General features: G+C 46.0%; 2 protein-coding genes across 2 annotated transcripts; one reads left to right on the plus strand and one right to left on the minus strand.

Moving 5' to 3' along the window:
- Positions 1–5,655: 5,655 nt before the first annotated feature.
- Positions 5,656–41,914, minus strand: LOC125748040 (protein CBFA2T2-like). Its single transcript, XM_049023829.1, is given in 18 exon segments — positions 5,656–6,862; positions 6,864–6,938; positions 6,940–6,945; positions 7,562–7,752; positions 8,548–8,616; positions 9,494–9,686; positions 10,028–10,113; positions 12,093–12,209; positions 12,212–12,339; positions 12,658–12,839; positions 14,036–14,125; positions 14,699–14,937; positions 15,530–15,670; positions 39,925–39,969; positions 40,323–40,386; positions 40,470–40,565; positions 41,085–41,211; positions 41,749–41,914. Coding segments are annotated over 15 exon segments (1,785 nt in total). The 5' UTR covers positions 40,345–40,386; positions 40,470–40,565; positions 41,085–41,211; positions 41,749–41,914; the 3' UTR covers positions 5,656–6,661.
- An 8,330-nt stretch (positions 41,915–50,244) lies between these two features.
- snta1 (syntrophin, alpha 1) lies at positions 50,245–71,808 on the plus strand. The gene is made up of 8 exons (XM_049023105.1): positions 50,245–50,886; positions 54,057–54,242; positions 65,867–66,062; positions 66,834–67,023; positions 67,629–67,759; positions 68,057–68,253; positions 68,858–69,045; positions 70,424–71,808. The coding sequence occupies exons 1-8, from the start codon at positions 50,601–50,603 to the stop codon at positions 70,514–70,516; spliced, it is 1,467 nt and encodes a 488-aa protein (XP_048879062.1). The 5' UTR covers positions 50,245–50,600; the 3' UTR covers positions 70,517–71,808.
- Positions 71,809–72,089: the final 281 nt, after the last annotated feature.

Genomic DNA, 72,089 nt, shown 5'->3' on the forward strand with positions numbered 1-72,089 from the left:
AATCTTCTACACTAAGAATCTGCAATATTTTTATGTATAGTTGTTGTGTTAATATATTTCACCTAAAGCACGCCTCACTAATTTATGAACTTCACTTCAGGCTAAATTCTTTTAAAAGTACATCAGCAGTCACTGGGACTTGAACCAGCAGCCTTCAGGTTATTTTTTTCATCCTTAACCACTACCTGATGCCTTTACCAGTGATATTCAATCCTGAAACACTGATAGGCAGATGGAAACTGGATGAAGCCTAAAGGTAATACAATTGAACCAAACGTCAGCAATGTCCGGGAATTGTCTTTATTAAAAGAAAAAAAAAATCTGTATGAAAATATATAAGTGTACATATTGTGAAATGGTTAATTAAAGCATGGTTAATTAAATCGCATACATTTATGTTTAAATATACACACTTTCAGTGTGTAAGTTTTTCATGCATTATGTGTTTATGAACCTATATTATAGGTGCATAAATCTCATCTAGCTTTTTCGCAGGACCTGATAAGAGGTTGTTTATTGACTTTGACTTTCTCGCATGCAGCATGACCAGAAGGAAGAAACCAATAAATGCTGCTTCGTAAAAGGACTCTTGGCAGTGACCTGCCTGGGTCCACAGGGTGGATCTGGGAAGCGTATGTACAGGGAAGTTCAGCGCTTCCCTGCAGGCTGCCGATGACGCTTTCTCTGCGATGAAAAGATGTCTCTCCTCTTTGTTCTCACGTCGGTTCTGCAGAATAACCTTCCTGGTCGAGCCGACTAACCTGTTGTGCAAAAAAAAAAATAATAATATATACAGCATGCAAATTTTGTCATGTAGAACAACAGCCAAATTTTAAGAATAGCTATTGCAAATAAATTGATTTCACATGTTCATAATATTATTTATGTTCTGCTGGAAATGGATAATTGGTCTCTCGCAAGACAGATGACGGCTGAAAAATAAATCACTAATGGAGTTTTGCCGGAACAAGCTGTTTAGTTTATCCTGGTAGCTTGAAATTTTCTCCACGAGTTTCAGCCATCTGTCTTTCAAGTGTCCTAATGGGATTAATGCAGGCTTTTAAAATGTTTTTTTTTGTACTTTGTTTACTGTACAGAAGCGAGGGGGGGGGGGGGAGTGGAGTTTTTTTTTTTTCTAAAACCAACAAAAAGCTTCTTCTCAAATCTGAGATTATAAGTGTTTCATCACCGCGGCTTAAACGTTTCAGAGAGCTGCTTCAGGTCATACGCTGTGGAGCAGCAGCAGGGCGGCAGCTTGGTGACATCACTGGCCAAACAGTTCGCCTCGCGTAGCTCTCCTGCACGACCTGCGGTGACCTCTGCGTGTCTTTCCAGCGCTGCAGTATGGAAGCAGTGGACAGCTCACAGTTCATTTGCACCTGCTGGCTTCCATGTGGAAGTAGCACAACAGGACCTGATGCTTCTGCTCCTGGGGGGTTTTTTTACCCGTGAAAAGTGCCCATACACATTTGTCTGTAGTCCATAAATATATCCATCTATTAATTTTCGCTTTGCTTTTCCTGGTGAGGGTTGTGGTTATAATGTAGCCGAAGGGAATATAACCTATATTTGCGCATTATGTTGACTGGGAATCTTAAAGTTAAAGGAAAACCAGTTTAATTGTCTTTGTCAAGTCTGACCAAAGAACTGGTGGGGGAGGCCAGGGCCTAGTGCCCAGGTGCCTTTTGGGGCCTCTTTAACAATTCAGTGATGAACAATCTAAAAAAAAATTAAAAAAACCCACAAGTAATGGAATGTAAACCAAGCAAACTTTATTAATAAAAGTCTGAATTATATCCATGTTTATTAAAAGAAAAGGTTATATCTGTAAATACTACCCATATTTCAGGTCTCGTTTTACCTCCACAGTTCGAAAACCCATGAGACACTTTAAAAAATATACTTATGAAAAGCACGTACACTGCAAATCACATTTGGTGCTGTAAATGGGGGGTGGGGGGGGCAGTTAGGATGATTCCAAGGGCCCCCTGAGTTACAGAGACCCTGAAAAATGTAGGAACTAATTGGATTGGTCTGGGTTGGGAGCCCAATATGATCTGCTTTCATGGGGTCCAAAATATCTACTGGCACCTATGCGCAAATCTCACGGGTTTAATACCAGTTTTTCAGGGAACATCAGCCCCCCCCCCGCCCCCCCCCACACACACACACACACACACACAAAATGTATCAGCCGTTTTTGATGATTTACAGTTTTCACCAAATTTTTCTTCACCCATCTCACTGTTTTCATTGAGTCTAGATCGGCATGTATGATGATACCCAATATCCTTAAATTCAGTTCTTATTTTACCTTGAAATGTCCAGGAAAAATAAGATCGAGGCGGCCTGGACAGTGCTCAGCACAGACCCATTGTTCTCCCAAAAGCGTCATTAATGCTGCCGTGATGATTAAGCTTAACGGAGCAGAGGTTTCCCATATATCGTCATGCTCTTTGTGAAATGGACGAGCGCTTTATGCACCTATTGGTCGGGGAACAATTAATAGCAGAGAGGGAGATGTGCGTCAAGGTCAAACCAGCAGTCACCAGCAGCAGGGCGCCAGTTCCTGGTTGATTTGTATTTGAATACAGGCCTGCCATGCATTTGGAGGAAGGGAGACCCGCTCCTTGCACCCCCGTTCTCGGGTCCTTGAGGACCAGAAGCAGTCAGGAGAGCGAAGCGATAGCCATCTGGCATGCAATCAATACTAATTGGCCCATCTCCTAAAAATGTAACAAAATAAATGTTTAAAGGAAACTTTAACAAGTCGCGGACAGCTTGCAAAAATCCCATGTTAATGGCACATAAGCATCAATGCAGCAATAGATGGGGATTGAGGCAGAAGAAGATTCAGAGATTTGGGTATTCATCTCAGGGCCCGTTCTGGGTGTTTTCAAATGTGTAACCAGTATTTTATAAACTTGGTGATAACAGTGAGTTGTCAAAAAATGGTGTGATCTCCTTAAACGTCACTCCTGAGCATCCCGGTTTCTCCATGTGTGCACATCTCTGGACATGGACAGTTCAGCATTGTGTAAATATTTTTAAAGATAATAATATATGCTTCTGCTGGAAATGCTGCTCAAGACAGACCAAATATATGTTTCACTGGGAACCTTAACTAAAGGCACCGGGGGGACATGTCCCCTCAATATTTAATTTAGCTTCATTCACCCCTCATCCCCCGTCAATGAATAGACCTTTTCATTTAAATTGCTGAATTATACTCACCATTGTGAATGGAAGATGACTTGTAAGTTCTAAGATTCAAGGATTTTACATGGTGGAAGTACTGTTGGTATTCAATAAAATACCCCCCAAATGAGCTTGATGCGCCGAATGGCCTCCTCACGTTTGTAAATTTTTTATGTTCTTAAAATACAGAAGGTGCTAATCAGGGCCACTGATGAGGGGGAACCAGGTCAGTGTTCCTCAGGCTCTGGGTCAAGGGGGTGGGGGAGCAAAAAGTCCCACTAACCTTTAAATAATCTGCTGGAATAATTAGTCAAAAATGTATATTTGTGAAAAGTTTATGAAATATTGTGAATCACGTAAAAACTGAGGCGGCCTGCACGGCACCCGGCACTAACTGAGACGGCCTGCACGGCACCCGGCACTAACTGAGACGGCCTGCACGGCACCCGGCACTAACTGAGACGGCCTGCACGGCACCCGGCGCTAACTGAGACGGCCTGCACGGCACCCGGCACTAACTGAGACGGCCTGCACGGCACCCGGCGCTAACTGAGACGGCCTGCACGGCACCCGGCGCTAACTGAGACGGCCTGCACGGCACCCGGCGCAAACTGAGACGGCCTGCACGGCACCCGGCGCTAACTGAGACGGCCTGCACGGCACCCGGCACAAACTGAGACGGCCTGCACGGCACCCGGCACTCACTGAGACGGCCTGCAAGGCACCCGGCACTAACTGAGACGGCCTGCAAGGCACCCGGCACTCACTGAGACGGCCTGCACGGCACCCGGCACTAACTGAGACGGCCTGCACGGCACCCGGCACTAACTGAGACGGCCTGCACGGCACCCGGCACAAACTGAGACGGCCTGCACGGCACCCGGCGCTAACTGAGACGGCCTGCACGGCACCCGGCACTCACTGAGACGGCCTGCACGGCACCCGGCGCTAACTGAGACGGCCTGCACGGCACCGGCACAAACTAACTGAGACGGCCTGCACGGCACCCGGCACTAACTGAGACGGCCTGCACGGCACCCGGCACTAACTGAGACGGCCTGCACGGCACCCGGCACAAACTAACTGAGACGGCCTGCACGGCACCCGGCACAAACTAACTGAGACGGCCTGCACGGCACCCGGCACTAACTGAGACGGCCTGCACGGCACCCGGCACTAACTGAGACGGCCTGCACGGCACCCGGCACAAACTAACTGAGACGGCCTGCACGGCACCTGGCGCTAACTGAGACGGCCTGCACGGCACCCGGCACTAACTGAGACGGCCTGCACGGCACCCGGCACTCACTGAGACGGCCTGCACGGCACCCGGCGCTAACTGAGACGGCCTGCACGGCACCTGGCATTAACTGAGCACAGTGCACAACAATGAAATGTGTTTTCTGCATTTAACCCTTATGTGACATTGTGAAATAGCAGGGGGCAGCTAATTCAGCGGCCGGGGAGCAGTACCTTACTCAGGGTATCTCAGTGGTGACTTGCTGGTCGGGGATTTGATCCAGCAATCTTTCAATGTTCTCCTGTAACCATTAAGACACCACTGCCCATAGACTATGGGATAAAACCCACCAAAACACAATTACAAAAGTATTTCCATGTTCTCCATCGTTCTCTGATGTGACATGTTTTGGAGGAATACCTTTGATGGCCATGTAGCATCGGCCAAATCATCTCGGGTCTTCATTATTTCATTACATGTGAGCCTAATCTTTTGCTTGGCTGCACTGCCATCTACAGTTTGGAAGAGTTACTACAGCCCTGGCAGCCTTTCTTCCACTCCACACCTCCAGAGGTCCCTGCCAGAAACGGGTATTTCCCTTACCAGCCAAATTAAGATAAGATTCAAATTAATCATAATTGTTATATTTGGCTGCAGATCCACAATAACACTCAAAGCAAAACCATAAAAGCTATGCTGGTATGAATCTTTTAAAGGATGGTTTCAGAGGCATTAAGTAACGACTAAAGCGAACGAACATATCCAGTATCGTGTTGGTCGTGACTAAAGCGAACGAACATATCCAGTATCGTGTTGGTCGTGACTAAAGCGAACGAACATGGCCAGTATCGTGTTGGTCGTGACTAAAGGCGAACGAACATGGCCAGTATCGTGTTGGTCGTGACTAAAGCGAACGAACATATCCAGTATCGTGTTGGTCGTGACTAAAGCGAACGAACATATCCAGTATCGTGTTGGTCGTGACTAAAGCGAACGAACATAGCCAGTATCGTGTTGGTCGTGACTAAGTGAACGAACATAGCCAGTATCGTGTTGGTCGTGACTAAAGCGAACGAACATAGCCAGTATCGTGTTGGTCGTGACTAAAGCGAACGAACATAGCCAGTATCGTGTTGGTCGTGACATAATGGCAACAACAAACAGTAATTCTATATATGTGCTTTCATATTTTATATCCAAAAATAAATTATGTAGGAGACATTCTATATTTTTTTATTTTATTTAACAGTGAAATAAACAAAACCAAATGTACAATATCCTCCTGAGATCAATAAAACTGTGAAAAATACAACAACAAAAAAAGTAAAGTGGTACCGTTTTAAAAATAAAATTTCTGACCTGGTTCTTCGAACAGTTAGCTTGGCCAGTTGTGTTGTACATCATTCCCATGTCATTTTCCCGGCCAGTGAGCATTTTTTTGTGCACAACTGAACACAACTTCACATAATATCAACATAAGGTAAGGTGTTTCTGTATTTCTGATGCGGTGTGGCAACATGCAGGTACGAAAAACATACCAGAATATTTCGGTGGCATAAACTACTTTGTATACCTGAATATAGTAATCTCTGAAGCATAATAATATTTAGCATTAGGGTAGTTATGTCCAGTTAATCTCCGGAGCGACCACTGATTTAAAAACAAACACAGGATATGGGGAAACCAAAGGTAACTCTTTGAGGACATACGATATGAATGACAGATTATCATTTTGAAAGATAAGTACAGAATCTGTATCATTTTCAGTGAAATATGCATGGTCAATATAGATGCAATTATAAGGCCAGCATCAAGTTGATTTAATTCTCTCAGCAATATATACAAACGATAAAGCTGATATGTGGAATATGCAGTGACCATACGAAGGGAAACCCTGATGGAAGTTCTTAACGTTACAGCTTCAGATGCGGAAGGATTTTTACGTGAAAATTCAAACCTTGTGTCGTTATCAGTCCCGTGTTTCAGTTTGCCCAGAATCTAGATTTTTTTTTCCACAGACGAGATAGAGACACTGACTCATCCATGTGTCCAACAGAGGATGGAGGGTCCCCTCTTCCTAGTCTTAAGAGGGATCACAGTCTGTTTTTTAAAACTGGATTTTCAAAATCCTGGATCCAGAACCCATTTAAGCTCCTTTTGACCACAATGGTGGATAGCTGAATATCCTTGTTGGTCAGGTCCTGTTGGATGTCCAGACTTGAATTAGTGTCCATTGGTCTCAGGAGCAGGAACAGGTGTTGGAGTAGAGGATCTGGAAGTGACCGGAACCTTCTCTGTGCCAGGGCTGGGCGTGGGGGCACTGTCAGCCTTCCCAGTTGCCCTGGCAGCCGCAGCGGAGTGGGCCTTGGGCTGGGCCTGCAGGCCCGGGCTGCAGATTAGGTGGTGTCTCTCCCAGTCCTTGTTGCTGGCAGAAGGAACCGCAGTAGCGCGCAGCGTTGCAGCCGCTGCACGTCTCGCTGGCCTTGCGCCCGCAGTTCCGAGCAGCACTACAAAGTGAAACCCAACAGACTGTCATTGCAGTGCATTTCCATGGCATTGGAGTTACACAGCCCTGTTGTTTGCAAGCTTCAGGTGAATAACTGACAGATTACCCATGCCTCTATCTCTTCTGAACGTGTGTGTGTAGAGTATTCTGCTACCTGACATTATTTTTTGTGGTTCTTCCTGTCTAAAAGGCAGGGATTGTCATAACCGCTACGCAAGTATGCATTCACCTTTAAAAAGCGATACGTGCGATAATCAATTGTTGTGACAGCGTGAATGCGTACGTGTTTTATGTGCATTTGCGCCGATATGACAAGAAATTATCGTGCATTTGAACCTCTATACAAATGAAGTACAAATTAAAGTTTTTACAGATGAATTCGTACTTGCGTACCAGTTATGTCAATCCCTGCTTATAGATGCACGTCAGTAGCAATTTCGTTGGACTCGTGTACAAATGTTTATTAAACTTCCAGCTTAAGTCTTCTTTTGGTTTATTGACATGGAGGACCGGTCCTCGTGCAGTACGTGGGTCACATATCCCTTTCTAGATTGGAGGTTTTTGTGGGGGACTCCCTCTGCGTGTGACGGTGGGCGTGTGTGTGTTATGACCGTCACCTCGCTGGAGTCTTCCTGCTCGTTGATGACCTGGAAGGCGTCCTCGGTGGCCTTCCTCTTGGCCTCGGCGAGGGTCCTCTCCATCTTGGCCCTCTCGGCAGCGATCATCTCGAAGGCTTTCTGCTCGGCCTCAGCCACCGCCTTCTGGACCTCGTCCATTGCCTGCCGCTTCACTTCATTGACAGCCTCCTCTATGGTGGGGGTGGGCGGGGGGGGTTGCTGTTATAGTCCTGCCTTAGTTCAGAAGAACACCCCTCCCCTTCTATGCTACAGGTTCACGGAAGGTTACCCTTTACACAGCATCATGCATCATGTCAACCATCAACAAATGTTTGGAAAACTATTTATTAACCTTCACTTTCTGATATAGACAAGACTGTTGCAAATTTAAAATTTTATTAAAATCGCCATATCAGTCCAGTCCAAGACGATGAAAATACAGATTTTACAGATTAGAAGGGCAAAATATCTGCCAGACTTTTCTGGTCCCCACAAAGTCTTGTGAATTTTCCCCATACAAATGACTGGAGAGATATAGTTATACAATTACAAACCTGTGTGTATGTGTGTAGGTTGGGGCTAAAGTGTTTGAGTGCTTTAAAAGTTTAGCTTATGATTAATTGTCAGTATTACATCTGACTTATACATAATAATTGTGAGGTTTTCTACAATTAGGAATGATTAAACCAAAATCAGTCCAAAACTGAACAGATCGTGTCTGTGAGTGTGAGCGCAGTTTTGGGGGAAACCCAAATGGGTTAAGGTGACACCTGACGGAGATGCCCCGCGGAAATGGCGGGTCACAGGACCGGCACCGCGGCCTTGCCGCTCAGGCTCCCGCTTATCCATCTAGAGCCTGTTTTAGAGCTATGGCTCAGCCCCTGGCGACCAGATGACTGATCTCAGATCAGACAGACTGGCCCTCAAGAGAGCAGGAGGCAGTCTGGAAGCCTCCTATGCCCCCCCAACCCCCACTAAAATCTTACCAGCTTTCCTCCAAATCTCGTCCGGCACGTACGCAGAGCCAAGCCTCAGCACAAAGTCTCTCTGGTTTTCTGGTTGGGGCAGAAGAAACGGCATTTTTAGGAGGGCCCCTGCAGTCGTGGGTGGGTGGGTGGGTGGGTGGGTGGCACGTGACGGGCACCGCGGACGAGGCCCGCTTGGACAGGGGAGCCTGGCAGATGGCTTGGAGCTGGGGAGCGGGGCTTGTTTTGCGAGACGACAGCTCTGCCTTCTGTCCTGAGCTGGATCGGACCCACTGGCACCTGCCGCAACCATGTACCATGTACCAAGCTCCAGCCCCCTCTGCTGTGCCAGCACCGCCCGCGCTCCCCTTGGGGGGGGGGGGGGGGGGGGGGGGGGGGGGGAGATTCAATGCCTCCATGCTGCACGCCGAATTCCCACAACATGGTTACAGCGGAACTGTGATTCTAGCTATTGGTGCTGTCAAGCTTTAAGATTCCTTATAGTTTACCTTCATTTTGGGGGGAAATACGAGGCTTATTTGTGCCAAGCCACCCGTGCGGATCTAAAATTAACATTCATAAGTACAGAGGATAACAGTGTAGAGAATGACGATTTTCAATGCGCGATGATAAAGAATTATTATTGATAATGAATTTAAAAAGGAAAAATTCTGAGGAACTAACATCTCCATTAGCTTCAGCCCCAGAGAACCTTTTCATGTTACGTGGGAAAAAAAATTAAAAAAACACTCCTTCACTTTGAATCATTATTTTTAAAAGAATATTTCACTAATTCCTGTCTTAAATGGTCAGGAGAGAAAATGCGGGTGCTTGTGCTGCCTTGGCCACTAAGGACGGGATTTCATCCTGTCAGTAGTAGGTTTAATTCTACTAGCCGCTTGCACTTGTCGTTAATACTGCCCCTTCGGCCTGGCAGAGAGTGTCCCTCCCGACGGTGGGCTCTCACCGGTCTGTCCTCCCTCACCCAGCCGCGGGCTCTGGCTTTGGGGAAGCTGGAGCCGCTCCTTCCCGGCCTCCTCCTGCTCGCTGGAGCGCCGCCTCCAATAGTGCAGCTCCTGCCGGTCGGCCTCCTGACAGCGGCGGAGCACGCTGACTGAGCGGCGCGTCTTCTCCACCATGTCCACGATGCAGTTCAGCACCTGCGCAGGGCGCCGAGCGTCAGAAGCCAGAACACAGACACCCACGCGCAGCGGACCCAGTCCCGTTCGGTATCCCTTTATGAGTTGTAAAGTTTATGGGTATTTATTTAGTGCTGGATATTTCCTTAAATGACTATGTAGGGCATATTGCTAAATATTATAATCATTTATATATGTATGTATAGTATTTACAAAGCATTTGATAAGAATATCGGCTGCAGTATATAAACAATTTCCTTAGCATTTTTCTCTTTGGCTTCCAGATTTGTTGCACACACAAAGGATCATGTTTCCTTCATGCCCCTGTAAGTCTTGGATGCGGCCGATGGAGCGGCTCTTACGTGATCGAGGTGCCTCCACTCGTCTGACCACTCTCTCTCCGTCAGCCTGTGGTCCACGGGCTCCTCGCGGAAGGCTCCGTTGGTGCCTGGTTAATAACACACACGCACACAACCGTTCATATAGTCCCATCATTGTGGGCATAGCCCTAATCCCAACACCAGAACCAGCCCTGACCTTAACCATAAGTAACCATGATTACATTCATTGATTTTTTTTTTTTTTAAACTGAGAATTATATTTTAAATTGAGATTTATATAGTGGGGACCTGAACAATTTTTCTCAGAAGCTAAAAAGTAACAGATTTGACAGTATGGTGACGACATTTGGTCCCCACAATGTGCTAAGTGCAAACCGGCTCGCGCACACACCACCATAAAAATGGTGTGACTTCAGCCATCCTGTTCACACTCTCTAAGTGAGAAAACGGGGGTGAAATCCTTCATGGGTCACGTTTGGGGAAACGGCACAGAGAACCGCCCCCCCCCACCCCGAAACCAAAAGAAACTGAAATCGAAAGAAAAACTAAATCATTAATCTTTCTCCTTTTAGCCCGGATTCGCCATCTGGACCAAAACGGCGAGAAACCGAACATCTCCAGTTACTTGAGTATATTGTTGTTTGAATTACTGAAGGGTTCGACGTACATGAGGCTGATTAAAGTGCCTCATTTTAGGACACACCTCATGCGTTCGGGTTCCAGCTATCACTCAGCACTGCCACCCCCCCCCACATTAGGCGTGGTGAATAATATTTTCCATTTCTGGGCACTGGAGCACCTTCCTCTGCTGGCGCGGAGACGCGCAGCTCTGCACATGGTGGCCTCGGAACAGCAGACCCTCCATCAGGGCTCCACTCCAGAGGAGAAGGTCTGTGATGAGAACCAGACCCCTGGCACCAGGCCTCCAGCTCACATCTGGGAGTCAGCTGTCAGCGCCCCCCCCCCCCCAAACCCCCCCCACTCTGTGTGCATGCCGACCCGGAGCTGACAGGGCTGCTGGTGTGCGGCCGGACTGTCTGGGGCTCCGGCATTCCGGCACGGAGACAGGCAGGCTGACAGGCGCGATAGTCGCCCCCCCCGCGTACCCCCACCCCCCCGCGTACCCCCACCCTCCCGCCGCCTAACCCTATATCACCTATTCCAGACTGACGCATTCATGATGCTGAAACTTTATACACGTGCAACTCTTGCGCCATAGGCGATTGTACATCCTATTAATGCAGGGGCTTTTTTGTCTCAGACCCCCTGAAAATAATTGCCCCCCCCCCCTCCCACTCATCAAATTTAATCATGGGGATGGTGGACCATCCAGTATTCCTTTGTGGAATCCCAGAATTGGCCCTGGCTCTTAAGCCTTGCATTTTATCCAAGACAGCCTCTTTTTCAAAAGCCTGACCCAGTTAAAAGGTGAGGCCTTCAAGCACGTCGTCAGACAAGCGCTAAAGCAGCACAGCTTCTCCGTGAGACTGGAAGCAGCATCTCTGCGCAAAATATCGACAGGAAAATGCAGTGCATGCAGCTGATAAAGAAGCTGATAGGAAGCAGGTTAAAGCAGCGACTGACAGCACACATTGATCCCAGCCGTCAGTCTTCCGACCAGTTATCCCAGTCGGGGTTAGGGGTGGCCTGGAGCCGATCCCAGGCAGCACGGGGCACAAGGCAGCCGGGATGCATCACGATCAGTAAGCGGAACAGCTTGAGTCATCGGATGTTTGTGAGAGGAAAGCACCACGTCTCTGGATTATGGCAACCCATTATACCATAATTATTGTCAATAGTCTGACCATCAACATACATCTTTCTATCATGTTAAGACAGGTGTGTGTGACTAACATATAAGCAGCTTCAAACCACAGGCACCTTACAAGTTGTGGTTTCCATTTTGACAATTGTGTTCATTTACCTGATGCTTATATGTGAAGCGACTTACAGTACATTTGTGCTCCCTGGGATTTGAACTTACAACCATTGCATTGTTAGCGTAATGCTCTACTTGTATGGTAAAGATAAAGACACCGAGTTTGAGCCGTATGTGGTGATGACTCCTGGGGAAGGGTTGGTTTACCTGAGAGGCGCGGCCTGTCCTTGAGGTCTCGCAGCTCCAGCAGCCTCTGGGGCTCGCGATACAGGTGTGGTACAGCTATGTCCTCCAGGGCGTAGTGCTGCAGGGGCGGGGGCGTCGGTGCAGCTGGCCAGTCAGAGGCAGGGGGTGGGCAGGGCTGTGCCTGGGGGCGGGGCAGATGGTGCAGATGCGCTTAGCAGGGGGTTCCAGGGGACCTGGGGGCCTCTCGTGATAGCCATTCTCTTTAGCCCTGCGGACACGGGTCCAAACATAAGAACCACTGCCCTAACTGAATCAAATGTTCCAAATCTAATAAAATGTTCTAAATCTAACCGTTCCAAACTATTTAAAAAGAGCTGCCATTAACTCTGGGAGATTACATATGTAAGATGAGCTTGTATTTTTTTTTATATTTCCTTTTCAGCGGGTTCAGTAGTAGCAGAATGCTAATATTTTATTATTGGTATTTCTTCATTGGTCTGACTGTATGGGGTATGTTGGGGGGGGGGGAGTGATTGCATACGGATGCTGGAAGAGCCTAACGGCCGGACGGCCGGGAGGGGCTTACGTGCTGGGGCTGTGTCTCTTGGCGTTCTCGCCGGGCCCCAGGAGCAGCTCCGAGGAGTCGGACGGCGATGCCAGTGTGGTGCTGAGCAGCAGGTGCTCATGCTGAGAGAGGTACTGGGCGGGCGTCTGCTTGGCGGCCCGGGCGCAGTGCAAGAGCTCCCTCTGCAGGAGGGGTAGGTTGGCCTGAACAACAGGAGGCATGGACAGCGTTATGAAGAGGGGAGGGGGATGCTTGGGAATAGAAAAAAACATGAGCAGACCCCCCCGAGCCAGGCACTGTAGCTTCACCCCGCTGTCTACCAGACCTGCAAAAATGGCATCTGGTAAATGTAACCAAGAGTTTCATCTTCTCTCTCTGTCCCTCTCCCTCTCTCTCTCTCTCTCTCTCTGCATTTCAGGGAAATTACAACACCGTAGCTCTTAATAAACGGTTTGGGGTTTCACGACATTTGGATTGCGGTGGCAGAAATCCAGACTGACCCGATTGGGCCCGGGGCCTAGGAGGAAACTGAAATGGTTCAGATTTTTTGCTCATACAAGGTCAGTGCCAGAGTAAAGCCGTCCAGCACCGCGGAGCTGCACCGCGGGGCCCGGTGTGTGGAAGCACTCTGTGTAATGAGAAACAGGCCCTCGCCTGTACTATTATGGCCTGCTTTTTCACCCTGTTGGATCGGCCCCGGCAGTGTTTGCCACGTGTCCTTTACCCATCCATCCAGCAGGGGGTGCAAGTTTTAAGGCCCCAGTGTGGACCAAATGTGATGCTCAAAGGACATGAAATGGCACAAAAACAAACATACTGTCTAAACTTCACTGCCGCGTTTCTCCGCTGTAAAAAAAAAATGTCATTCTGATTGGGGACAGTGTCACATTCTCCAGATGTCATGTTAAACTGTGAAGCAAACTGCCTGTTAACTAGCCTAAATGTTTCTTACATTAAACTTTATTACAGCAATCTTGTAAATTAGCTGCCTACCTAGAAGTCTTGCTTGACCACAAATGCAGGTAATGAGCAGTGCCTTTTTATGTATATAATAAAAAAAAAACATTGACGTGTTCCGTTTCCAAAAGGTCGGTCTTTGTTGAGAATTTGTTGTGGCTAAATTCGTGTGTTGAGCCCGACCTGGACACATAAGCCAGTGAGAACCCGTAGATTTTTTATATGCGAAATCAGAACACTGGCAGATTTCAGAGGACGGAATCCACGAACAAAACATGCTGAAAATACTCATTTTCTCTGACAGTTCTTAGTTGGGGCATATAGGAATCAGATGACATTGATGAAAGTTCTTGTGGAACACATGTTGCATTACAATCATAAACGGGGTTGTTGGTCGGCATGGTGGGGGGGGGGTGTATTGGCAAAAGCAGGAAGGCTGTACCTTTAGGAAGGGGATGACGAACGGCCGCAGGGGGAAGTTAGTCGCCTCCTGTAGTCTGGAGTGAAATTCCTCGATGGTGACGGTGGAGTTCTGCGACGGAAAAGGACACAAAGCAGGCCGAGGCTTTAGCAAAACCCTCCAAAAATACGGGGGGGGTCGCAGGCGTGAAGAGCAGTCCCCCCCGAAACCTAATGCCATACGCTGTGCCGCAGTCACCCAAAATCTTTTTTTTTCCTATTAAAAAATATAGATTTTCCATTTCTGCTTACTTTCTATTTCGCAGAATTGCCACTGAGCCTTTCAGTCATTTACGATAAAATGAGATTCAGACACTGGGCCTTGACCCCAACACCACTAGACAGAGATACGATAAGCACTTCAATAGACGTTTCAGGCCAACTGACGAAACCGTAAGAGCGATGCTGTACAGATTACACATATTTCATTCTCTGCAGACCTCCGGCACAGAAAGAAATGTCTCGCGAGGACACAAGAGGGTGAAACTCTTATCAAAACAGAGTGCGGTGTCTCTGCTCACATTATGTTTGCCATTTTCCCGAGTATGTAGGACACGCCCTGGCTTTGAACCAAACGTGACAGAAATCTTCCATTATTGGTGGAATTCCCCTTTAAGTGCTGGCTCCGCCCCCTGCAAGCACTCACCACCAGCGCCAGCACCAAGCTGCGCACGCTCTCCCCGATCTCCGGCGAGATGTCGCTCCCGAACTGCTGCAGCGTCGTCAGGAAACGCTTCAGCTTGCTGAGCTGCCGGGCCCCGCAGGTGGCGGGCAGCTGCTGATTGGCCAGAGATGATGAGGATGACGCCGGCCCGTTGCTATAGTGCTGGGGCGGGGAGGGAACTGCATTCAAAGTAGGTGGGGAGTTATTAATCCCATTGGTCACTAAGGAAAGAAATGAATAAGCGTTCGTCTGGTGACTGGCCACATTGCTGGCGATGTGGTACGAAGAACAAAAATTACACAATTTTATAATCTAGCATCGCAAGATTAAGTAATTGCGCTTATTGGCTTTAATAAAATTCAGTTTTATATAGCACAATTCCCACCGAGACTGCCAAAGAGCTCCCATCGTTAAACAAACAAGACAAAACAAATAATACTGAAAATTAAATTTGGTCTAACAGCGCTGTGGCAGTCATGTCTGTACAAATTGTCAAAGTGTGCCTGAATCAGAATGTGTAATGCAGTGGCTCTCAAAAGACCCCCTCAAAAAACACCTTTCCATATGGGGGGGGGCAAAATGATAAAACACTAAAATAGCTACCAATAAAATCTGTCAAGCTTGCAGGTGAGGTGAATTATTTTTATTTTTTTTTGCATATTTTGAGGGTCTTGTAACTCTTTCCAAATTATTTGCCACTCCACAATTTGGGGCCCACAGGTCTAATGATCCATCACTGCGTCTCCTGGACAGAAGTTCTCCTGAAGCGATGATGTTTGTAGGGGCAGCCCAGAAGAGGGAGGCGGGACTTACGTGTGGCAGAAGGGAAGGAGACGGGGCGAGGCCCGCTGGGGTTGGCAGAGGGCAGAGGGGGCATAGCAGAAGGCGCTGGTCTGGAATGAGCTTTGACATCCACAGGAGAACCAGGCATGGCAGACCTCTTCTTGTCTCGGTCTGAAAGGGGCGAGCCCAGAATTAGCCGTGTGATTGCCCACAGGTAACGAGTAGTCCTTTCGGGCCACAAAGACCTCCCCGGCTTCTTCCATGACCTCATTCCAGACAAATCAGGCCTGGACACGGCTTTCGCAACTGATCGAAACAGCGGGTAAGTGCTGGAAAGGAAACAATCAGAAAGCCTTCTCATCCAGAGGGGAAAGGGGGAAAAAAATGAACAAATAAAATAAAAATCAGACACACAAGATGGGTTTGAGTCACTCAGTTCGGGCGCCAACACCAGAGCAATACCAGAGCAGAGTTTTCCTCCCATAAATGCTTGTTATGCGACACGCAACAAAATGGGATAGGAAAAGCCTTGTTCCAGGAATTAACTGGATGCCATCTAACTTTGATCTATACGAAGATCCATTAGAAGAAGCTCTAAAAGATACATTTTAATAACAGAGTGTGTCAAAAAATACATTTCTGAACGTTTCTGAAACGCTAAATTTCAGCCGCTGACTTTCTTGGGTGCAATGCATCCAGCATCTTATTGCAGTGATCGGTATCAAGCACGAAAACTCCAGACTAGACGAAAAGCTACAGCTACTGATTCATGTTCATGCTTTCAAGAAGTGTCTGTGACAGATGTCAAATGGCATATTGCTGTGAAAATCTGAATGATGTTTTGCCATAGTGCATGAACAAATACCAGCAGCCAGCCCTAACCAACTCATAGCCGGAGGAGACTCAACAAATGCAAACGAAGAGTAACAGTTGTTTAAAAATGCTGATTAGACACGGCACACAACAAATAAGTAAGCAATTCAAAATCAATTAAAAGTGAACTTGATCATATAAAATGTGCCATGAGTCATTAATCATAACCCATCATTGATTCAGAGCAAACTACACCCCCATTCTTTCTGAAGCAGCATGATTTCAGAACTAGTGAAAGTCCAGTTTAAAAATCAACCAGCCTCAAATATACTGGACGACGCCATACAATTTACTACAACAAAAAGAGAAGAACCATATTCAGCATCGTACAGAGATCAGACACACCGAGTCCCCGCGACTTCAGTCTCGGGAGTGCTCGCATCCGCGCGCAGATCCACTCAGATAAGGGCAACCCGCGCGGGCGCTGCCATGGCGATGGGCATGTGGCAGCACGCATCGCTGCACCCCGTTATCGGACAGCTCCGCCTCCCCCCCCCATCACCGCCACCTGAGCCCCAGATGCCTCGCCTTTCCCGGCTCTGACGGTTCCCCTGGTGCTCCAGCAGCGCCTCTTAATGGGTCGGCCAAGGGCCGCTGCTTCGCTCGCCCCACCTGCCACGTTTAAGGAATGGGGGGGGGGGGGGTTTGTGCAGATGGACGCCAACACGCTTTTGTGCTTGAATCGCACAGCATACAAACAAGACCCACGATCTGGACGCCCTGGAGGCCAGAGCGGCACAGGAGAACCGCGCAGGAACTTGAGGAACATCTCCGCTTGAATCCCCCGTGTTCGAGGTCACTTACAAGCCAGACACCGCTTCATAGCCGTATCAGTCGCTACGGCAACCACACGACGCACTTCATCCCGGCCGCAGACGACGCACCATGAGCTTGACGAAAGCAAAGCCGACAGTCAGCAACACTAAGCACAGGGCCAGCGGTGGTGGTGGGACACTGGAAATGAATGGCTCCCGTTTTAGAAAAGAATGATACTCAGTTGCCGGGGGTGTTGCCGTACACAGGTCTGGCTAATGGACGACCTACCCCCCGCCCCCCCATCACGCAGCTGTACCGGATAATGCCTGTCAATAAAAAGAAAAGCACGTCTCCCTGTTTAGCATCGTCACTGCAGCGAGACCTGGTTTTGTTCCTACACCCATCCAGAGTAAATATTGGTCCAAACAGCATTTGCTTAACTGTCCTGCCAGCCACCCGTCACCTTTTCAGTTAAACAAGAAAGATAATAGCGGGAAGCGTTGGGGGGGGGGGGGGGGGGGGCGCCCTGCAAGGCATCATGGGGTAATCCCGGGATGTGGTTAACAACGGACGGATGTTAAGAAACGGGAACGAAATAGTGGAGTGGAAGTGTGGATAAGAGAGAACCGCTTACTGATTCATGAGCACGTGGCTTTAATATGGCGGGAAAAACATGAGGTCAAGGTGGAAGAGATGAAGAGGGTGGTTACATACCAGCATTTCAGGCTGTTTGTAGTGCAAAATACCAGACCCCTGGCCTTAAGACACAGACTTAAGAAAATCCTCTTTCCTAACTGAAGCGTTTCCTAACCCTAATTTCAAAAACTCAGAAGCAGAGCGACTGGTGAGAACATCATCACGGTTGGTGGAGGGGCTGACATTTTCGCTCGGAAATCTTCATTTGCAGCAATTCCCTCACTTTCTGTAGTGTGAACTGGACAGCTTGCACAGCATGGAGGATAGAGCAGGAAGCCCTGTGTCAGCTGACAGGAAATAGAGCCATTATTAGAAGCTAAATGCATCCATTCTCAGGCCATCGGCGTCGCCTGCAGTCTCCTCTTCTCAGAATGTCACCCTAGAGATTCCCTGGGATTAAAAAGCCCCCCGTGATTCGTTCTGTGACGGGCAACAGCCCGAGTCTGTGACAGAAGTCAGCGCAGTCGTGGGCGTCTTCGCCTTGCTGAAAACAGACAGCTGGGGCAAACATGGAAATTACGGCTGGGGCTGTGACGTCCGTGCAGACTGTGACAGTTACGGGGACCTGATTAACCACTTTTGCGAGGGTCAGTCTGAACAGACTGTGGATGAGAACTACAGCAACAAGCTTCCCTGAAGAACATCACCAAGCATGTACTGTGATGAAGGGCATCAAACAAAGTGGCAGATACCCGCTAAATAACGGGGCGAGCTGAGGCAGCAACCCCAATTTCATATCTAACTCTGGCCGTGATGCATAGCTAAGGCACCCCCGCTGCTCAGGGAATGAGCCGGAATTACACCGGCCATAAACCGCATTACTGCATTCTGACATTCGTCCGACATTAATATTAAAAATCATTACAGTCTCACTCAGCTTCTTCAAATGAACAGCCATTGTATTAACACACATTAGTACAGGGAAAGGACGGTGAAATTCATATTCATAAAAATACCACCAGGAAAGCCTCTGACTTCTTTATGTTTGTAGCAAGATTCCAGACAGCTTAAGTAGGCCAAAGTGCTGAAGTTTGATGCAACGGAGCTATGCGTGAAAATGACAGTGATGCATCATGTTGTTACAAAGACGCAGGAGCCCCAACCACCGTGCATTTCACAATAACAATCCGCCGCCCCCCCCCCACCCCACCCCTGCCAAGCCCTCCTCTCCCCTTCCTGCCTCTCAGGTCCACAGAGGCCTGGTTAGAGAAGGAACAGGCAAAGTGACACAGGGCGACTCACTGCCTTCCTACCCAGCAGCCTCAGTGCATAATGAGCATCGGAACCGAAAGAAAAGCTCCCATATGAATCGTCCTTCACCGTCTTCCAATGATGCCGCCGCTATTGGGAACTGAAGAGCAAGTTCCCAAAACTGAGTGAGTTTTTGTAAATTTGCTCCACAGTTTCAGTTCAGACGTGACGCCATTGTCATGCACCTACTTTCCTAGAACTTTCCTAGAACCAGGTGTCACTAAGAATCTACAGCGGGTCCTCACGGCTTTGGACATAAAAGAGTTAAACGTAGCTTTTATTTTTTTTTTGCTGCAGGCTTGCTCATGCGGCCACTGCCCCCCGCCGGCCCTCTGCTGTCCTCTCCACCCCACCCCCCCCCCGCCAGCCCTCTGCTGTCCTCCCCAACCCCCCCCCCCAGCCCTCTGCTGTCCTCTCCACCATATGGATCTAATCGGGCGAAAGCCGGCCAGCTGGGGCCTTCAACAGTCACCTGTGACAAGAGAAAAGAGACAGACGGCTTAGGATTCCAATCCAAGGGAGGGACAATGTGTTTCGAGCGATATAGAGAAGTGGGGGGGGGGCACACGCGACTCGGACCGCGTCAGTGAGAGCGAGGGAGCAGAATTGGCCTCAGACAAAGACGGCACCTGGTCCTCTCCCCGTCCGCGCGCGACGACAATGCAGCTCACATCTGTTTCTGCCTCCCGCTCGCGCCCCCAGCTTAATCCGCCCCCATCTTTTCTCCTCGCAGCACAACAACAGGTCTTAATCTCCAAGCCCTGCTCGCAGGCGGCTGCACAAACAGTCTACATTTTCTTTTTCTTTTTTAAAATTGCCAAACGCGTGCACGTGCAGGGTGAGCTCAGCCGGTGGGGTGAAGGCACGCTCGCCTCCCCCCCCCGGTCCGCGCGTTCTTTAAGAACGTGCGGTCCGAACGTGCAGCCCCTGACAGAGTGTGCAACTGCGTTACGGTTAATTTACTCATTTGTTTCATGATCTCATAAAAATAAGCAAACACAGCCTTCCTCTGTGAAAAATCATCTTCAGCTGCTATGAACTACTGTCCCCCGTATCCCACAACTCCCACAAACGTATGAATGAGACACGGGGAAAAAAAAAAAAACGAACATCAACACACTTAAGTAACAGCTGACGTAATTACAATTAACTCACATTAAATACTTAAGGAATAATTGATTTGGGAATAATTGACACAGCGGCCATTCAAGCACCGAATGAGTGAAGTTAATCAAAAACACACCGGATTTGGCTTCAGTCTGAGGATTTCTCAGTGTTCCAGTCCGTTATACTACTTAAGGTTATATACATCTGCTGCCTGCTGAAGGTTGCAGGCTCTCTACGCAAACAGATGACAGGGAGGCTCTAAACTATAGGAGAATCGAGACAAAAGTACTTTGGGAGCCCAGGATGGCATGTGATACTGCCACCATCCTCATGTGCAGGTTGTCGGCTCCCGAGGACAGCAAACAGGTCACGCCTGAGCAGAGCAGACCCTTCCCCTGCTTCCTGACAGTTACGGGCGTAAAATAACAGTCCTGGCAAGACATGCTAATAACTGGCCTGGATTATTATAAAAATACTTCATTCGCTTTACAAATTCCAGATCTTCCCTTGGCAACATTGGTGCATCAGTGCAGCGAAACTTCATAGTCACTCAGTCACGGCAGCACTTGGCCTTTTGCGCTGGGAGATGAGGTAACATTCAACAATACTATTTAATTGCATTTTATTTTCCGATTATGTCATTTCATTGTTCTTCCCTTGTCTTTTTCCTTTTCTGCAGCTGGATTAACTACTTTGCTCTTTGCAGTAGCCCCTGGTCTATGATCGGAATGCATTCGAATTATTGCATTAACAGTATTCAAAACTATATTAACACGCAACAGCAATAAACGACTGGGGAGACGTAGGGAATAAACCTCCAGGCTAATTGTGTGTGTTGACGAGTAGACATCAGGACACGCTAACAAATAGGGCAGAAGCTTGAGCTACTTTACAGCAGGGTGGAGCTACAAAGGGAACCTGAGGGGGGCGCTCTCTCCACCTCAGCACCTCAGACCTGGCTACAAGCGTGCCGAGGTTTTGGAAGGCAGTCATTCTATCGGTTCTGATGCTATAATTATTTTGTATGGTGATCGGTTCCCCGTGATGGTTAGACAGCAGTATGCAGTCTGTAGCTCTGCCCTTTTGGGTCTGGATTTGGGGGGGGGGGGGGGTTGAGAGAGCGGGGGCTTGAATTTCAGGGAGGAAAAGCAGCGCGAGAGGCTGAGTGTTTGTTTAACAAAGTCACTCTTCTTCAAAGTGCTGTTACAGCTGGCTGTCTCGGTGCACTGAGGCTCGGTGGTGTGATTCATGACCCAGTGCTGTGTGTGTGTGTGTGTGTGTGTGTGTGTGGTGCTTGGGGGGGGCAGATCTGTTAAACTGAGGGCAAGGGGAATAATGGCCAGCGCCGCTCAGCTGCGGAATGCGGACCCCACGATTTTTCTTGGCTCCGCGGGAAACTTTCTCTCAGCCCCCAGACTGTGGTCCAGCTGATTCCCAGGACCGACGCGGCGCCCATGTGAGAGGAGAGAGGCTCACGTTAAATTCACCCCAGCAGGGGAGGGGGCGAAGGTCTGGGGGCCTGACCTCGGCCTTAAGACACACGCAGCGAGCTGCAGTCACCGGCACCACTCCTAAAACGAAGGTGCGTGGAAAATGAATCACTGGCAAGCGGCAGGAGCAGAGCAGACGGCGGCGATAAACCGTCGGCGAGGGACGTTTCATTCTGAACGTGGAAAAGCGAGACTGGATCCCTGGGAGGAGCCATAAATACTGCAAACCGCAGAGATCCAGGGTTCCATGTCAAAGCGAGGTCGGCGGCAGAGGCAGCGAGTTCGCCAAACGTTTGTCCAACATCCACGCTCCTCCCGTTTAGCGGACCTGTTTCTCTGCAGCGGTGGTGTCACTGCTCGATACCACCGGGGAGTTTTAGCTGGATCTTACTCCGGTTCAGTACCCTGTCCAAAGTTTCTAAGGTTTGGTCGAAGAAGCGGCTCCATATTTGACTGGCTGTGTCCTTAATCAGCTGACTTCAAATTAAATAAAATAAGAGATGGCGGGGAACATGCGAGTATGGCAGGAATGGGATGAGGCCACCAACTATCTACCCCCCCCCCCACCCAAGCTAATTGATTCACTTTCTAATCAATCACCTGAGACTCCACCCGCCCACATCTGACGTCACCTTCATCCAGGTCCTCCAGCAAATGACAGAGCAGGACAGATCTCAGCTCGGCCATGAACAGAAGCCTCCGTTAAAGCTGGATGTCTGGCTCCGTAGCAGGCGGCTGCTTAACCGTTCAGTGGCGACGTCGTGCCACGGCCGGGTCGTTCGGAGCGGCAGGTGGTCCGGGGTAACCCAACACGTCCACCCAGAGCCGCATCTTACTGCACCTCTGCCATAAATACGGGCCGATCGAGCTTGGACCATTTTAACAGTCGTGTTTGCTGTTTATTTAAGTATTTACACAAACTTCAATGTCTCCCAGCTTCAGGTGTGGAAAAACAGCCAATCGGTAAATAGTACCGACTCCTCAACTTTCCAACAAGCCCCTCGACAGTCACATATGTGTAGAGAGTTTCCTAGGACAACTTTTAAGAAATTCTTTCTGCGGCGGTTAAAGACTTCAGGTGTCTGCTTTCCACTGTCACAAAGCCCGATCATCTCACTCTTCAGACCTTTTAAATGCTAATGACCTGTTTCAGGGGTCTGGCCACAGGGCCTGAGTTCCGGAAAGTGCACAGACCTACTGGGGCATTGTTCTGGTGGGGGGGGGGGGGGGGGGGGGGGGGCAGGGAAAGACTAGAGAGACAAAAGGGGGACATCTTAGGTTAAGAACAAAAAGGCCAGTGTGTGTCTTTGTGTGTGGTGGGGGCTGCAAACTGCAACCGAAGTCACTTCATGAAGCACTCAGTCAAAGTGGCAGTCAGAGACCCAGCACGATCCAATACCATTTAAAGGTCCATTCAGACCAGTTAATACCACCAGCTATCACAACCCCCCCCCCCCCCCCCCCAAAAAAAAAAAAAAACCTCCACCATTTTCTTGATGAGCATGTGAAACAAAACTAGTTTAATGTACCCCTGGCTAAGGGAGAGAGACGCTTGGCCGGGTCTGACCTGGGGGGTGAGAGACAGCATGGAGACTGATGGATTATCAAGGTAACAGAATGACAGACATCTTTCTATGTGCAAATCCTGATCTCCCATCCCAACCTCCCGGCTACAGGGAGTCAAGTGAACAAAATGTACCCTGTTCACGAAGCCCCCCCACCCATACATGCACACTGCCCTACAACCCTGTCAAGAGCAAGGGGAGGGGGGCAAAAAACATAAGAATCCTAGAGCTCCCCATAGACGTGAACAACCAGCGCTCAGCGGCGATCAATCGCTGCGCGGCCTCTGATCCGGGGGCCCCGGAGGTCTGGCCTGGGGGGTATTGTTCCAGGTTTGTGCCTCATATCCTCCGAGGGACAATTGAAGCCACTGACAAGCCAGTGAAGCAAAGAGGAGCCTTGGGTCACGTGGGCTTCCTCCTGCGGACCCATCTCAGGACCCCTAATAGACCTTCTGCCTTTCTCTCTGCCCCCGTCAGACAGGAGCCCTTTACAGCATCATAATGCAGTGATTTCAACAATGGACCCCATTCAATACCGCTCTCCCCCATGCAATAAAACGGATATTTAGCAGCAAATTTTTCTCTTTCTTGAGAGCTGTTGTAACAAGACAATGGAAGCCCCTGAACTCGATTCTGCATCTCCAGCCACTGTAACTAATCTACTGTGTCCAGTTTAACCTTTTCAAGTGGGTGATAATTTGCCCCCCAGATCCATTCGCCGAACATGACCCGACCGATACGCCAGAGGTCACATGACATGCACTAGCAGGTCCCCGGGAGACTGGGAGAAGCGTGAAAGGATCTCTTGAAAAAGTCCAGGGCAGAGAAAGTCTGACGACGGTTTGTCCCACAGCGGTGACGAGCATGTTTAAAAAAAAAAAAAAAACTGAAAAAGAGGAGAGATGGACAGAGCGTTTGACACCGATGTGACGCAGCAAAGCTTGATGAATTACATGCATGCTAAGGCCTAACTAGGAAATGACAGAGAGAAGGGATGACAGAGACTGGAACCATAAACACGGCGCACCCCCTTCAAACCCCTCCTCCACCATGACACGAAACACACGCGCTGTCAGAGTGACGACCTCCAGCCTCCCGTCGATGCAGCCCGCTGCTGGCTTGAGACTCCACAGCCACGTCTCCCGCAGCATGCAGCCCCGGCATCGTCAATTCAGAGCCTCTCCAGGTCACGTCAGTGCAAGTCAGACCGAAACCCTACCCCCGGTCCACCCCTCCACCGAGCACCACAGCAGAGAAACCCAGGGCTGGTGTTGCTCAAGACATACCTCGACCCAGAAGCCCCTGAACGAATCTCTGTAGGAACGTGGCAGCAAACCGGTAGCCCACCTCCAGCCCCACGTGTGTCTGAGCACGGCGACTGCCCGCAGGAAATGACACACGCTGATGTTCACCAATAGCTTGACAAATACAAGTGCCTTGATTTTAGCGTCACAAGCCGAGATTAATTTGCCTACCTGAAAATAAGACGGTTAAACAATGTTCAGACGCACACTGCAGAAGTACCAGCTAACTAGCACAGTCATAACTTGTGTGAGTCTGAATTAAAGGAGGATTTCTGTGTTCGCTTGAGGAACATGAAGTCATCAGGCAGACAGTACAAGCTTAATGAGGGAGCAGTGCAGATACGTTGATATTTTACAACAGAGGCATCGCAGGTATCGAGGGGCTTGGCCGGGGATATAGTGCTCCATGGTAACGAATACAGCGCATTTTAAATCGCTGCGCTGAGCTCGCTTGTGTTTCAGAAAGTCCAGCAGCGCTAATGCAGGAGAGCTCAGTGTGGCCAGAGACTTGTGGGGACCACTTAGTACAGAAAAATTACACATTCAGATGCCCGTTAACAGAGGGACTCAATAAATGTGTTTTTTTCTAGTGCAATCACCCCCTAAGTCCCATCACTCAATATACAAGGAAGGTATATATTCCATTTTGTGTAATTAACAATAGGGTCAGTCTTGAAGGCAACAATGACACTGTAGAATAGTTATCTTAAGTAATACTTTGCTTATAAAAATCAAAGTGTTTTTGTGGGCAGAAACATTGCAGCACAAATGGACAGTCACATTGACACACACACACACACACACACACACACACACAAGTTTGTAGTTATATCTTTGTGGGGACTCTCCATTAATTTCTATGGGGAAAACTCTAATCCCAACATGACGACCTTAACCCCTACCCAGCCCTAACCCTAACTATAAGTAACCAAACTAAATACGAGACTTTATTTTTCTTTTTGATTGCATTCACAAATCTTTCTAAGGACCTGAAACACAGTCCCCACAATGTCAAATTAACAGGTTTTTATTACATTGTGGGAGACATTTGGTCCCCACAATGTAATATAAACATAATCCCCCCACACACACACACACACAGTAGGCATTTAAAATAAGTCTCCTTAAACTACGATACTACTTCGTTCATGTTCCACCTTTGACTGTCCATGGTAAGATTAATTACATGACAACAGAACGCACACAGAAAGATGTGGAAATTGTCTGAAGCACAAAACAGACACATAAAACAAAAGGATCCCCCCCCTCCCCAGTAAGGATAAGAAATCGTTTGCTGCTTACCTCCTCCCGGTTCAATCTCTCTCTTGTCCGAAAACTGCAGTGCCGTCTCTCTCTAGCCACTTTCCCTCGCCTCTCTGCGTCTTCATGTGTCACGCATGTGTTTGCGTTCCCACATATGTGAGTCCCAGCGAGGCCAGAGCGGCTCGATCGAAGCCAGGGAAACACAGATGGATCCCATATGGAAAAAGATCTCTCTCTCCCTCCCTCTCTCTCTCTCTCTCTCTCTCTCTCTCTCTCCCTCCCCCTCCCTCTCTCTGTCTCTGTCCAGGAACCCTTCTCTCTCTCTCTCTCTCTCTCTCTCTCTCTCTCCCTCCCTCCCTCCCTCACACACACACACACACACACACACACCACACACACACACACACACACACACACACACACACTCTTCTCTCTCCTAGGGTGGCTGCCAGGCTGATGTCACTCACCAGGCCACACCCCCTTCATGGATCTCAGCCAATCTGCTGCTAATCTATTTGGTGTATTTATCGACGGGCGTCATAATTAACATAACTAATTGTTCTGGCACGCAGAGTCAAAACAAAAGCTCAGCCAATGCAGGGGACTGCGGTCGTCTTCGACACCCCTGAATGGTGAACTTTTACACTCTCTAGCACCCTCCTGCGTGCTCATTTTTCTTTTCGTTTCATTTAGCAGCTATTCCAATCGCCGTCGACCGAGTCTCGTTTTGGTTCCTCCAATATAAAGACCAATAGTCACTTATTACTTCTAGTTCTCTCGTAAAAGTGAAACATTTCATACAGCTTAATACAAGTGCAGATATGCCTCCGCAAATTCAGGCTCCTACTGTGGCAGGCCACATTGGCAGGGGATTCGTTTGTGATATTCGTTTGTAACATAAAATAAAAAATAAATAATAAATGTAAAAAAATAAACAGTGGAGTAATTTATTCAAAGATCATTCTGCTGTTCAAATTTTCATCCAGCCAGCCCTCATTGACCCACTTATCCTTGTAATGGTCACGGCATTTAATTTTTTTTAATTTGGTGAATCCTTTAAAATAATGCACACTGTCACATACTGGGTCTCTCCCTGGATGGGGAAAGGCCCAGAGGGACCATGAATAGGGGGCCAGGCTGCGGCCGGTTTGTTTGCCTCTCGGCTGGCTACAATAGCGCCGCTAACGTATCTGACATCACAGATTCAGAGAGGGATTACCCACCCATTGTCATGCTAATGGGGGTACTCCCACACATTGTTAAACTGGAGAGTTAGGGACCCTTCAGAAAATGATCGTCAGTGACCCGATTTTAACTGAGCTTATCATATTCTATCGGGACAGCAGCCCGGCTGCAATGCAGTTTTCTGGGGGGTGGGCATTTTTTTGTGCATTTGTGAGGGAATAAAGTCTAACCCAATTTCAACCAGCCTGGAACTCTTCTGGGACTTACCATATATGGCAGTATATTTTCTTAAAAACATGCATGCAAAATGAGAACTCTTACACACACAGGTTTGTAATTATATCTTCGTGGGGACTCTCCATTAATTTCTACGGGGAAAACTCTAATCCCAACATGACGACCTTAACCCCTACCCAGCCCTAACCTTAACCATACATACCTCAACAAAATACGAGAATTTTTACTTTTTTTTCTTTTTTCAATGGCATTCACACACTTCACAGACCAGAAAAATGGTCCCAACAAAATCTAAATAAAGTTTTTATTACACTGCGGAGGCCATTTTCTCACTGCAATGTAATATAAACATAATACACGCACACACCCCACTGTAGGTACCATCTTTTGTCTCACTGAGGGACAGAGTACCTAGCAGGTCAGAGAGCCCCTATCGGGCTGCTCCACCCCAGGCCTGACACCCTTTCACTGAACACAGCCCCCCCACCAGGTAATGTGCATAGTCCGCCTACTACTCATTATGGCTGGTGACCCGCAGGTGTGTTCAGATGCAAAGTGCTGCCAGGCCGTTTAACACCCCAAAGAGAGACTCGGGTCTCATCACTGTCAGGTTGCTGGGGGAGGACAGGTAGGGGTGGGGTGACCCAGAGGTCACAGGTTCTGAATCAGCCCCCGGCTCTTTGTGTGTGCATCTGTACGTCCGCATTCAGATTTGAATACTGGACTCTCTGCCACATCTTGCACTTAGTTCTAACTAGATTTTCTTGGTGTTGTTCATTTAAACATCTTTTCACATGTTAGCTGCCAGCAGAATTTTGCATAGTTCTTGTTCCAATGCTATCTTACATGGTATACTGGTCACTCAGCCTACCAGTCCAGAGATGGCGCTTGTGATCTATCTGCCTCACTGGCACAGCGCTGTTGGCAAAGTGTAAAGAAAACAAAAAAAAAAAAATGCAAAAGTAGTGCGATTTGCATGTTCTCCTTGCGACTGTAATAATGTAAATAAATATTTTAAAATGTATAAAAAATGGTTTCTGCTAGGATTAGTGCACAAAAGCTGTGATCCCCTCTGTTAGTATTCATTTGCCTTGAGACACATCTGGCATTATCCAATTAACACGACCTCAGTGGTGGGAGGCCTAGGGAATTCTGGGAGCCCCCAGAGCACCCCTTCAAGAAGAGAGACGACCAGCCTAATTGTTATGCTTTACTGTTTCCTTTTAAGGCGCACACCCCTTAAAGATTTCTGCGAGAGTGAAGGAGAAGCCAGCATTCAACCAAACCTGGCGACTGTGAACCGGGCGACCTGGAGCATTCTGGGTAAAGTGTCTGGAGAGAGACGCTGCGGGGGCAAAACCTGCAGGAGGGAAGAGGCCCCCAGTGGCGCTTTTCCAGTGCCACCAGCAGCCAAGCTGTACCAGCCCCCTACCGAGAACTGACGGTTTTCCGTTGCAGACTGCGCGCGTCATACTCCAGCCGCGACTGCGCTCATAGGGCCCAGCGTACTAGCTGGGCTGAAAGCGTGACCAAACCAAGGTGCTTGTGTTACCATCATCTGATTAGTTGAAAGTACAAAGCATGTATTATCTGAAGGGAAAAAAATGGCATATTCTATATGTTATTCATTATTAGTAGTACTGTACATTGCAATGCATTCCCGAAAACTCGGAACTTGAAAATTTCCAACCTCCTACTTAAAAAATTACCATAGAACAGCTAAACGTAATAGACAGGCAACACAAGCAAATGCAAATTCCACTAGCATTCGATACTTGTATGACAGTAATTCTCAGACATGCTAGCAGAAATTAACGTACAGTAAAGACAGAAGAATGACGTACGGCACTGCGGTGGAAAACTTCGATACCGTGCCGTCTCACTTCACGGTACCGGTCGGTTCCTGTATGCCAGTGCAAAAGCGCGTAAGTCGCGGTGAGAGATGCTTCCAGAAGGTCACAGACCCAACAGGCTGGCTCTGACCATTATCCAGATAAACTACACGGCTCCATCTTTGCAGCCATTTTTTCTTTCACAGCGTTACACATGGAACAACTTTAGTTCCTTCATTTGTTTCTGAGGGGGGAAAAAAAAAGAGAAAAGTTCTGCCCGCAAAATGAGATATTTCAGCAAACCCAGAGCATCTGGTTCTATTCATAAGCTCTCTGAGAACATCTACTTTTAGAAAAATAAACAGAAAACTCAGGCGACCGCCATGCTTATTGAAAACAGAGCAGCAATGCGGGGACTTGAAGAGGCCGGTCAGAGCACATCTCTTCACATCTCTTCACTTTCCCCTCTCCATCCCCGAAGCTGACGCCAGGGTAGATGGGGAAGACGCGGAGTACAGCAAGCGGAAAGGCGGGGGGGGGAGAATGCCCCCCCAGTTCCGAGGGAGGCAGCTGTGAGCCTGACTCACCTCATCCAACGTCCCCCAGCGCATCGCATCCCGTGCCAGCATCACGGAGTATCGGTATTCAAAGGGACCACGGCATGACGGAGTGCGCCTCTCAGGGGAAACGCGCTTTTCTAGCATCCGAACCGCGACGAAAACCACAGGGCTCCGTGTGGCACGTGGCTGGCAGACCAGTGCCCTGATGCCGTCTCTCTGCCCCTGCTTAAGGGATGCACTTTGCAGAGACTAATACATTTTACATTGCAGATATTTGGAAGAGACTTTTATCGAAAGAGACAAACATTTGAGAAAGTAGGCTCAGCCAGTTTCGCCCCAGGACCAATAGGTAGGAGGATGATTCAGCCAGCCCTGGGATACGAACCAGCAACCACAGGCGCAACCTGCTGAAAATGCACCCCCCCCCCCCAACAATCAGAGCACAAGGGGAAACCGCCAGGGATGACCCCCGCTGGTGGTTTCACAGTCGCGCTGAAAGGCGCGTAACCTCACGTTCAAATGATCGACCATCCAAAAGGCGTTAATATGTGAATGTGCGCCTGCCTTTCAAACAGCCAATCCTCTGTGGCGACAGCAGGCCTGCAGTCATCAAGAGAGGCGGAAACAATCTGAAGCTAATTAGCAGCTTAGCATAATAGCTTCATATTCTCCTGCCCATGCCTCCAATGACTGAATCATAGTTGTAACATATATATAAATGAATAGGTTTACACCAAGCACAGAAGTTATTGTTATATGTCAGTATGTTTGCTCCTAAATTAGTCTTTGGAATCTTTGTTTCTCTCTCACATTTTCATAAAGGTCTGTTTAAATTTTTCGCAGGCCGACACACTTTCTGGTGCTCTGCTGACACAGAGGACCTTCAGTCCATTTCCATTAACTCAGCCTTACTTTGGGATTTGACCTTTATTCTTTCCAAACTGTATAAAAACCGAGCTGTTTTTCATTCTGACTGCTGTCTCGGGCCCATCTAGACCCCTAACATCACCGATGGGACCCAGACATCAGACCTGCAGTGGCGTTTGGAGAAAGGAAACTCGTATCGGATCGGAGCCTCGTCTGACGTACCGGACCACCGGTCGCTGGGGTCAGCTGACCGTGACCTCAGGCCGGCCAATCTCTGACATCCAGACATCAGACTCCCTTCTTCCCAACTCTATCTGCAATTTGTAAACTAATCCTAGAGACATTATCTTCCAGGTGTACAGTTCAATTGCCAGGTATAAAAAAAAAAAAAATAAATTTCATAATAACTTTCCCCCCATATTTTTTGCCATCTGCTATTCCATCTGGAAAATCTACTGTAAAAGTGCATATATCACTTATATTCCTGGATCCACCTTCAGTGCTCACACTTGCCAGAATTTTGTTCTGTTGCTTCCTACACAAGAACTTGCCACAAGCTCCCTGGCAGAAACCACACTGGCGACATCCTAATCTGCGGCATTAACACGGGTTATCCTAACCTGCTGCTAAATCCCGGCGTTCTTCCGCACGCTGATCCAGAACCTGGACGTTCCACCGTATCCATAATAGAGGTTTTGTCAGTTACCCCGATGGCAGGAATTCTGCAGGCTCACCAGTGCCGTGCAACAGGCGCATTAAAAGACGAGTCATTTTAGGCTTTTTTGAACAAATTTCATTAAAACACATCCAAACACCTTCCAACCGCCGATCCAGTACAGCTGATGTTATGAAAAACTAACAAGTCCAAGACGTCACTTAACTGAGGTTATGGCATAACTACATTAATGTGATAAGGTGATCCAGTCTGTAACAGACCATCAGGACATCCCCACCATCAGCGGTGGGGGAGGGGGGGGACGTGGGACACCTCCAGTCGCCGATCCCGCAGCTCCAAAGCGCCCTGGCGAGGTCATCTCCAAGGGACGATCCCGGCCGGCCCCCTGCCCCCCACCGCCACCAGTTCACGCTATTGTTCCCCTGTGTGCTAATCGCTCATTCACATCCCATTTTCGCGACATTAAACATGCACGCAAAACGCCTTGGGGCTGGAAAAAAAAAAAAAAAAAAAAACACAAAAAAAAAAAATAAAAAAAAGTGTCGCTGACTGTCACGTTACCAACTCTCCGCCTCGCCCCCCCCCATAGCCATTGTGCCCCCTCCATTTGTGTCGGCCCTGTGTCACCCATAACAAATGGCTTCGTTTTTTCAATCCATCTCTCTCTCCCCCCCCCCCGGTCCCTCTTCCCCCTTCCCTCTGGATGAAAGGCAGGCATTGAGTCGGCTGCGGCATTCCATAACCCCAGCCCACGGCTCCAGATTGTCTGGCTATTCAGCACTGCTGGGAGCGATTAGTCTAAGTACGGTCTGACCCGCCCACTCACCCATGGAAAACCGTCAGATCTCTCGTTACACTCTGGGAGAAGGGGCGGAGCCGGCAGCGCCCGTGCCCGTGCAGGCCCCTGCGAGAGAATGCGCGCCCCTTTGGTTTTGTGCCTGAGATTTATGCGAGGTGGGTCACACGCCCCCCCCCGCCTGCGTTCTCCTGGAGTTTCCACTTAGGGGTGATTACACACAAGGCTCTGCGGTCAAGAGCTACAAAGAAGCGAGTTATTGATAGTCAGGAACCTCCCAAACGCTCCAGAAACCTACACACCAGGTGAAACAGGCCCAGGGTCCGTCTCACACCCAAAATACGCTCATTATCATCATTTATAATTCAAAGACACATTAGCTGATTCTTACATGCAGCACCAGTCTTCAGCACAACTGTCCTGAAATGAAAACTATTACTTCACACGTAATAAAAACAAGCTTTTCCTTTAACTTGTTCCCTCAGTAAAACAGACATGTATAACAAAATGGATTCTGTATAATATTTGTGCAAAACTCTTACACAGCTCATAAGAATGAAGAGTACAATTCTGGATATTTTACTGAGGAACTCCAGGATAAGTGATTTAGCCCAAGGGTACAGAGGAAATCAACTCCTGAGGTTATAAATCAGCGACCTCAACCAGTCCACAGCATTGAGTGGCATAAACAAACATTTACAATCCTCCTTAATAATAAATGTCTAACAATGCATTATGGCTTCTTCCTGACAAAGATAAGGATAAACTGCGACTATATTGCAGATTTCTTACCAACTACTTACTGGTAATCGCAGTACGTATGTGTGGACGTGCGTGTGCACAAGTGTGTGTGTGTGTGTGCGTGCGTGTGTGTGTGTACTTGCTCTGAAAGTGCGAGTCACTTTGGGGAAACATCTGTTATATTATCAAATGTAAATGCAACTCCTCACTTTTGGCTCCTGGTAGCTGAGTCCAGACCACCCAAGTCAATGAGCTGTATTCCCCCCCCCCCCCCATTTCCTGATTCATAGCCTCGTGGCCCATCTTGTTTTCTGAGAAATAACGCTGTACACTCATTTAAAGGGGCGCGACTTCCATCCTGGCATCGGAAACGAAAGAGAAGATGCAAAGCACCACACATGCGTCATTTCAAAACTGTGCTTTGTCAATATCGGGAGCAAACACTCAGGAGGAAAAAGGCCAGGTGTCTCTACCCACCCCCCACCTTCCTCCCTCCACCTGCAGCTTATCCCATAATAACCTCCGACTTCCCCCTTGGGCTGTGGCAGCTGTGTTGTCCCTCCGCTCAGCAACAGCCACACCTGTGTTTTGCAGGTGTTCCACCTGAACACCTGGCGGAGAACCGGCAGCCTGCAGGCCTCCGAGGGACTCAATCACAGACCTGCAGATAAGGTCGTGCTGATGGCTCTGTGAGGAATGCCTTCGCTGTGCTGCTTGGGGCTTGGGGGGTGGGGTGGGGGGGTTGTCCAAGCTTGCCTGGAGCAATATCCCACAATCCTCCTCTCGCAAAGAAAAACAGATGCACAAACACAAAAAACACACTTTCTCGCCGGGGAGCTGCTTAGGTAACCGAGAATGGGCTCTAATGTTTCTGGTACGAGGGTCAAACTGATCAGGCAAGTAGCTGGTGTGTGTGTGAGAGACAGAGATTCTGAAAGGAACGGACACACATCGGGAGGTCTCTGAATTCCGAAGATGAGCATGGTTTCTGTGAGTTTGTCATGTGATCTGCTTCGTGTAAACATGGGCCTTTCAAACAACAGACCACTTTCCTGTTAAAAGAAAAGGCCAACATAGAACCGGAGACCATTCGGGGGGGGGGGGTGTAGCCCTGGAGGTTAGCTATCTGTGCCTTGTCCGGAAGGTCATCGGCTTGAATCCCACGGCTGACTGAGTAAGCACATCACAGTTGACCCTAGGCAAGGCCCTTAGCCCTGAAAACCACTCCAGGGCTGCTGAAGAAAAGACGACAGACCCTGAACTCTGACCCCAACCTTTGCTCTCACTTGTATGCGTGTCCCTTATAGAGGAGAGATATTGGATATGCGAAACAGCATCATATTATCTGTCGCCTGCTTACAACATGAGAACTGGGAGAATTCATATGCAACTGTCCATTCATGTAACAGCTTATTTTATTTCAGGGCCACACAATCGTGGCCCCCAGGAAGACCAAGGCCCACAACACGCCGACCCCCCCCATTGCCACGGCCCGGCAGCGGCGACAGGGCCGATTACCCATTTGGCTACGGCTGCGTCTCGTCCCTCAAACCCCTCGTTTAACTTTTCAGGGAAGGTGAGAGAGAGACGGCATTTTGGCTACTTGCTACCACACACACGACCCACGCCGATATCTACGTAAATGCAGCGTATTGCAAAGACCGCGAGCACGAAAACCAACTTAAAGATGCTAAGTAACAAAAGTAAAAGAGGACAGCGGACGTAAAAGACATAAACGGCCTGCACCGCGGACTGAGTTAATCCAGTTCCCACACACATGAATCAGTAGGACTAGGGAGCTAACAGTGAGGCGACTAAAATGCCCCTCCGCTGAACGGAGGCCAAACTGTATTGTTAGCTATCAATTATTCCCAGAAGGTGAATACAAACCGAGGTTTAACAATCCAATGGGTGCTGACAGTCAGACTACAGCTGTGCTTTCCATTTACTAAGGGGGTGGGGGATCTCAGGGAAAGGCACCAAGAATATGGTAGGTGGGGGGCAAATCCTTCCTTTCTTTGAAAACAGGCAGGCGAGTGTGCATATATGGATGGTGGGGGGTTACGGAGTGTAAGTGCTACTGGAGGCGCTTGTTGTGTTCATTTCAGGCGCCTTTCAGCCGTGACCATCCAAACGAAGCAGCGGAGCTCTGCTGCCTTTGTTCCCGGCCGGCCAACTCGCACAAAAAAAAAGGAAAAATAATACGAAAATAAAACGGAGCCTCTGTGAAGAAATCCTGAGGTCCTGGCCGTCATGCACCAAACGAGATTAACAAGGCAGCAGGGGGAGAAAAGCGAAGACCACTCCCCCCCCCCCCCCTTTTCTAGGTAACAAAAGAGTTAAATCGCAGAGCCACATGGATCCTGTGAGCAGCTCAAGCTGCGAACAGAACGCCACTCTCCAAGGGCAATAAGATCTTTCTACGGCAAAGGTGATCTGTATGGTCTTCATGAATACAATGGAGAAGAACTGGAAGTCTTCACTGCGGATCGCAGAGCCGGTCAAGTTGGCTAAAAAAAAAAAAGAAAACACACAACGTTTGGCTTGTGGGGGCTCCGGCGCACGCTAATCAGTCTGCCGTCCCTTAGACAGATATTCCAGCAAATGGCATTTGGCAGGACAACATCTGGATAGGATTCCGCAGGCCTTGTGTGCTGCATGCAGGCGATCCGCTTCACAGGCCTGCTGTCAATTAGTCCACCGTTCACTAGGCAGGCCGTCGGCACCGGGCCCCCAAGTTGCCCCAAATCTTAGCAAAACATGAGGACAAAATACAGAGGAGTCACTTCCGTAGAGAAAGCTGTAATGCTGACGGGATGGCCATCGAAACTGCGGCCTTCAAGCCGGTATGCATCAAAGGTCCTGGACGGCGTGGGGCTGCGTGTAATTTATACCAGCAATACTGCTGCATTAGAACGCGTTTTATCACATCTTCCTCTCCTTGACATACATATAGAAAAGAGAGCAAAGCTTGAGGTCTAAGCACAGGATTCAGCCACCTCTCCACCCCTAGATGATTTTAGGGTCCAACAGAGATGTGGCTACTCTACCAAGCACGGGATTCAAAGCAGCGACGTTCGGCTCACAGGCACAAACCCCCTAACCCACTGAGCCACACACTGCCTGCGTCAATGGTCGCATTTAACATTTATACTCGCACACTCCTAATGGAGCTAATGGAAAACTCAGCTTTTCAAAGTTCTGCAAATTAATGGGGGTTAAACTAATAATTTACGGGCGATAGCTAAAACCATTATGCTGACATCTAGTGCCTTTTCACCTGGCAGACTTCCATGAGAATTATATTCGGGTCCATAAAAATACAAACAGGTGTTTTTACTGGGGGGCAGTCAGTCACGGGGGAGGGGGGGCTCCACTACACCCCACACCTGCTCGATGAAACTCTCACGCAATAAAGAATGGGACCAAATCTGTTACACATTATTTTATGATATTACTGTATTACTACCACTGCTCCCTGCCCTCACTGAGCAGCCCATGCACACACTCTCCTGGGCCGGTCTTATTTCCCCCCCCCCCGCCAGAATGTGACTCAACCCAGAGACAAACAAATGATTGTTTTCTGCTTGAACTTGAATTCTAATGGACAGGCTGAGCCAACGGCCTGGGTAAATATCAGCATCTGTCAGGGTTCGTAAAACTTGTCCCCCAAAGTGTTTAACAATATTTCTACTTAAGGCCGTGGCGTCCCTTTGGAATATGGGGTTCGGCTGCGGTTGAATAAAACACTTTTGTGCACTGCAACTCATGTTCTCCCTAGTGCCAGTAAGGAACGTCATTTTTAGAAACCAGAATAAAGAAATACATTCTGTTTGTAATAGTAGCATAAGTGGTTCCTGAACATGAGATCATTTCAGCACTCCCTGACTGCCACTAACCCTAACCCTACAGCCGTATCGCTGGAGCTGCACATGCTTTGCTAAAAGAGTGAAAGAGAAAAGCGCTCCTGCCAAGATCAGACACAAATACGTCCAGGCTGCCGGTCCCTGTCTTTAACCACTATGGTTGCTTATCCTAGGATACCGAAACGTCTGCCACAAAGCAGGGAGTATGAGACAGGCGGCCCTCTGGGTGGACAACTATTCTAATGCAGAGTACGAAAAACGTTGACATGGCAACGACCAACTACAAGATGCCGTTAATGACATTAACTTTGTTCATATCATTCAGCAGTGATTTAAGCAATTGACAGCAGCATAACTTCCCAGTAATAATTCACTAAAGTCTCTGCCCAGTGTGTGAACACATGGAAGCGTGTGTCCATCCTGTGATGGACTGGATAGATACCTGGATTAAACCTAGATAACTGGTTTAAGGATGGCTGAATGCTAGAATCATACAGGTTTAAACTTCAAGAATAAGTAAAGGTTTTGAACTAGACACACAGGTGCCCTGATAAATGTCGACCGGCATGTTTAGAAGTTGATAAAATTACTAAACGTTCCATGGAGGACATTCCATTGTGTTCTGCAGAACGGTGTCCTCAGACAGCTGCATGCTTCCTGCAAATCGATGCTGCCGTCACCACAGAGGGAAACAAATATGAATCAAAGCTCAGCCCTTGACGGAAAGGCGCATCCTGGCCGACCCGAGGCCTCAGGGGCTCCTCTGCCGTGTTCACACGTCGCACTCGGACCAGCTGAGAAACCGTCCTCCGTATTCGATTTCACACTGGATAGGCTACCCAAGCTAGGCACCTGCTTGGGGAGGGGATGGTGTGACAGGACGTCTGTGAAGAGTCTGACTGCCTTAGCCAAACTGCGCAGAAACGTATAGGGAAACAGACCAACCAACAATCTGCCTGCCAGCCAGAAATACCACAAAACATTAATGATCAAAAAAACCAATATGCGGAAATCTATGACTGAATCCAGGGCTGGTCTTAAATTTTTTGAGCCACAAAGCTCCATCTCCATAAACACGATATTTATTTAAATTTGTGCACTAAAGTTACACTGAATAGTATTTGAATAGTATTTGTTTCTATATTGTCGGTTAGATCATAGGTTAAGATTGCCAAACATAAGCAAATGTAACCACCTGATAAGTATGACCAATACTTATCCACACCGCTCAATTCTAGTCGATTATCCTGAGCTAACAGATTCATTTATCCAAGTCAAGTCAATATCAAGCATTTCAAGTAAAGTTCCTACAACTCAGTCCTACTGAAGATGGTGACCCAGACCTGGGCTGCAGGTACTGTGGCATAGTCAAGCCCTCAGTGACTCCTGAAGATAAAACAGAACGGACAAAGGAGTCAATATCTGGGAAGAGGAGTTGGGCGTCGCGGGGAGTGTCACATGACCTTGAGTGCTTAATTGTAATAGGCCTATCCTTGTCTGTTCTCTTACTTCTTATTTGTATGCATAGACCACACACCTGTAAGCTCCCAAATCTCGTAAGCAACTGATAGAATATGATAATTGTTTATGGAGTGCATTCGTGGTAGACGTAGCAGTGGCAGTTAAGGGCCACTGTTTTCTGTGCTTCATCCTTTTGCTAAAATGACTGCATGACACCCACGAACAGACACTAGGTTGGCCGGTGCACAAAGCATTTATTGTGTTTGTTTCCATTCAAGCCAATAACAAGGCTATATAATGTGTGCGTGTGTGTGTGTGTGTGTGTGTGTGTGTGTGTGTGGGCTAAACACTATACCCAACAGCACAAGCGTCTCCTTCATGTTTACAGGACTGCCGATCAGCTGGGGTAGTAATGGTTAAAGATTTAGATAAGTTATACATTCCAGGCCGTGGGCACGGCTATTCCTCTTGTGACCAAACAAATTAGTGTGCTTCAGCCAAATCACCAATAAACAGTAAATATAAACGGATAAAACAAAGTTATAACTATGTAGAGCAATGTCTGCTAGACAAACATTACATAACTGTAATAAACTACCAGGATACATTCAAACTAATGGGAAGAGCGGTGGAGCTATTTAAGTGTGGGAAAATGTCATCTGGAATTTTACGTATCTACGCAAATATTTTCTTGGGATTTAAAATAGTCGAAACGGACGAGAATATATCGCCCCGTAAACCGTAGAAAGTGCGGTTAAACGGGCCCATATAAAACCATTTACTGGGGGGGGGGGGCTAGACGTGCAAGAGACTCACTGGCGCCCTCTGGCGGGAGCTTTTAATGAGCGACGCGTCTTCCAAAGCCCTTCGCTTGTATGGAGTCTGGACTCTGGAGACAAACATGTGCCAGGAAAAAGACAGACAGCGCCGTGGAGACGGTCCATGCGACAGCCTGCTTGGCCGCAACCCCACCGCTCTACAGGCAAACCCCAGGACGTGAAAACTGCGGAAAATTCCGAACTGCACAGAAACAAAAGTTGAAATGAGGTTCCTCCTATTAAGCAAACTGCCAAACCCACGAACTTGTATAGTTTATTTATATTTGTTACGGTCCCACCAACGTCCGATCGTTACCTCCGTAATCGTGCGGTTAAAGGAAAAAAAATCTTATCCCACACACAACTTTAAACACCATTAGGCAATTTGCAGTGCGCAAAAGTTGAATCGAATTTCAACACCGATTATAGTGAAAATGTATTAGACACACTGATCACTGGAGCCGTTTGCAGGCTGTCGGCGAGTGCAGTTTAATTAAGTTATTTACATGATAATATGAATGATATAACCGTCACGCGAACAAGACGGATTGTGCGCGAACCGGGGACTCCAGCTGTCATCTGCTTCATCAAAACCTTGACAGGGCTCAAAGTTTCCAGCTCAGCCCGCTGTTTTTGTGGCTATTCCGAGTTCTGTGAAGCATCGGACGCAGGAACGACCACACACGCGGAGTAAGAGGTTTCCTACCTGGGCTATATGGCCAAATAACAGGCTACGTCGGTTCTATTGGCGCCGGCTGTCTGCGGGATATTCGCCAGCAGCGGAGCCCAAAATATATATAATTTGGATGGAAGTTACACTTTCCCCGAAGCCACAGGTCTGGGCAAATAACTTATCTTCCATAAAGTTCAATTCAAAGAGTAATTCTGAAAAGCCCACCAAAGCCCACTAAGTGTGTTTATGAATCTTTTCATGTAAAGACTAAAATCCTAAAAGATTGAGTTCAAGGGAATTGCATCCAACGAGCACACGGGTTTGTTTTGCCGTTATTTATAAAGAATCAATCCAGAACCTATAGCGCATCCCTCCCCCCAAGAAAAAAAGTAAATATTAAATACTTACATTGAAAAGCTCCAGGGATGCCGACCATGTTAACTACTCCGCCTGCTGGGAAAATTCGGGCCGGGGAAATTGCGAAGAGATTTACAGTCAGTTTTAACTGCGAGGAGCCACAGCGCGCTGTCTGATAAAGCTCGTCTCAGTCCAAAGCCCTAACGCACTATTACGCCAGAGAAGAGAGCGGAGAGCACTAAGCACCGGCCCCCACCCCTGCACCGGATAACGGGGCGGCACCCTTTGAAAAACGCGGCCGATGCAAGTGCATTGAAAATGAATGTTACGGCTGACTTTCTCCGACACTGCAAATCAACCAAAAATAAACACATTTTTGTTCTAAAGTAGAACATCATGGATTCCACTCAAATGCATTGCGAGGAATGTGGTAATGATAGTGGAAATACCTGGATGACGTAGTCCCTTCATAGCAATTCCGGGGTAGACTACTTTGGGAAGGGGGGGGGGAATCTGTAAAGGTCAGTGGGAGAAAAATATTTCCCTGACGGTGAGGTGATACAGAACTACAGAGTCAATGATTTTGGACCACCTGCCTTGAGAACCTTTTCAAGCGGGAAGGTCGAGCCTCCTGTCTGAATGAATGAATGGAGACAGGATGTTCACTCATACATCTTCTTAGCAGCCATTATCTATAAATTGCCAGAACAACGAGATTAGCTGGAAGGAAGAAAGGTTTAACTTGGATTGTAAACTGGCTTCAAGTCTGGTTTGTATCCTAAACATCAGAGCCAAGATATCAAAACCAGGCCAGCCAATTAACAGATCCAAGATAAGATCTTAGTCAGAAAAAAGGTTGTCTGTTAATATGCTACTCTTATAGATTGAAAATTAAGCAGTCAGGGCTTTGTAGAACACAAAATCTAAATAAATAATAAAAAAAACAGCTGAACAAGAGAAGTTTTCCCTCAGGAAATAAATTCTGTACAGTAAGTTCCATTTAAATATTTTGTCGCCTCTAAAAATCAGGCAATATAAAATGTTTGATCGCATGGGGCATTGATGTTGAGAGAACACACACACATACAGACACACACACAGTACACTCTGCCTCTTTTTTTACCCACAAGGCTGCCACCTGCTCTATAGAGCGTGCTACCCAGCTGTTGGGCTGCAATAACAAATTAGCACCCGCTAACATGAGCGATTACCTCCTGTGCGTGATGGAACGGGGCCCTCCACTTTTGCCCATTTTAGCCAGACACTGAGCCCCAAGCACAATTTTCACAGTAGCCTTGAGCTTGAAGGTAATCCAGGTTTGGTCCAGTGTGGTTTAGGCTCAGGGAAAAGAAAAACGGCAATGATAGCATGTTTGTGTGTGAAATAAAAGGACGTAATATTCATTTGATTTGCCTCAGCATCTTCTCAGTTCCTGGTCACTTGCATGTAGCAGCAAAAAGACGACATTTAGGACAAAATAGAAAACCTACATTAAACTGCATTCAATCAAACAGAAAACAGTCTTATTTTAGCATTTAAGTACGTGGTTTTTTTGTTTATACATAAGGGAAACCTGGAGGTAAAACTCAGGCTCTGGTGATCTATGTTCTATGCTGTGACACCATACACTGTGATCAAGTGACCGTGTCTCATATCTGCCTAAACCCAGAGTGATCAAATTAACCGTGAACTTCTCCATTTTCAAACCCGTCTTAATAAAACCCTTTGATGGGATAAAGTTAGACACAGCAATGCAGGCTTCCACAAGTGATGCAACACAGATGAAATAAGTAATGCTCCCCTGCTACAAATGCAAAATGAAAAATAAAAAAAAATTTAAAAAAGAGGAATGGGGAGACATGGGGGAAACTCTACCTCAGTTCTTCTCTCAGCAGAGACCTGACTCAGAGTCCCTTTCAACACCTCTGCTTACGTAGACATGCTTAGACAGACAGAAACACACACACACACTACGAACTAGTCTGCCAGAACGACAGATGAGTCAACAGGCTGTGAGGTTGGCACACTCGCACAATCAGCTTTCCTGTGCCCGCAGGTGAAATGTATTGGTTAGGGATTCTCAAGATCGCCAACAATCACCTTGTTACCGCAAGTGTTTTTAATTAGGCCATTAACACTGCTGCAGTTTGTCTCCTGATAAACGCTTAGAAAAGGAGGTTATTTATTTCTCAATAAGGTTTATTGAGGTGAATGAATTTTACGCCGCGACAACAAGAGAGGTCAGAGCACAGTCGGCTGTTGTTCCTAAGTGGTTTCTGCGTTCCGAGAAGCAGCTCCGCTCTGCGTCAGGGTCAATGTCGGGGGGTCTGGCTCGTGTTCCGCTCGGTCCTAACAAAGCAGGGTTAGCTGACTCTCCCCCGCCGTAGCGATACGACTCGAGCGGCAGCAGGCTCAGCAGCAGGCCGTCTGTCGGGGCCTTTTCCGGGGGCTGCTGGGTAACTGGTGCCAAAGGTCGAAACCTGACAGAAGAGCTGGGCTGCTGCAGACAGGGCTGTTATGGGGGGGGGAGGGGTCATGTGACATTCACTTTGTTAAGTCTCAGGAGGAAAAGCCCCTTTGAATATGAAACAGCCGAGGGCACCTATGTCATTACCCCGCTTTGGGGGGGGGGGGGGTGATGCACTGCCATATGGGGTTATTTGGACATTGTTTGATGGGTTTTTAACCCCCCCTGCACACCTTTGCCTGATTTCCACTGATGATACTGAAGGTGACCTTCAGTGGCTGAGGTCAAGATCAGGGACCCAAAAGGATTATCTGTTCTCTCTCTTTCTCTCTCTCTCTATCTCTCTCTCTTTCAACAAATCCTGCTCCTGATGTGGAGACTCTGTCAGAGGATGCGTTTGATTTGGGACGGAATCAGGTAAGGCCTGTTAACGGCCAGTCCTGCTCCGCACCGGCTGTCCTGGTCCTAGATCGCTTGGGCCATCTGCACCACTCAGAGCTGACGCTCAGATGTTGGGCCCATATGGTAACTCTGGGGGAGCCTGAAAATTAATCACCAGACCATCCCAACTGTCCAGTGTCTTCAGGGAGCAAACCAATGAATATATGTATATATCTATATGAGGAGTACAATCCCAGGCCTGCTCCAATTAATTCTTTAAGCTCCCCGTAATATCACATTGCGCCCAGATGGAATTGTTTCTCCCGGCCACCTGCTGTATGCAAAATGCACCGAGATGCATGAAAGGAAAATTCACAGATGACCTGAATTAATGGCTATTGTACTTACCAGTAGCACCCGTCTAATCTGGGTGATTTGAATTTACTCAGACTTTAAACCATCATTGGCTGTCGAAGCGGTTCTTACTTGACCGGAAGATCTTTGTCCTGTCACCAAAAGATTGCAAGATTCAAATATATATTGCCATTGCACTCGTATAACGAATTTATGAATGCCAACTCACCATAGGCAATATAGTAAGTTTTTTGGTAACACTTTACTTAAAGCTGTAATCTATAATACATTGTAGATACCTTCATAATGCATTATAATGGTCAGTATAAGAATTAAGGATGCTTGGTACTGCATTATGAAGGTATCTATAGTGCATTATAGATGAGAGCTTCATAAGGCAGTCATAATGCATAATATACATGGTTATAATGTGTTATGCCTTTTTATAAATATTTCTGTTTATAATGCTTTATGAATGCACCATAAGGGCAGCATGGTGGTGTAGTGGTTAGCTGGGATCCGGGTTTGAGTCTCGTGTGTGTGGAGTTTACAGGCTCTCCCCATGTGTCATGGGGGCTCCTCAAAGTACTCTAGTTTCCCATCATGCTCCAAAAACATGCTGAAGTTCATTGGAGTTACCAAATTGCCTGTAGGTGTGAGTGTGCCCTGTGATGGGCTGGCCCCCCATCCTGGGTTGTTCCCTGCCTCGTGCCCATTGCTTCCGGGATAGGCTCCGGACCCCCCGCAACCCAGTAGGATAAGCGGTTTGGAAAATGGATGGATTATTGCGCATTGAAATGAATTTAACTTCAAGAGTGTCTTACTTCCAGGGTAATGAGCAGGAGTTAATACGAGTGGCATAAGAGAGGTTTCAGTATGAACATAATGAAGATCCATCCATCCATCCATCTTCTAACCACTTATTGTAGATAGTGTTATCGGACTAATAAACATTAAAGCTAAATTAGAGGCTTGCTGGATTAGTAAAATAAGAGAAACGTCAGAGATAGTATGACTGATGCAGTGTTCAGTCATGTGTTCAGTCATGTATTTCCTCTGGGGTAGAAAATGTTTCTCAGTCTAGTATTAGGTGCATATGTAGTCCTCTAGATTTCGCCGAACTGTTGATGGGCCTTCAAACAGTGGCTGACGTGGTGAAAGTTAAGTCAAAACCTTTGTATGTCCTACATAGAATATGACAGAGAAATCCGTGCAGTGAAATGTTTGTTGTGAAGCTCAGATAATCACACTTACAGTCACACACACACAATACGTACGTACCACAGAAGCATGAATAATGGGAAAGGGAGAATGTAAAGAAGTAAAATAAATTAAGATAAATAAAATAAGCCACAGGCTTATCTTAAGGGAATAAACCACGAACAAATAAAATAAAATAAATTAAATTGGGGCAGCGTGTGGCTCTGTGGGCTAAGCCTGTGCGCCTGTAATCAGAAGGTCGCAGGTTCAAACCCAGCCTCAGCCTGTGGGTCCTTGAGCAAGGCCCTTAACTCCCAGCTCCCTGGGTGCCACTATGGATGGCAGCCCTTCACAGACACCTTACTCTATGAAAAAGAGCAAGTGGCGTAAAGACAATTTCCCTATGGGGATCAATAAAGTATCGATTATTATCATTAAAACAGATCTTGTAAAGACAGAGAGAGAATGGGAGCATCGTTGTAAGGTGGGTATCAATGGAATAAAGTGTTAAAAAGTGTAATAGTTCATGTTACAGATGTTTCGTGCAAAAACAGTGACAAGTGAACTAGTGACAGGCAGTATTAGACACTACGGGGGCTAAGTAATCTGATGGGCTGTGGTTGAAATCTGCAGGCTCCTCTAACACCTATCAGATAGTTGACATTGAATCAGACATTGAATGATGAGCTATGATGAGCTCAGCCAGTCTCTGCTTTCTTTGGAGAGTTCTTCAGCCACGGCTGGGGCAGGAACTGTACCAAATAGCAAGCAAGACAGAATGCTTTCTACAGTGCATCTGTAGAAGATGATGCTTGAGTATGCGTGGCTTCATGACGCATTTTCAGAGCTTTTGCAAGAAATACAGACGATGGCAACAGTCGTCACCACCAGGGGCATCGAAAGGACTCTGGGGATCAGCCACTTAAATATTCTGTAACTGTGACCCTTTATAGTCAACTCTATGCAGAGCATTTCGGCCTACAGTCAAACAGCTGGCGTCCCACTTTGTTGTGCAGTAGGTAACGATGTTCTCAGTGAGGCTCTAATAGGTGTATTCCAGGAGCCGCTGAAGCTGGTTGACTATCTTCAGTCTCCTTATTAAGTACAGGGGTTGCTATACCCACTAGTAAAGAGATGTGGATGATCTATGAACATTCCTCAGAGAAATGGACACCAAGGGACCTATAATTGCTGACACGTTCCACCACATCTTGATCAATGTATAACTAAGGAATATATACGGTTCAAAGACACCCTGCTGTCCACTGTAATGAACAGAGAGCAGGGACACAATTTCAAGGTGAATAGATGTTTAGTCCAGTGGCTCCTATCGTAGTTACAAAGAGGCAGGATCAAAACTAGTAAGGTAAGGAAGCAAATCAAGCCAAAGGGGAAATCCTATATCACGGACGCAGGTACTGGCAAGAGGTCGACGATGACAGGTCAGTGAGCAGGGCAACCAAATGCGAGAAAACACAGAGGAGAGAATCGGAAATTCAAGAAGTCGAAAATGCAGGTCATGCAAAGGGATCGAAACCATGGGAACCACTCTGTATGATGCCGACTTCTCAAAGGATTCGGAAAGCTCTAAGTTTAAATCCGGTATGTAGTCACTGGGAGTTGCAGCTGTTCAGTATTCTACATACATACAGTGATACAGGCATGAACTCCCCAATAAGCTATTTGGTTTTCTTCATATTGAGGGTCAGACTGTTGATCACTTTTCCACATTCTGTACTTTCTTGTAAAGTATTAACTAACTATTCGGATTGACATACATATATACATATATGAAGGCGGAACACACACACACACACACACACACACATACACTCATATATATATATATATATATGAAAGATTCCATGTGGAGATATTTAACAGCTTTATTAGTTACAGATTGTAGACTGGTATTACACATTGTATGGGGGAAGATCAGACTAGTTTACAGAAAAGCTGCAGCTGAACTGCATAAACTAATTTTCATTTTGCGGTTTGACCACTTTATTATGGGGTTTATCATACTTAAATTATTCAAATTCACTTGGATTAACGTTACAACATAATCAGGGCAGTTGAATACAGGACACATACTTTGAATTTTAAACGAAGGATTTTAATTTAAGATTGCAAATGCTTAATTTACTTTAAAGGCAACACTGTAAACTGTAAAAAAAAAAAAAAAACGTAAAGCATGCATTTCCTGTTGTAAGAACTGTACAGAAACATGATTTTATTTCTGGTCATAACTGCAAAAGTGAGGTTTTTAACACATTTTAGTGACAGAAGAAAGATATTTAGGCCATATGGAAAAAGTGGATGAAATAAAACTTTTATGTATTTTCTGGTCTCAGTAGGCTGTTTGCAGACATTTTGTACGCATTTTTACATTACAACGTTCATGCATAATACAAATGCAATGAAAATGGACTAGTAACACTTTTATATGATCTTTTATCTTATATTAGTTTTGATTAAAACGCATTCCCCACTGGCAACCAGCTAACGCTAACTGAATGGCTGCATCCCAAACCCTTATTCATGCCACCCTCCCTCGGTATCTTTCCGTCACACCCAAAGTTTTTTGCGATTCTAGATGTTGAAGTGACGTCCCAATGAATTAGGAAATGAGTGACCGAGGGCCAATTTTTGTTCAAATTACCCCTTTGTTGATATGATTTGATGATTTTTAACCATTTTCACCAAACAGGTAGCCAATAATCAAATAACACAAAACTAGATACAATGTTCAGTTTACTGTATGTAACCCATGATAAACAATCTATTTGTATGACTTTTGATTAGTTTTATCATTAATTCTCATCTCCATAACACCTGCTATAGGTTAGATGAAATAGTTTCGTTTATTACCGAAATAAATGGCAATATAATAAAACTGATGATCAACTTATTGTCGGACCTGCTTCCGCATATTTGGTTAAGAGAGGAGCTGAGCTGTCAACTGACCACCACATTGTGGTGAGTTGGATCCGATGGCGCAGGAAGATGCTGGACAGACCTTGTAGACCTGAACACATAGTGATGATATGTTGCGAGCGTCTGGCGGAGGCCCCTGACCTGGGATCTTTAATTCACACCTCCAGCAGAACTTCTGTTACATCCCGAGGAAGTCAGGGACATTGAGCCATGGGACATGTTCTGGTACACCATTGCTGAGGAGCTGTGGCCGTAAGGTTGCTGGTGCCTGTCATGGGGGAAATCCCCGAACCCGGTGGTGGACACGTGCGGTGAAGGGCGCTGTCAGGCTGAAGAAGGAGGCCGTCCGAGCTTGGTCACCTTGGTCGACCTCGAAAAGGTTCTGGCAAACCTTCGACCGATTCAGGAAGGAGGAAGCAAAGATACAGAAGGGATGGAGAACTGTTCTCCTCAAATGGGGATATAATCAGACAGTGGAATGAATATTTCGAGGATCTCCTGAATGCCACTTGCCTTGGAGGAAGTAGAGCTGGAAGACTCAGAGGGGGATTTGCCCATCTCTAGGGATGAGGTCACTGAAGTCGTCAAAATCTCTTTGGTGTAAGTCTCTGGGAGTGGATTAGACAAACCCTGAGTTCTTGAAAGTGACATAATGGGTCACATCTGCATCCCTGCCTTATGGGGAATGAAATGCTCATTACTATCTGCTTGAAGGGTGGCATGGTGGTACACTGTGTGGAGTTTGCATGTTTTCCCCATATGAATGTGCCCTGCGATGGGTTGGTGCCCCATCCTGGGTTGCACCCTGCCTTGCACCCGTAGCTTTCAGGATAGGTTCTGGACCCTCTGCGACACTGACAATGGATGGATATCGGTTTGAAAGCAATATTCTTGACCGCTTTGTTTTTGCTGCAACGAGGAACTGATTTTCAGATAGGGTTAGGGTTAGGGTTAGGGAATCCCATATGTTTGAGTTACAATATAGAAATTTCATTCCACTTACTAGTAGCTAATTTGCTGAAATGGTTTGCAAATGGCTGTTTTGATTCTTATGCATCTTGGACTTCAATGATCATGCCCCTGCCAATCTTTCAATCCATCGCAGGACACTCACATACACTCACATTGTCACATACAGTCAGATACACTCACATACAGTCACATACACTCACATACACTCACATACAGTCACATACAGTCACATACACTCACATACAGTCATATACAGTCACATACACTCACATACACTCACATACACTCACATTGTCACACACATTCACATACACTCACATACAGTCAAATAAACTCACATACAGTCACATACACTCACATACACTCACAATGTCACACACATTCACATACACTCACATACACTCACATACAGTCAAATAAACTCACATACAGTCACATACACTCACATACACTCACATACAGTCACACAGTCACACACATTCACATACAGTCACATACACTCATATACACTCACATACAGTCACATACACTCACATACAGTCAAATAAACTCACATACAGTCACATACACTCACATTGTCACATACACTCACATACACTTCCATACAATCACATACAGTCAAATAAACTCACATACAGTCACATACACTCACATTGACTCAAATACACTCACATAGTCACATACACTCACATACAGTCACATACACTCACATTGACTCAAATACACTCACATACAGTCATATACACAGTCATATACACTCACATACAGTCACATACACTCACATACAGTCATATACACTCACATACAGTCACATACACTCACATACACTCAGAGATGCCATTCTGAATCATCTTCAAAATTTGTATCAACTATAACTTTGAGCTTAGAAAAGTCAGAATTTAATTGAAATCCATGCTGAAATGCATGTTAGTGTAACTCTTTACACTGGCAGCAAAAATTTGTGATACATTGATGTATTATTGATATATTTAACTTTTGTGTCTGACACATTTACAACTGTACCTTTGCAGTAATAATGTTATGTATGCTGATATATTACCTGTAGCAGACTCCAGTCCGCCAGTGACCTTGGGCGGACCCTGAAAACTGGTTTAAAGTGGAAGAATGGGTGGATGGATGATTATAGGTGTTTTCTAATCATGAAAATGAACATTTCATTAATTATATATCCATGTGTGTAGTAAGAATGATATATAACATAAAACATTATTTTCAGGGGTGTAGCCAGATATTGTACTATGATCTGGCCAGACTTGACCCAATTATTTTAGCTGGGGTAGCAATGAGGTACATTTTGTATATTTCATTAATGGGGGGGGGGTTACTCCAATCAATTTTGCCACAATTGCCTGATCAACATTGGGCACCTCTGGTCTTTACAGAATGTTATATATTTATAAGAGCTGTGTTTCGCAAACACCACAAGGAGGAGGCAGAGATTCAAAATGCTATAGGAATCCAACAAGGACACTGGGGCAAGTGATCAAGGTGCCTTGTTTACCTCAGTCCTCATAGCTAAAGGCTGCTAAGAAGGGGATCCTGCCAGAACTCATTTAATGTCATGCATGCTTTATAAAGCACTGACCAGACTCAAATATTCATAGACAACTTTCTGTTCAGTTGAGTTGAAGCCCTATACACACCCCCTTTAAAAAGTAGCTATGGGGTAACATTTGACGCAGGTTAATGCAGACTATTTAAGGGTCATAACAGAGGAAAGGAATCCCAGAGACTTATATGGGCTACCCACATCGAGCTTTTTCACCTGCTGCTCAGTGTCATACGTAGCGAAGTCACATTTAAAGCGTGCTTGACCGGGACCAAGGTCTTTTCCCTTTAGAGCCTGTTCTCAAGTTATTCTTCACCTCCTATCAATTTTCGCTCCTTCACACTTCGGATGGTTTTCAAGCGCAACTATATTAATGTCCCTCCAAACGAGTCACACCCATCATCTCGAGTATAGCGAGGCAGAGAAGCAGGCAGGTTCTCATGAAACAGCCAACTCTCGCCAACACCCCACTCACAAATAAGTAATCAGCTCACCCACCCGCAAGGTTTCTCCCGTTATATATTTAGAAAATTTATAGTTAGATAAATTTAACACTTTCCCATTTGTCATTGTCAATCTGACAAGGGGCCAGACAGTAATTGGCTGAGGGAGAACTAAGAAATACACTAAAGTTACACTACTACAGAAAGCGGGTTAATAATCAGAATAGCATTGAAAAGGGATTTTAATGCGACGTAGTGAGAGAGAGGGTGGAGAAGGTGGGTACTGACGAGCAACACGCACAGAGCGAGAAGGAGGGAGTCTTCTGGCCTCCCTTTCGCGTCCCATCCCGTCCCTTCGCGGAGCTGCGACCCAGTCTCCAGTTATTCCAGGAATGTGCGGAACATGGCCGCCGGCATGAAGGCGCAGAAGACTGGGCTACTTGAGCTCCGGGTTTCTGCCGAGCGCTGGGTGCGAGTGTTAGCCTGCCTGACTGAAGAAGCGCTCACTGTGGGTCCCGGGGACACCGCCGTAGAGCCCGCCGCCCCGAACAGCAGCCCGCCCGGCGCAGTGAACGGAGATCCGTCCAACATCTGCTCCAATCCCCCTGTGCCCGAAACGATCACAAACGTCAAACGCACCGTGCGGGTCGTCAAGCAGGATGTGGGAGGACTGGGAATCAGCATTAAAGGTACTTTGTAACTTTTTGTTTTGAAAGCAATTTCCGACTAAAGTTACGAGTTTAACGCGCTACTGCGCGGTTCTGCGTCCAGTCCCGTAACCTTCCAGGTCCGCGGCGATCAGTTTTATTTTCTCCAAATAAATGGATTAATGCATTAGGACCTTCCAGGGTTTTTGTAATTTCGTTCAAATGCTTCTGTCAATCTTTTTGTAACAAAAACACTTCCAGGGCTGCGAGTAACACTTGACACAAAGGAGTTTTTTATAGCTTCTGTCTGCAACAAGTTTAATGGCAACTTTTTCAGCTGCTGCCATATTCGGAGCAGTTCTGCGTATTTGCGGTAGAAGTAAATGCTGGAAACGAAAGTGGCAAAATCACGGAAAGCGATTCTGTCAGTATTCGCAGGAAAAAAAAGATTCGATTCGATGGCTTTTGGTTTAACAGAACGCCTTGAATAAGTGCGAAAAGTATGTATATAGAGGGGTTGCGTTGCTGTCATTAAATACTTAGAGGTTTACCGTTAATCAATGAACCGCAATAAAAAGGTTATTTGGAAAGATGCATCTTTTAATAATGTTATTGACAGCCTGATCAAGTTATAGCTATAAGCTCATTTAGGCCCACTTTAAGTGCGACTATCTTGTCCGCATGTTCATGCGATAGAAGACATAACTTAGAATAGTGATAATAATCTTTATACGGGACATTTGATATGGAGCATAAATATTTGCATCCTTGAACTGAATTGCATAATCAGAAGCTCGAGAACTTGAGACAAAACTACAAGTACTGGAAATGGCTTTGCTGTTTTCCCCTTTTGTATCTGGCTGAATGGGGGCGGCTGGAATTTGCGCCCACCCAGATCTCCACATCTGCATTCTTTCTGTGTGTCCTTTGGATCACTGTCTGGAGCTTCATGATAATACTTTTGCTTTGGCTCCTCCTGATCTCGACATCCCAGAGAGTTTGTTGAGGCAGCGTTACGGTGATCGTCCCGATTGCCGTGTGCGCTGCATTCCTCTCATCGCCGGGGGAAGCGCGCATTACACCCCGCTGCACAAAGCGCTCCACCGTAGAACAAACTAATTTCTGTTTGGCAATTAAGAAAAAACGGACGTATTACAGAGACAACATGGTATAAATAAACACCATATTTACATGTAAACACGTATAGTATATTTATAATCGAAATCTTTAAATTACATCATTAAAACATTAAATTGCGAGAGTTTTTGTTGCGTTTCATTTCGACCGAACGGTCAGCTATGGATTACGTTTGTTTAAGGTTTGAGGTTTCACGAGATATATAATATATATTTCATTATATATTAATTATTATTATATACTATAATAGTGGGACATATGTAAACAGGTACACTCAAAGCAGGCTGCAGTAAATTTAGTTAGGTCTGCAATATGAAAGCATTAACTGTATCTTAGATGTGAATGGGAAGATCAGGCTGTCATCTGGCTGCCTTATGTGGACAGCTGACATGCAGCTCCCAGAATCCTTTGGGTGCTGACCATCTCCACACACAGTTTCATGGGAGAAGACCAGCCTGGTCATGTTTATTTTTGGGGTGTTCACCCTGGCATGCAGAGTGTGTCATCTGCACTTGGCATCAGTCAGGGAAGAGATAGAGGAAGATATGTAGGCAGAGGTCATAAGATGAAAGGGGTCACCTTTCAATTTAAAAAACATTCAGTAGTTTGTAACACAGTTAACAGATGTTGCCTTCAGAGTCCAGATTCTGAGGTGCCATTGGTACTAACTGTACTGATTATGGATTACTACAGCCACCATTGAAAAATAATGCTACTTAAAATAATGTTCACCATCACTCCCTGATAATTGGCACCGAGTTTGTCAGAAAATTTCCATGTAATATTTCCTGTTAAATGACATGAAAAATAAAGCAGTTTATCCAGTGAATGTCTGGTGGTCTTGTGAAACGTTCACACTCAGGTAAGGTGCATTTTCGACAAGATGCCTGTCAGTCTCAGTCTGTAACTCTCATATTTGACTGTATGTCTGTCAGTCGCAGTCTGTAATTCTCATATTCGTCAGGATGCCTGTCAGTCGCAGTCCGTAACTCTCATATTCGTCAGGATGTCTGTCAGTCGCAGTCTGTAACTCTCATATTTGACAAGATGTCTGTCAGTTGCAGTCCGTAACCCTCATATTCGACAGGATGTCTGTCAGTCGCAGTCTGTAACTCTCATATTCAACAGGATGTCTGTCAGTTGCAGTCTGTAACTCTCATTTCTGCATCTCACATTCCCATGTGATTTGGATCAGCAGGAAATGCAAACATGGATTCCTTTTTGAGCAAAAGTGACAATGTCATCATGTTTACAATGTTAATCTTGCTAGTAGACATGAGCTTCACTGTCAGGGCAGTAGGTTAAAAAGTCTTGTAGAGATGCCTGGTCCTGCTGGGTTTTAATCACTTGGGACAGTTTTTAGATAGAGTGAGCACCTAAACCCAGTGGATACTCTTAACCCACAAGTTACTTTCTTATCAGAACCCTGACAGATCTAAAAACATACTTGGGGGTCTTTGCAAGGACTGGAACCCCTAATTGCTTCAGGGGTACCGGATAAATGACTGAGCCTGCACTCGGACCCGTGCTTCGTCAGACAGGACCCCAAAGAGAGCAAGATGGGATATGTGGGAAAAAAAACATTCCATTGCACAAATATCCACACATAAGCAAAGCATCATTTCATTTAAACACAGCAAATAATTAAATGTTACCCATATATTCAATAATGTGACTTAAGGTCAATACGTAGGTTAATAACTTGGAGTAATACTATGCAAACCCTCCCTAGTATAGAGATATTTACACCACTGATCTAGTTTAATCTTTTTTAAAAGAACTCATTAGAAAAATCGTAGTCTTAGCTGTTGTGAAGGACTGGTATCCTGGCCAGGGTGTACACCTGCCTCGTACTCTGGGCTGTCTGGGATAGTCTTCAGGACCCTTGTGACCTGGACGAACATTTGGAAGATGCATGGATGGATAGATAGTCTTGGCTATTTGAAATTAGGTTTTTCTTTACATAATACAACTTTACTTCAAACAGCCAAATCTAAAGCCCTTAAATTACCAGGAATCATGTTACTCTAGGAACGTTCATTGGTTTTTTTTGAAAGGAACTGTTGTCTTCTCAGGAGGGAAGGAGAACAAGATGCCCATTCTCATCTCCAAGATTTTCAAAGGGCTCGCGGCCGATCAAACCGAGGCCCTGTACGTGGGGGATGCCATCCTCTCTGTCAACGGCAACGACCTGCGGGAAGTCACGCACGACGAGGCTGTCCAGGCCCTGAAGAAGACGGGCAAGGAAGTCATTCTGGAAGGTAGGCCGCAGAGTCAAGTGTATAGTGTGCTTGTCGCCCTCTGTGGAATGTTCACTCTGCCGTATTATGATAAACCATGCGCTGGTGGACCTCCCCAAAAAGATAAATAGGGTTGTCATGTATGCCTCTTAAAACTGAAAGCGATGAATAAAATGGTACTTCTAACATCTGGAAGAGCCTCTAGGGACCTGATGTATCCAGTAAATATGGAGCGTTTGAAAGAGGAATTGCGCGCTCTCTTTAGAAACCTCTCTGCACAAATAGTATAACAAAACATAGAGCTTGAACTCCACCCCATGAGCTGTGGGTTGGTATTAATGCTCTCACACTCAGCGCCTGCAAGGTTAACGTTAAAGGCTTGGATATCCAACTCAAAATAAAATGGAAAAAATACTGCAAGGAGCGTTTATGGTTTTTTTTTTTTTTTTGTACTTTAAATGACCTGTTATGACAAACCTGTTTGGCACATTCATCATGAACAGCTAAAGACGTACGGTCTTCTTCACTAAATTTCACTATGAGTGGCTGCTGTTCCATCCACATATTGCAGAATGAGGCAGATTTATAATGTGTGTGTTTTTTAGCGTATGGGATGATGGGACGAGGAAGCCTGTATGAGATTGTATGAGGAGAAGAATATCTGGGTAGGTAGGACTGTGACTGATTTCACGTGCAGGACAAGAACGTCAGTGGTACTTATTATTGCACATAATCAAGTTGCACTGGTTAAAATGATATGCGGCCTGTGTACATGTGGACATGATTAAGTGTTGTGTGACGGAGACGTGTTCCGTTTCCGCTATCTGGGTTATTTTAGTGGAGTACTTGTCGAAAACCCACTGAGCTCAGCCCAGCTGTCCATCAGAACTCAAAGGTCAATAAGCCCCAACCTCTCTTGCTTTTACTGCACTGTAGGAATGTCAGGAAACTCACCGTTTTGCCAGTTGTTAAATGCCACCCACTTCCTTCAGTCTGTGACACCTCATTCGCTTTATATTTGTGCCTGAAGTGCTGCGGCAGTCACTGCTGACCAGGGTCTCACTGATCCCTCCATACAAGCTGATGGTGGTGGGCAGTTTCTCGCTGAAATACTGGAAGAGCATTAAGCAGACGTTGGCCTGTTACCTGTAGGTAACATCACGGTTCAGTGTCGGCCATCTTCAGTCACACCGGACGGATGCAGTTATTTATTTTGGGCTGGCATTCAATTAGCACATAATCTATATTATGCAACCAGTCATGTGAGTCTCTGAGGGTAGCGCAGCTTTTTATTTTTGCTTGTTTTGCTTGGTTGTTAAATTCCCTCCTTGTTTATAGCGGAGGTCGAATTACATTAAGTGTGTATTTCTAAGCTGTGCATTACTATCATTCTTGGTTAAATTATCAAGAGATAACCCCGTTCTTTTTAGTTTATCTTACATGTCATCCATGATCCATCTGCTTAGCCTTATCTTTCTGTTATCTATTTTAAAAAACATTTAAAATGTAAAATTAGGTTTATGCCGTTCATTTGTTATTCAGGCGTTGTTCAATATTATCCTTTCCTATAGCACATTTGAAAACGATCTGGTAAATGAAACCAGCAAGGAAGTGTGTTGTCCTCCAGGCCAGAGAGCAATGATAAGGCTTTGAAATCTGGGGTGGGAACCAACTGTTGTCAGGCACTGCCTGATTCAACCCAGCTTTCTATTGGTTACTTTTTGGCCTATGGCAGGAGGCCTCAGCTGTTAACGGGAGCTTCCAAACCTGCACATTGTCAATCACAGCCTGGTCGAATGTAGCGAGTAACAGTGACACTTCACATTCAGTGGTCGCTCCGAATGATAACCACGCCGCAGCTGCACTGAGTTTTATGTCCATCACCATGAATTACTGAGTGTGGGGGAAAAAGGGGATCAAGAATTAATGTTTGGATTGCAGGGGGCACCCACTGTCTGATTAATGTCTCTGTGCTGATAGGTTGACAGAGGCTTGACAAGGAAGGAGAGAGTATATTTTGATATATGGCGAACCACAACTCAAGCTAAATATTTTAACTTGAACCCTACTCTTTATACCGGCAGGACTGAGGCAGGAGGTAGACTGATGAAACTGTAAATCACAGCATTTTAGCAATAGGGCCTCAGCTGGCTTCAGTGAGAGACTGCAATGTCAGAGACTTAAGGTCTTAGAGCTGACTGGTGTCTCCTTCCATCTGTCTGTTGATTTATTGGGTGGTAAAATAAGTTGACAACAGCTAATTGTTAATAAGAGAAACCAGGCTTCAAAGGCGTTGGTTGGGAACACTGTTGAATCAGCTTCAACATTAGAGGAACCAATCAAGTATTCTGGGATTTAAGCAGTTGATGACATCACATTATAATCCTTGTTGCTGTGGGTTTTCAAACCTCATTCTCCCACCGCTGGTTTTAAGGACCTTAACAATGTGGCACCTCATTAACCGGCTGTAATATAAAGCATCAGGTTAAAGTGCTGCATTAGAAGGTAGAGCAACATTGGTTGAATGTGAGTTTTTATTGGCTGAACTTACAATAACCTGTGTCTAATTTCAGAGTTAATATCCTCAGTTGCAACTTTAGTAATGAACCTTGTATCAACATGAATTTATTCCTTTTTTTCAACATTTGCTGCTTCCACACATAGTGATTCAACATCTGCATTAGAGGTGAAAGTTCACTGATGCTTAAGTATCACTATGGCACTGATCTATACAAGTCTAGGCCACACTCCCAGTCATGACCATGTTGTCACATGGTTTGGTCAGGTCCAATCACATTCAGGCGTGCTCCCTCATCCAGCGGAAGCGTAGGGGAAGGACAAAGTCTGGTACTGATTCTGTTCTTGTGGACCTGAAAACGGGTTTCTCTCTGTTTTCCTTTTTTGGCTTCACGTAGAAAAGTTGTGAAGCTGTGGCCTGCTTATCATTGCTAATTACCCCTTAGCATCACATCTTACTATGTCACATATGTAGTGTTTAATGTTCTCCATTATGAGCAGTTTAGTGACTGGGCTTGCAAATAAGGCCGTGTTGGAAGGATATACCAGCGTTAGCTTTGATCCTAGCAAGGATGGCAACATGGACGGGATGGCAGCCCATTGCAGGGCACATACTCACACATACAATCACGGGCAACTGAGAGGCGCCGATTCATCCAACTGCATGTCTTTGGGCTGCTGGTGGAAACCTGAGCAACCCAAGGAGGGCATGTGAAGTCCATATATACAGAGCAGGCATGGGATTCGTAGCCATGACCCGAGAGGCACGAGAATACAGCACTGCCCTCTTGATTTTGTTTTATATGTTGGTTTGTAGGGGGTCACCTTACAGCAGGGGTGTCGAACTCCAGTCCTGGAGGATTAGAGTCCTGTGTCGCTTAGTTCTTTCCCTGTTCCACCACAAATGATTCAGCTCAAGAGCTGTGTGGTAATTAGCACAATGAGTTGAATCAGGTGTGTTACCTGAGGGGAAACCCAAAAATGTGCAGGGCTCCGCTCCCCCCCCCCCCCCCCCCCCCCCAGGACTGGAGTCTGACCCTCTTGCCTTAGAGGGTTAGTGACTGCAGTCTTTCTGTGTTCCTCCTTTTCCCTCAGGTGGCCCCATTCAGACAGATATTCAGCAGACAGACAGATTGACTGATAGATTGGTAGATATTCTTTGTCATTGTAATTAAAACAACAAAATTTTCTCTGGCTTTTTCTCCAAGGCGACGTTATATACAAATATATATGTTCACAGAATAAATAGAGCCTATAGAAACACAATTGAAATACTTACATACTAAAATACAGAAGACATTGCTACAATGACAAGGAAAACAATAGTTCTGAGAGAGTCCAGCTCACAAATGAGTTTTTATGTCTTTTTACCCAGGTTCCTCCTGCGGTTCCTCCCAGGTTCCTCCCAGGTTCCTTCCTCCGTCTTTCTAAATTGCCTGTAGCATATGATCACATGTGTGGTCATTTCAGTCAACCAGCTGAGTCCTCTGTGACTGTGACTCTTTATACTCAACTGGCTGCTTGAAACAAAACCTTGGTCTGGATTTGTACTCTCTGGACCTGAACTTTCCGCCTCTGCCTGGCTCGAAGCAGGAGGGACGCCGTTTGGTCTCCTGACCCGCTGAGCCAAAAGCTATGAGTCGTCACGCACATGCGTGTCCGTGCGCCTCCCCCCCCTGCTCTCGTTCCCACACCAGCCAAGCCGCTGTCACTGCAGCAACAGGTGATGGCGAGCGGCTATTTCCCAGCCGGCCTACCCGCCAACGGCCCCCTGAGCAACGCAGACAAAGGACAGCCAGTGTGGGGGTGGGGTGGGGGGTGTGGGGCGTATGTATCTGGGAGAGCTGGGTATTAATCCAGCCTCAGGGAGCTGCACCAAGCATTTGCGGCACACACACAGAACCCTGCCAAATTGTATTTTGCAAACACGCCCCTGAGGGGTTCTCTGTTAGGGTTATTCTTTAGCACCAAAAATAAGATGTTTTTCTTTCAGCAAAGTTTTGCTCCTGCCCCCACTTCACCTTTCCCAGATATTCAGCCCTCCTTAAGCAGTGGGTGTGTTTTCCTTGTTACAGTTTAAGGCTGCCCTCCTTGTCACTTTGAAACCCTGCTCAGAGGAAGCAAGCAAAGGTCTCAGGCTTGCAGCGCAGCCCCCCGACAGCCCCCCAGCAGCAGTCTGATGGCCGCTGGCTCCCCGCAGGAGGGTCCCTGTCTTTTCACGGTGGTGCCAGTGAGTCAGCTGCACCCAGATGGTAGGCAGAGGTTATAAAAAACAGGGCTGTTCCCTGCATCGCAGCAGTTTGACTCTATCCAGGCCTGATCGCCAGTTCTGCTTTTTTCCTTTTTTTCCCATAAATACAGTCGTAAATCTGCCTGCAACAGTCACAGCTTGACCATACCATGTGCAGATGATGTAAAGACTGTCTTACAGCTTTTCAGGTTTTGCGTATTTTATTATCTTTTATCTTCAATTTCAAGAATGTCCCCTGGGACATTTATCTAAACAAATATAACTTAGATATATTAATTTTAGATTATTATAATCGCTACAATTTTTCAATGATCAAAGGCTTTTCCCTGATATTTGGACCCCACCCTAGTAAAACACAGCCCCATAGTCTCCTGATATTTCTTTACTAGCCCCCAAGCTGATTAATTCGTATTTTCCTTCTCTAGAGTTTTAGCAATCATTTGATCACAAGCAGTATCTGATGAATGTTAACCATTTAATCATTTAAGCCCCTTTGGATTAGATGTTATTACTCTCAAACCATAGGTTTTCATTGCATAAATATAGCAAAAGTTTTCATATAAATAAGTTGAAATGATGGATCCTGCAGCAAAGCTAAAAACATTTCCACATGGTTATTAACAAAACGGATTCTGTTTAGTCTGATGCCAGATTTTCTGCTTTGTTTAGTCCAATTTCTTATCTGGATTAAATTTAAAGTAATGTTCTTGGGACGTTCTGCCACGGTTTCTTGTCCATTTGAGGTTTGGCAGTGTGACGGGGGGGTCCCTGTCCAGGAGCCTGAGTCACCCTGTACACATCAGCACTGGGTGTGGTCCTCCGTTTTTAATAAAACCTGAAGACGCTGAGCTTCTCCATCTGTTGCTTAGGTCGTTTTCTCAGGGGCACGTATGCCTTTCTGTTGTGACACTGTTTGTCTCTCACAGTGTGGAATTGTGGGAAAACACCACCTCCTGGCTACCGCGATGTGGCACGCAGGTCATAAGCTAAGGAGCCCCCTCAAAGCGTTCAGGCCTCTTTTTCTGTCTTCATTTCATAAAGCCCGTGTTTGATGTATAATTCAACAAAACCCCCGCTGGAGTGTGTGCTCGATTCTGTTTGCATGTGTGTATGTGCCCTCCATTTGCGTCTTGTATATTTAGTGTCTTGAACGGGAGATGGGCGATTCTGTGGTTAACGTGGTTTGCTGGCAGGGCAGTAAGCGTTGAAATGTGCTGCGTAGCCGGTCAAGCAGACCCCACTGCGTTTTGGATGCAGGGGGAGGGGGGAGGGATTTAGCTGTTGACTTTGCCAGCTGGGGCTAGGAGGTCGCTTTCTGCTTTCTGCTCAACAGCGATCTTGACACTAACAGCACAAGTCTGACCGGGGGGCTCTGGGTTAAAAACCCAGTACAATCTCCCTGCTGTATTCTGGTTATAGAGAAGATAATGACGACACTGGTTTGGGCTTATCCCTGTTGTGTTTCCATCCATTTTCCTGGAGCCCGTCCCAGCAAGCATAGAGCACGGGGCAGGGTAACGTGCTGGACAGGATGACAGTGTATCATACGGGACACGCACACCCAGTCATACAGCCCGGTTAGTTTACGGTCACCATTTCACCTAACTGCATGTTTTTGGACTGTGGTAGGAAATCAGATCATCTGAAGGAAAATCACAAGAATGCACTTGGAACAAAAACAGGAATCAAATCCACAACCTTGAAGGTATGAGACTGCAGTTTCATTCACCGAGCCACTACTCAGCCTGTGGCTTACTGGCTTATTGGCTTATCAGACGAATTCACCCAGAGCAACTTTCAGTTGTGCATTGTAGGCGTCACGCTAGGGTCAGCAGAAGGGAACCTACTGGGCAACCTGAACCGCCATCGTCGAAGACAAACGGCCGGGTCAGTAACAGACAGGTTACACTGTCAAAAAAAAGAACATCACTTTGTACCTTGACTTGTCACTGGGGCTGTACCCTCAAGGGTAATTGTACCTTTTACGGTAAAGAAATGGACTATAAGGAACATTTTAGTACCACTAGGGGTACATTCATGTAATTTGTTCTTTGGGATGTTCCTCAGAGTCCATTTCCGTACCTTAAAAGGTACAATTACCTGCAGCTAGAGGGTACAATTGGCAGACCCTTGAGGGTACAACCCTAGTGACAAGCAAAGGTACAAATTGGTACTTTTTTCTGGCAGTGTACCGGCTTCGATTCCAGGCTTTTAGGTCTCAGTATCATGCCTGGAATTTCAAACAATCCAGCTTTTTTACTGAGATCGAATCAGGGGCACCAATAAGTCCTCAAGTGGTGCTTTTATGACACACCTAACTCCCTTAAATGGTTAAAAAGTTCCATTCATATTCATCAGATATTGCTTATAACAAGAAATGATTTCTCAAGCAACACTCCAGCAGGAAATATACAACCGTGAGCTAAGTGGCACCGCTTGGTGGAACAAACATCTGAGACTGACCTACCAGTAAACGAATCAGGGAATTTTGCATTAAGATAATAAGTAAAAGGTTGTTTGGGGTGACTTTGTAAGGCCACAGAGGAGGGTTTGCGTGGTGTGGGGGGTGGTGGGGGGGAGGGGGCAGTACATCTGCATCTAAAAATGCTGCTCAAGAGATAGTTATAACAGCACAGCGGCAGCTGCTAATTTTAGCTCTGCACGAGGGCTGCCGGAGAGAGTGGCATTCATGGTAACGTTCGGGTTTTATTAAACTCAATCTGCCTCATGTTGACTCAGCCTTAGTAGTATTTTCCATTTCACTTCTTATGTTTTTTCCTCTCCTGGATGGTTTTACTCAGAACGGTTTAGTCTCCTTTGGCTCAGAAATACAATCGCTGTCATTTAGCGAAGGTTCATTTTTGGATATTAAGAGCAGAAGTAATTTTTCCACGCTCCACCCATCCCGTCCACACCCAGATTGCATATCGCTTCATTTTCCAGCATTCTGAGATGGGAAGAAATGTTGTTCAACGTCAGAAAGTGACTGAGAATCGTAGAAAAAAATTAAGCAGTGAGAAAGGAGTACAGGCAGATTTACATTTAATTTGCTTAGAAGAAACTTTTATCCAAAACAATGTACTTTTTTTTTTGGAGAAAGTGGGTCAAGTCAAGTCAAGTCAAGTAGGTCTTATTGTCATTTCAACCATACACACAGTATATAGAGAAATGAGATAACGTTCCTCCAGGACCATGGTGCAACACAGAGCAGGACAAAGACAGAGCAACATCATAAGTGCTTCATAAGTCAGACAGTCCCTAGTCAAATTGGGTGGGGGGGGGGGTTAAGTGAAATCATCACCCCGAACCCAGGATTTGAACCAGCGTCCTTCCAATCACAGTCACAGCATTCTAACCCACCAACTCGCATGGTAAAGTGTGTGATTTGGGATGGAATGATATATCAATAGGTAACATGCAACAGTCAATTAAAAATAAATAATAGAAGTTCTATGACGGGATTTTGAAATGGAGGCAACCTGCTGAGCAATGAAAATGTAGCCACATTGTTTTGGAGGATAAGGGATAAAGGTCGTGCCATATGAGAGGTCAAGGCTACAGGTCACCGACGGGAGAAAGTGTCAGACTGGACGGCCGCCCAGGCTGGGACTGCCAATCCCGAGTGCTCTTACTGGCGTGAGATTTAGCCGGGGGGGTACGGGGTGGCCAGGGAAGACAGCAGCTGTCCGGACATGAGCGAAGATGTTATTTGTGCCAGAGGAAGGCTTCTTGTCTGGGGCGGGAGAGACACTTTGCACACTGGCAAATGGAAACCCGACACATGTCCGCAGGAAGGGTCCCTTTGCTCTATTTATACATGGCTCCAAGCTGCCCGGCCTGCCTGGACTGCCTGGACTGCCGGCTCGGCTCTCTGTACAGGCCCGAGCAGACAGGGTGCGAAGAACTCCCAAGAAAGGAGAGACCTGTAGATGCTCTGCATGTTGATGGGGAGGAATGAGGGGGGGGGAAGCATTTTTCCACAGGGATGTCAGTTCTCACAAAGTCAGATTGCCTCTGGACACTTTAAACATTAAATGGCACTGGTTAAAACCCAACGGTGGATCTTGCCGTGGTACCTCAAAACATGGTATTTTACCTGAGTTTGTAACACTGAGCATCTTATACAGTCGCCCCTCCAGATTAGCAAATTTGGCATCTGTGGTTTCCGTAATTCCCAAGTTGGCCATGAACAATTACATGGGAATATTTATGGAGCCGGCCGGAAGAGTGTAGAAAGTCAGGAAGACGATGATCAAGAATAATGTATAAAAAAACATATGAACAATACTGGAAATAATTTGGATAACAATATATAATGCAGTACAATATAATATCATTTAATATAATGTGATAAATATAATATATACAGTGGGGCAAAAAAGTATTTGGTCAGCCACCGATTGTGCAAGTTCTCCCACTGAAAATGATGGCAGAGGTCAGTAATTTTCATCATAGGTACACTTCAACTGTGAGAGACAGAATGTGAAAAAAAAATCCATGAATTCACATGGTAGGATTTTTAAAGAATTTATTTGTAAATTAGGGTGGAAAATAAGTATTTGGTCAATTCAAACAAGGAAAATCTCTGGCTCTCACAGACCTGTAACGTCTTCTTTAAGAAGCTTTTCTGTCCTCCACTCGTTACCTGTCTTAATGGCACCTGTTCGAACTCATTATCTGTATAAAAGACACCTGTCCACAGCCTCAAACAGTCAGACTCCAAACTCCACTATGGCCAAGACCAAAGAGCTTTCGAAGGACACCAGGAAAAGAATTGTAGACCTGCACCAGACTGGGAAGAGTGAATCTACAATAGGCAAGCAGCTTGGTGTGAAAAAATCAACTGTGGGAGCAATTATCAGAAAATGGAAGACATACAAGACCACTGATAATCTCCCTCGATCTGGGGCTCCACGCAAGATCTCATCCCGTGGGGTCAAAATGATCATGAGAACGGTGAGCAAAAATCCCAGAACCACACGGGGGGACCTGGTGAATGACCTGCAGAGAGCTGGGACCAAAGTAACAAAGGTCACCATCAGTAACACACTACAACGGCAGGGAATCAAATCCTGCAGTGCCAGACGTGTTCCGCTGCTGAAGCCAGTGCATGTCCAGGCCCGTCTGAAGTTTGCCAGAGAGCACATGGATGATACAGCAGAGGATTGGGAGAATGTCATGTGGTCAGATGAAACCAAAGTAGAACTTTTTGGTCTAAACTCAACTCGTCGTGTTTGGAGGAAGAAGAATACTGAGTTGCATCCCAAGAACACCATACCTACTGTGAAGCATGGGGGGGGAAACATCATGCTTTGGGGCTGTTTTTCTGCTAAGGGGACAGGACGACTGATCCGTGTTAAGGACAGAATGAATGGGGCCATGTATCGTGAGATCTTGAGCCAAAACCTCCTTCCATCAGTGAGAGCTTTGAAGATGAAACGTGGCTGGGTCTTCCAACATGACAATGATCCCAAACACACTGCCCGGGCAACAAAGGAGTGGCTCCGTAAGAAGCATTTGAAAGTCCTGGAGTGGCCTAGCCAGTCTCCAGACCTCAACCCCATAGAAAATCTGTGGAGGGAGTTGAAAGTCCGTGTTGCTCGGCGACAGCCCCAAAACATCACTGCTCTCGAGAAGATCTGCATGGAGGAATGGGCCAAAATACCAGCTACTGTGTGTGCAAACCTGGTAAAGACCTATAGTAATCGTTTGACCTCTGTTATTGCCAACAAAGGTTATGTTACAAAGTATTGAGTTGAATTTTTGTTATTGACCAAATACTTATTTTCCACCCTAATTTACAAATAAATTCTTTAAAAATCCTACCATGTGAATTCATGGATTTTTTTTTCACATTCTGTCTCTCACAGTTGAAGTGTACCTATGATGAAAATTACTGACCTCTGCCATCATTTTCAGTGGGAGAACTTGCACAATCGGTGGCTGACCAAATACTTTTTTGCCCCACTGTAAATGTTAGTTTTTTTGTGCACATATATCTTTAATATTAAAAGTTATTTTGGTGAGATCTGCTCATCTTGGCTTGGGTACACTGCGCATCGTCGTCTTGACGACCAGCCTCCTCACTTGTTAGCCGTCTCCGTGACCCTGTCATCCCATGTTGCTGGCAGTACCCTTTAAACTTTCCAGTACCATTCATTTTGCATTTTTAATGATATGCCCAAGTATCACTCACAAACTTTGGACGATCTTCTGGCCATAACCCTCGTGGTTGTGACGGGGTGACTGTAGTTGAACGACTAAATGTCTGATTTTATTTGACAGCATTCAGGATGAGCACTGAAACTCTTTTCTACCCATTTGTTCTATCTAATTTATGCCAAATATAGATTTGTTTTTTCCCAATCCATAGTTGAAAAAGAATTATGCATAGTTGAAAACTAATTAAAACTATTAGTTTAGTTTTTTTGTATTTGGGAGAAAAGTGGAACGGCTTCATATTAAACAACTTCACGATTGTCTAGAAATGATTTTTTGACATTTCATGAGAAGGGTTACTTTGCGTAATTGTGCCTGAATCAACATACCTGCAATACTACATTTGAGAAATCAGTCACTTCAAAAGTTGTGGAATGTAGAATTTAAAGGAAATTTTGCATTTAACTTGTTAGTGGCCCCGGTGCTGTGAAGAACAGTCAACACTGTTAAGTTAGCTTCTGACTTGCTGGTCAAACAGCCACGTCACAGGAAGTTCTGTGAAGCCTGTTGAGCCATCAGCCCTGCTGTCTCTTCATACCAGCACTAACATCTGCGTGAGGCTTGCCAAAGCTTTTCTCTATATGCTTCATCTGTCTTGGCAGGAGACAAACAGCTTGTGTCCTTGACACCAAACCTCTGTTGCATCTGTCTCTCCCAGTGAAGTACATGAAAGAGATGTCGGCGTACTTCAGGAACGTCAATGCTGGGGGGCCGATACCCTGGGAACCACCAGGAGGATCCCCCAAAAAGCAAGGGGGGCCTAACTCCACAGCGGAGCCCAAGCTGACCCGAGAGATACCCTTGAAAATGTGTCAGGTTACTAAGAAGCAATGTCCGCCTGACACTGAAAACAGGTACATCTGCTCAGCCTGGTGTTATGCAAGACACTTCTAAGGCACGTACTGGAATAGTTTGTGTGGATTAACCTTCGGTTTAACCTTCTTTTCTTCAGACATATTTGTGTAATTATCCAACAGCACGTCAGCAGTTAGCTGGAGATTAGATGCAGATGCCAGTGTTTACTTGGGGATCCCATTCCAAAGGGCCAAACCAACGTTAGCTTTCGGTGTGGTGTTAAGTGAGTCTTTAGGGTCAAAGAAAGGCCGCTTTCCTCTAGGTGAACACTACCAGTCGAAAGTTTTCACACACACTTAGATTTCCTACATTTGTACGCTACCCACCTTTACGAACATTCACAGAAAATGCACTCAATATTCCTCGCTAACATGAATTTACAGCATGTTCACCATTTGAGTACCTTTATTAGCAAGAAAATGTAATTCCTTTGATTGATCAAAGTGACCTCGTCTAGCAATCATACCCGCAGAGAAAATTCAAGGCTTTCTTTCTACAAGGGACATTAAATACTGCATGTGTTAGATGCAGAGAAGCTGACAGGCGCAAATAAGATCTGTTTTACCATTTTCCCCCAACTGAAAACACTCAGTGCACAGTTAATGGCTCCTTAATATTACAGCCACATTGATTTCTTTTTTGGTATCTGGTTGGAATTATGTCGCGTATTACTTTTATTGGAACCGGTCATTTAGGTTCAGTCTAAACGTGACGTCGGATTTTTGACAGGGAAACTGAGGAGAAGCACTCAGCGTTCCTCTGTCCTTCAGGTACTTCAAGGTCATCTCCGCTGATCGAAGAACATCTCTGTTCCTGCGGGCAAAGGACGCGGCGATGGCACAGTCGTGGTACAACACCATTCAGTCTGCTGCCAGTGCCCTGGTTCCTAAGGTGATAGAGGAGCTGAGAGGCATGCATGGTGGCCAGGAGGTCAAGCACATCGGCTGGCTCACTGAGCAGGTAACCGGTTAGTGCTGCTAGCAGTAGCCGCTATTCCGACGTCGATATTTGTCGTATTCAGCAGTACTGTAAATGTTAAAGTCGACAGCAATTCGTGTTAAAATTTTAGAATTTGATCGTTTACATTTTAGGTATTGTGAATAAGAAATCCAAGTATGCCGAATAAGGTACAATAGTATGGTTCTGGTTTCAGAACTTTGGTTCAGGCTTTGACTGAAAAGTTGAATGTTTTCACAGGGACATCCGAGTCGACTTCAAAAGTTTCCTTGGTGGATCGAATCCGGTTTAATTCAAAGTTCCTCTAGGTCACATTGAAAAGATTACTGCTGCAAAAAGAAAGTCCACAAATGACCATCAACTCAAATAAACAGAGTCTGGAGCAATCAGGGCTCAGCTCTTTCATGAGAATAGAGCCCAGATGTTGTGGACCACAACACAGGACGCCGAGGCAGGGATGATTCACTCGCGGTTTAAAACGGTTTTATAATAAATCAAATGAGAAGCGTGGCTTTAGTCCAACAGATGTGACTAACTGGCCAGGAGGAATCTCTGAAACGATACCGCTGATTGCCGGCACTAACTTTTGGTGGGATGTTCTGCCTCAGCCACCACAGGGCCCAGAGAAGTCAGTTTTGGCCATGCTGACGGAGAGAGACCTCGTCCTTTATCATGCCCTGCCTGACAACAGAGAGTCCCTCTGCAGTCCTGATCAGAGCTACCCCCTCATTACCACCAGGTGGGCATGTCCGACACCTGCTGTAGCATCTGTGTCCACCTGTCTCAGTAATATCAGTTATTATTGTTGATGGATGGATGGATGGATGAACGGATGGATGGACGGACAGACAGACAGACAGACAGATAGATAGATAGATAGATAGATAGATAGATAGATAGATAGATAGATAGATAGATAGATACGTACCAATGGACATCTGTTGCCTCTCCAGTGCCAGGAAGGTTCCTTGTTCCTGTGAGTTTGTCATTCTTCCCGTTCTCCTTCTCTCCTCTTTTTCCTCCGTTCTCCTCTCAGATTGGTGCATTCAGGACCTGGGAAGACCTCCACCATCATGGATCCCGAACTCACCTTCGTCCTCCGGAGTGGGACTAGAAAAGGGGTGGAGACCCATGTCTTTCAGGTTGATTCGTCCAAGGAGCTCTCGACCTGGACTCACATGCTCGTGGACGGCTGTCACAGCGCCGCAGAGCTCATAAAAGAGGTCACCACTGGTATGAACGGTGCAGCCAGCCATAAAGCCAGCCTTAGCCGCTTATTCAGGGAACACAGGTTCCAAAGCAGGGGAAACGCCAAGTTGGGATACCATCCCATGGCAGGGCAGACACTCAAACACAATCTCACACTAAGGGAAGTTAGAGACACTGGGCAACTTAAAGATACCATTTAGCTTGAATCTACTGGTCATGTCAGACTTTCAAAGTAACAGCAAAATTGTACCTATAGTGTCCTCTACTGCTGTGTAACTCAGACCTAAAGCTGTCCGCATTCCTGACTTGCCGATTTCCTTCATTTTAAAGACCCCTGTTGCTGGAAAAAAAGGTAAATTATCCCCCCCCCCACCCCCTCATCATTTAAAAAAAAATTAAGCATCAGGTCTGCAAGCATGTAAAAACCTCAGCAGTGTATTTAACCGCTGTGGTATGATGAGTCTCTGGATGTTAATTCATCTGTTGCTACAATTTTAATCTCGTTTGTGCGATAAAAGAATATTCAATTTTCCAGATCTGTTGGAGCCTTCAAATAGGGCGCCATGGGTAATTCTGGAATGGACTTTTTAAGATTTATGAGCTTGTCTACTCGCTCCATCCCCTTCAGCCTGCAACTGGAATGGGAAGGAGTGCATCTTGGGCATACACATCGAGGAGGGCTTCACCATCTTCACGGAGGAGCCCGGCTCCAGGAAGACGGTCCTGCTGCAGCGGCCCTTCGAAAAGCTCCGGATGTCTTCTGATGACAACGTGCGTACGATGGTCTTGGACTTCGGCGGACCGGAAGCGGAGATCGTGAGTGTGCCGTGTTACTGTCCGTTCGGCTCCAGCAGAATCTTCTCAAAGGTCTGGGGGAGGTGGGGGGTTTCAAAAGCCGTGTTAACCTGTATGTGCGTATAAGAGCCTTGCGATAGACTGATGTCCCATTAAGGGTGTCCACTGCCTTATGCCATATTTGTGGGATAGACTCCAGTCCCATAATGGGCATAACTTTTGTAAGCCGGTATTGAAGATGGGTGGGTGGGTGGATGGATGTTACCCGGTAGTCAGAATCTTTCAGAATTCTTATGTTACTCTTAAGCCTAGTTCATATTTCACTCTTCCGCATGTGCCTTCGCCCTGCGGCCGCTCGTGCTCACGGAATCTTGCGTTCACACTCCATCCGTCCATAGACACAGATGCTTGGGCTCGGTGCTTGCACACAGCAGTGATATTCCACCAGACCAGAAGAGGGCAGATGTATTGCAGCAAACCGAAGTTCAAGCAGCGTAGTGACATGGGCAAACTTTTTATGAACAGTTCCAAAGTTGAATGGTTAGCCGGTATTAAGGTAATACTGTGTACCGCGGTATTTTGAAATCCTTATGACAAAATTAGCCGGCACCTCATCGTCTGGCAAATTATATTGCCAGGATTTCAAAATGCCAGTATAAAGTTGCTTTTGAAAATTGCATATACCGCGGTATAAAGTCTAGAGAGTATGGAGAATTAGATATGCGGATACCTCCAGCCCTTGACATACAGCTACTCACCAAAACTACAACAACAACAACTACAACTATTCTTCCTCTGCTGTTTCTTGTTACTGCTGACCTCTGCTCTGTGAAAGTCAGTGTGGCCCCCTACTGGAAACCCCTGATCTGTTTCCTCATACATGCACATTTGAGGTGCATGATGTCCATTGGGGATAAAAATCTAGATTATACATGCATCATCCAGCTCAAAACCCCTGATGACGAACTTTACACCACTAACCCTTGCGTGGACCAAAAGTGCATATGGAAAATTGAGGTACCAAATCCGCCTTTAGCTGATGCTATGGTACATAAGAACTGAACTATGTAAACCAGTTTATACAGGTATTTCGTTCAGGCACTTTAGATGGCCGTGAGGGTATAAGCTCAGTGCTGGAACTTCAACTAACAAATTCTGGGATTTCAGACCATGCCTTGTAATGGTTGATTGTGGTTCAGACAAATTGTTTAACATGCTTGACAAAGCTTTGGATTTTCATTAAGTTAGGAAGGCATTGCAGGATGGAAATGGTGTATATCAGTTTCAAATGGCAGTAGAAATAAGCTATTTATGTAGAAACCAAAGTGTCTGATTTTGTTTTTTTTTTTACTTTTATTGACTAACGGGCCTTTGTGTTCCCCCATCTTTCCCCTGACAGCAACTGGACCTCCATTCTTGCCCAAAGACCGTCGTGTTTATCCTGCACTCCTTTCTGTCTGCTAAGGTTAGACGGCTAGGCCTCTTCGCATGACAACAGCAGCCAGGTGGATCTGAGCCATCAAAGTGCTTTAGCAGCGAGAACTCAGGGGCTGGGAAGCCCACCGTGTTTTAACCAAACCACCGTGGAGAAGCGAAGCCCTCTTTTCTTCAACAAAAGGAAACCGACAATGGAACCCGTCCCACTTACACACAGAGCAATGAGGCCTTAGGGGCAAACAGCCACAAACCCATAACTGTCCAGTGAAATTTCATACCTTTCTCATAACAACCAAAAAAACAAAAGAACAATCTTCTTGTCCACATTGTTTTTAGTGCCATACGATTTGTGCCTATCAGCCTCTTGAAGGTGATGTTGGGTGACAGAGGCGTCAGAGTAGCTGTGTACCCCGGACAGCATCATCTGTTTATTACGTCGAGTCGAGATAAACTTGTTAGATTTCCATGAGGGTGACCTATGCTGTCCTGGGAAGAAGACATGGGCTGTACCATCTCGTCTAAAGTACACAATTTTCACATCTTCCTATGAGCACATAATGCAGCATATCACCATACTATTTTTATTTTTTTTTGCATCGTTATAGTCATATTTTAATTGTAGTCATACTATGCATTTGGGTCTTGTTGCCCTTCACTCAAAGTGAGGCAGTAAGAAAGTTCTAATCAATGACCTGTGAAGGTACAGAAAGCAGCGTTTGTAGAATTCAAAGCATTTACATGGCTGTTCTTGACTTTTTATTACTTATCTACAAATAGATAATGCCACATTAATGATGAAACTAGGCTTTGGTATGAATCATTTATTTATATACTGTATATAGTATATCGCATACTAATACTGAAATATTTTATTTTGTGGAGAACTTGTTTTAAATTTATGCAGAAATCAGGATGCTTGCAGTCCTGCCATTGTCCCTCTGCCTTCTGCGAGTAAAATATAATAATCCTAACGAAAGAACACAATAAACGCGATCTCAGGATGTTGTTTTGTGTAAGAATTTTAAAAGACAACAGGTTGTGCTGAAAACCGAACCCACGGTTAAAAACCATTATACACATTTTAAATCAGTGTATTACCATTATAAGAGCAAGGCAATGAGAAATACAAATTACATTCATGATATATTACTTAACTGGCAGTATGTAAAGATACAGACACATATATATGGCAGTGTTTTTGAAACTTTCAGTATGGTATTTCAGCAGTGCTTAAAAATCTATTTAAATAAATATATTTTAAACTAAAACACATTAAAATAATTGTGTGCCTTGTAAGGTTGATTGTATAAAGAAAAAGAGTAATAAACCTGGATTTATTAACCTTTATTCTGTTTTATGTTTTTGTTTATATTTTCTGTAAATTCTGAAATGATACAGTTGTTTAATATGTAGTTTTCACACTTTTCCGTTACATTTTTGGTGAAAATACCAACAGGTCAACATATTTGTGCACGAAATATTGCATTTCTGCCTTCTGGATACAATTACATACAATTACAAAAGTACAACCCTGTCTCCAAAGAAATTGGAACATTGTGTAAAATGTAAATAAAGCGGAATGCAATGATTTGCAAATCATATAAACCCATGTTTAATTCAATTTGAAT

The sequence above is a fragment of the Brienomyrus brachyistius genome, chromosome 8, assembly GCF_023856365.1.
Source record: "Brienomyrus brachyistius isolate T26 chromosome 8, BBRACH_0.4, whole genome shotgun sequence".
NCBI classification, from domain to species: Eukaryota; Metazoa; Chordata; class Actinopteri; order Osteoglossiformes; family Mormyridae; genus Brienomyrus; species Brienomyrus brachyistius.

Coding starts and splice junctions, on each gene's coding strand:
- snta1 (XM_049023105.1), top strand. CDS start 50,601: ATGGCCGCCGGCATGAAGGCGCAGAAGACTGGGCTACTTGAGCTCCGG. Junction 66,063..66,833: donor CCGCCTGACACTGAAAACAG/GTACATCTGCTC, acceptor TCTGTCCTTCAG/GTACTTCAAGGTCATCTCCG. Junction 67,760..68,056: donor TACCCCCTCATTACCACCAG/GTGGGCATGTCC, acceptor TTCTCCTCTCAG/ATTGGTGCATTCAGGACCTG.